The sequence below is a fragment of the Nicotiana sylvestris genome, chromosome 2, assembly GCF_000393655.2.
Source record: "Nicotiana sylvestris chromosome 2, ASM39365v2, whole genome shotgun sequence".
Classification (NCBI taxonomy): domain Eukaryota; kingdom Viridiplantae; phylum Streptophyta; class Magnoliopsida; order Solanales; family Solanaceae; genus Nicotiana; species Nicotiana sylvestris.
The window spans coordinates 187,590,562-187,662,650 of NC_091058.1; the positions used below are offsets into that span (position 1 = coordinate 187,590,562).

The following is a 72,089-nucleotide window of genomic DNA, read 5'->3' on the forward strand; positions in this document are numbered from 1 at the left end:
TTCGTCACTTCCCACTACTGTTTTGAATCTGTGAAAACCCTATGAGCCTTAAATTCCACTATAAAAAGGGCCTTTAATGTTCTCATCTACCACGACCTAACATTGTAAAAAAACAACATCTACACAATCATCTGCCATAACCTAGAATTATTAACTAGACGAAGAATAAATACCTAAGAGTAATTCTGAGATCTCAGAAACCTAGGGTTTCTTACTGATTCCTGTTCTTTTGTTTTTTGAGTGCTTTCATTGCTTAGAGCTTGAAATCTTGGGTCTTAAGCAATTAAGAAGGCTCCTTGTTTGGTCTTCTTCCCTCGAAAAGGTCAGTACATTCCTAAATTCTCTCTTTAATCATCTTATATGAACATTATGAATATACTGGTTGTCTTCTGTGAACTATAGTTGTTTATGATGCTTATAACTAGCATGAAAATGTTTATTTTTTGTTTATGATAATATGTTGTCTGCTTATGATCACTTGTCCTTCCTCTTGAGTCTTTAATTAATATTTGATCAAGTTATTATGTGATTCCTGATAGTTTTCATTTCTAAGTTCAAACAGTTTGCATTTTTAAGCTATAATGTGCCTTGAATGATTGCTCATGCTTACCTGAACTTTATAATCTGTTGTTGACAATTCTTTTGTGGTCTTTACCTTTATATATTTTTTTCCTATATTCTGTTTGTCTTGTAGTCGAGTTCATTGTTTGATAATCCTAACCAGGATGAACCTGAAAGTTCATAAGTTCATATTATCCATTATTTAATTATAGGATGAAAAATTTAACTTTTTATATGCTTTCCTTCTCTATACCTATATCTGCTAACTCTTAATGCAACTTCTGGGTTATCACTAGGACATTCTCATGATTTCATCTAGTTATTTGTGACGACCCGGCCAGTCGTCTCATGAGTTACCGCTCTGTTTTCCCTATTTCTGCTTCTTTATGCTTCGTTATCCATGTTTTATGTGGTCGAGTTGATTGGTTTGCATTTGGTGTGATTTTGGTAAGAAATGAGACACTTAGTCTTTTTTAAGAAGGATTAAGTTGGAAAAGTCAACCAGATGTTGACTTATGAGTTAGAGGGCTCGGATGTGAGTTCTGATGGTTCAGTTAGCTTCAAGAGGTGATTTATGACTTAGGAGTGTGATCGGAATTAGTTTTGGAGGTCTGGTGTAGAATTACGCTTGAATTGCAGAAGTTAGTATTTTGGCGATTTCCGGTTGGTAGGTAAGATTTTGATCCGAGGGTCGGAATGGAATTCTGAGAGTTGCAGTAACTTCGTTATGTCATTTAGGATGTGTGTGCAAATTTTAGGTCATTCGAACGTGTTTTGGTTGGGTTTTTGATCGAAAATGTATTTCGGAAGATTTTAGAAAATTAGGCTTGAATTCGATGTGATTTAGTAGATTTTGTGTTGTTTGAGGTATTTTGATGATTGGAACAAGTTTGAATAAGGTATTGGGTCATGTTTGTGTTTTTGGTTGAGGTCTCGGGGGCCTCGGGGTGATTTTGGATGGTTAACGAGAAGATTTGAACTTGAATGATTGCAGAAAGTGTGCTGCTTCGGGTGTTTTCGCACCTGTGGCTTGGGAACCGCAGGTGCGGTGCCGCACGTGCGAGGGGAAAGCCGAAGATGCGAAGTTTTGGCTGGGGAGCAGTTTCCGCAAAAGCGATCGAGGTGGCCACATCTGCGAAGCCGCAGATGCGGAAGTCCAGTCGCAGAAGCGACTTTTGGAATTTTAATGAGAAACCATAGAAGCGGTTGGTTGGACCGCAAATGCGGTAAAGGGGTCGCAGATGCGAAAACCCCTGGGTAGAAAGTATATGTCTCTTCTTCGCGATTTTTAAAGGGTTTAACCATTTTTAACTTCGGACTTAGAGTTTTTGGGCGATTTTGAAGAGAGATTTCAAGGGAACTTCGATAATGTAAGGATTTTGGACTTAAAACACACTTCTATGGTGGTATTTCATGAATTAGGATTGAAATTTAAGGAATTAATAAAATAAAAATGGAGGTTTAGGGCTTGAGTTTAAGAGGGCTTAAATTAAGGATTTGAGAGGTCAATTGAACTCCGATTCTGGTGTTTTTGATATGTATAAACTCATGGGGAGATAAGGAATCTAATGATGTGAAAATTTCTAAGTTTCGAGAAGTGGGCCTGGGGCTCGGGTTTTGCCAATTTCGAGATTTTTGACATTTTTCGATTGTTTTCGCTTGGGCTTTGTTCCCTTAGCATGTTGTGACGTATTCGTTCTGGTTTTGGTCAGATTCGACGCCCGAGGAGGCCGATTTGAGAGGCAAGGGCATAGTGAGCTAGAGCTTTAGCCGGTTCGAGGTGAGTAATGAATGTAAATGATGTCCTGAAGGTTTGAAACCCCGAATTTGCACATCGTAGTGCTATATTGAGGTGAGACACGCGTTTGATGATGAGCGTGGGGTCGTTTACTATTGGGGATTGTGACTTGGTCTGTCCTAAGTGACGTTTTTACCGCGTATTTGATTAAAGCTTATTTGTTATCCTCATTAATTGGATTGATTGCCATATTTGGGCTTTGTGCCGACTATTTGAACCCTCCGGGGAGTTTTATCACTATTTCCTCACTGTTTAGACTTACTACTTGAACTCAGTCGTACCGTTTTCCACTGTTTTACAACTCAGCCACTTTCACTCGATTTTTGAAACTAAAAAGATATATTAAATGATGTTTTGGGCTGAGAACTACTGTTTTACTAAAAGCCCGAGAGGATTATATGATTTTTGGACTGAGTATGGCCAAGGGCCAGATGTGAGGATACTATGGGATCGGGCTGTGCGCCGCAGTAGTATTATGTTGATATTGATATGAGGCCGAGGGCCTAGTTGATGCTACGAGATGGCTTGATATTGCGCTTGGACCGTAAGGGGCCCCTCCCGAAGTCTGCACACCCCTAGTAAGCGTCGTCGACGATAAATATACGGATCGGGCTGCACGCCGCAGCGGGTACTATAGGGTACTATTCTATGTGTTGATTTTCGTTACATGTCTGTCACTTAACTGCTTATTTGTTGTAGCATCTCCATATTTTGTTTACATTGGTTTATTGCTTTCATATTACTTGTTTAAACTACCGCATTATAGATTACTCTGTGATTTCCGTGATTTCTTATTCTCAATCATTATTTATGTTTATTACCCACTGGGTCGGAGTACTCACATTACTCCCTGCACCTTGCGTACAGATCCAAGTGTTCTAGAGGATGAGTGAGGATATTCAGTCGATCAGTTCATATCCGGGAGCATCGAGGTAGTTGCACCGCGTCCGCAGCCCGAATCTCTCCCTTCAATCCTTTCGTTTTATCCGCATTTCCTAAAATGATTATGTATTAGGCTGTTAAACTTGTGCTAGAGGCTCGAGACTTGTGACACCAGATCTGTATGGGTAATGTAGTGGTATTATCATCTGAATTTCTGCATATTTGACTCGTTGTCCTAAACTTTTATTATGATAAATTGGCAATTTAATTGTGTTAGCTAATAATGAATTGTATAAGAAATGGGTCGAGGTTGTTAGTTGGTCAAGCTTGTCTAGCAGTGTGTTGGGCACCATCACGACCGGGGTTGGGGTCGTGACAAGTTGGTATCAGAGCCTAGGTTACATAGGTCTCGCAAGTCATGAGTCGGTTTAGTAGAGTCTCGCGGATCGGTACGGAGACGTCTGTATTTATCCTCGAGAGGCTGCAGGACCTTTAGGAAGAACTTCACATCCTTGAAATTCTGTCGTGCGACTTTGTTGATTCGAGAACTAAACTTCTGTGATTCTATTCTCTCACAGATGGTGAGGACGCGAGCTACCAGATGAGGTGGACGACCACCAGTGCCACCCACTGAGGCCACCAGAGACCGTGGACGCGGTCGTGGACGTGGTAGAGGCAGAGCAGTGAGGGAAGCATTTGTTGATCTACCAGCTGCCCTAGCTTCGGATCAGGCTCCAGCAGCACCAGTTCAGGCACCAGCTATGCCCATCGTGATTCCGGGTCTTCAGGAGGCCTTGGCACAGATCTTATGGTTTGCACTTGTCTGGCTCAGGCAGTTTCAGCCACTACCGCAGCAGCTACTTCATTGGCCGGGGGAGGCAACCAGACCCCCATTGCTCGCACACCTGAGCAGGTACTGCAGGGACTATAGACGTCGGGGGCACCTCCAGCTCAGCCGGTTGCGCCAGTTCAGGAGTTCGTAGTACCAGCCATGCCGGATGATGAGCAGCATCGTCTTGAGAGGTTTGGTATGCTCCAGCCTCTGTCGTTCAGTGGTGCTGAGGGCGAGGATGTCTAGGGTCTTCTTGACAAGTGTTAGCGGATACTTCGTACAGTAGGGATTCTTGAGTCTAGTGGTGTGGCATTTACCACCTTTCAGTTCTCGGGAGCTGCCTTTACTTGGTGGGAGGATTTTGAGAGGCGTAGGCTTGTCGGTGCAGCACTTCTTTCTTGGCAGCAGTTCTTCGCTCTCTTCTTGGAAAAGTATGTACTGCAGTCCCGTAGAGAGGAGTTGTGTAGGTAGTTTGAGTGGTTGACATAGGGGAATATGACTGTGACCCAGTATGAGATGAGGTTTTCTGAGTTGGCTCGTCATGCCATTTGGATGATTCCACAGATCGTGAGAGGATCAAGAGATTTGTGGATGGCCTTAACTACCATCTCCATATTCTGATGACTAAAGAGAGAGTATTGGGTGATACGTTCGAGGAGGTGGTTGATAGAGCTTGTGATATTGAGACGGTTCGCCGTCGGGAGCGAGAGGAGAGGGAGGCCAAGAGGCCTCGAGGATCGGGCAGTTACAGTGGTGTTCCTTCGAGGGGCCAGTTCCAGTATGGTAGAGGTCATTCTTTAAGGCCTGCTCAGTCGGCCCGTCCAGAGTATCATGGGGCATCTTCAGGTCGTGGTCATCATGGGTCTCAGCAGGGCTAGCCTTTATTCAGTGCCCTCCCAACTTAGAGTTCATCTCGTGCCCCATCAGCTCAAGGTTCTTCTGCGTCGAGTACATCTGCTAGTCACTCTGGTGTGAGGGATTCCCTTCAGCCCCCATCTCCAGCACCGGGTAGTTGTTATGAGTGCGGAGAGTTTGGACATATGAGGAGGCAGTGCCCTCGACTTCGTGATGGTCAGTCTCAGTAGAGGGGTCAGCCCTCGACTTCTGCTCCAGTTACTTCACCACCCGCCCAGCCATCTAGGGGTGGAGGTCAGGCAGCCAGGGGTTGCCCCAGAGAGAGAGGTCGATCAGGCGGTGTCTAGGCTCGTTTCTATGCTATTCCAGGCAGGACAGATGTTATTGCTTCAAATGTTGTCACTACAAGTATTGATTCAGTCTGCCATAGAGATGCCTCTGTATTATTTGATCCTGGTTCCACCTATTCTTAGGTGTCCTCATATTTTTCTCATTATTTGGGTATGCCCCAGGAGTTTCTTGCTTTACCTGTTCATGTGTCTACCCCGGTGGGCAATACTGTTGTAGTAGACCGTGTGTACCGGTCATGTGTTGTGACTATTGGGGGGTTGGAGACCCGAGTTGATCTATTGCTATCGAGCATGGTGGACTTTGATGTTATTTTGGGCATGGATTGGTTATCTCCATGTCATGTTATTCTAGACTGTCATGCTAAGACAGTCACTTTGGCTATGCCGGGTGTACCGCAGATCAAGTGGCGTGGCGTGACTGATTATGCTCCTAGTAGAGTGATCTCTTTCTTGAAGGCCCAGCGTATGGTTGGTAAGGGTTGCCTTTCATATCTAGCGTTGGTGAGGGATGTTGGAGCTGAGACTCCTAGTATTGATTCTGTTCTCGTTGTGAGGGATTTTCCCAGTGTGTCTCCTGCAGACCTGTCGGGCATGCCACCGGACAGGGATATTGATTTTGGTATTGACCTGGTGCCGGGCACTCAGCCCATTTCTATTCCACCGTATCGTATGGCACCAGCAGAGTTGAAAGAATTGAAGGAACAACTTTAAAAACTCCTGGATAAGGGGTTCATTCGGCCTAGTGTGTCACCGTGGGGTGCGCCGGTTCTGTTTGTGAAGAAGAAGTATGGCACAATGAGAATGTGCATTAATTACAGGCAATTGAACAAGGTAACAATTAAGAACAAGTATCCTTTGCCTCGCATTAACGATTTATTTGACTAGCTTCAGTGAGCAAGGGTGTTCTCTAAGATTGATCTCCGTTCGAGCTATCACCAGTTGAAGATCAGGGATTCAGATATTCTTAAGACTGCTTTCAGGACTAGATATGGTCACTATGAGTTTCTTGTCATGTCTTTCGGGCTGACCAATGCCCCAGTAGCGTTCACGCATTTGATGAACAATGTATTTCAACCTTATCTGGATTCGTTCGTTATTGTATTCATTAATGATATTCTGGTGTACTAGCGTAGTCATGAGGAGCACGCAGAGCATTTACGAGTTGTATTGCAGAGATTGGGGGAGGAGAAGCTTTATGCAAAATACTCCAAGTGTGAGTTTTGGCTCAGTTCAGTGGCTTTCTTGGGACACGTGGTGTCCAGCGAGGGTATTCAGGTTGATCCGAAGAAGATAGAGGCGGCTCAGAGTTGGCCTAGACCGTCCTCAGCCACAGAGATTTGTAGCTTTCTTGTGTTGGCAGGCTATTATTGCCAGTTTGTTTAGGGATTCTCATCCATTGCATCGCCCTTGACCAAGTTGACTCAGAAGGGTGCTCCATTTGTATGGTCGGACGAGTGTGAGGAGAGCTTTCGGAAGCTCAAGACAGCTTTGACCATAGCTCCAGTATTGGTTTTGCCATTAGCTTTAGGTTCATATACCGTATATTGTGATGCTTCTAGAGTTGGAATTGGTTGTGTATTGATGCAGGAGGATAGAGTTATCGCTTATGCTTCTCGTTAGTTGAAGCCCTATGAGAAGAACTACCTTGTTCATGATTTGGAATTGGCTGCCATAGTTCATGCATTGAAGATTTGGAGGCATTACTTGTATGGCGTATCTTATGAGGTATTCACTGATCATCGCAGTCTTCAGCATTTGTTCAAGCAGAAGGATCTTAATTTGAGGCAGCGGAGATGGCTAGAGATGCTTAAGGATTATGATATTACTATTCTGTATCATCTGGGAAAGGCCAATGTAGTGGCCGATGCTTTGAGCCGAAAGGCAGTGAGTATGGGGAGTTTGGCGTATATTCATGTTGGGGAGAAACCCCTTGCAGTTGATGTTTAGGCCTTGGCCAATCGGTTTGTGAGGTTGGATATTTCGGAGCCCAGTCGGGTGTTGGCTTGTGTGGTTTCTCGGTCTTCCTTATATGATCGCATTAGAGAGCGCTAGTTTGATGATCAGCATTTGCTTGTCCTTAAGGATAGAGTTCAGCATGATGATGCCAGAGATGTGACCATCGGTGATGATGGTGTGTTGAGGATGCAGGGCCGGATTTGTGTGCCCAATGTGGATGGGCTTAGAGAGTTGATTTTGGAGGAGGCCCATAGCTTGCGGTATTCCATTCATCTGGGTGTCGTGAAGATGTATCAGGATTTGAGACAGCACTATTGGTGGAGAAGAATGAAGAAAGATATTGTGGGATTTGTATCTCGGTGTCTCAATTGTCAGCAGGTGAAATATGAGCATCAGAGACCGGGTGGCTTGCTTTAGCAGATGGTTATTCCCGAGTGGATGTGGGAGAGGATCACTATGGACTTTGTGATTGGACTTCCTCGGACTTTGAAGAAATTTGATGCTATTTGGGTGATTGTGGATCGGCTGACCAAGTCCGCGCACTTCATTCCTGTGTGTACTACTTATTCTTCAGAGCGGTTAGCACAGATATATATCCGGGAGATTGTTCGGTTGCATGGTGTTCCGGTTCCCATCATCTTAGATAGGGGTACTCAGTTTACTTCCCAGTTTTGGAAGTCTGTTCAGCGAGAGTTGGTTACTCAGGTGGAGTTGAGCACAGCTTTTCATCCTCAGACGGACGGGCAGTCCGAGCGTACTATTCAGATATTAGAGGACATGTTGCGTGCTTGTGTTATTGATTTTGGAGGTTCATGGGATAAGTTTCTACCGCTTGTAGAGTTTGCCTACAACAACAGCTACCAGTCGAGTATTCAGATGTCTCCGTATGAGGCTTTGTATGGGAGGCGGTGTAGATCTATAGTTGGTTGGTTCGATCCCGGCGAGGCTAGGCTATTGGGACAGATTTGGTTCAGGATGCCTTAGAGAAGGTGAAGGTGATTTAGGAGAGGCTTCGTACAGCGCAATCGCGTCAGAAGAGTTATGCGGAGTGGAAGGTTCGAGATGTATCCTACATGGTTGGTGAGAAGGTCTTGCTGAAGGTTTCGCCCATGAAGGGTGTTATGAGATTTGAAAAGAAAGGTAAGTTGAGTTCGCGGTTCATTGGGCCTTTTGAGGTACTTAGGAGGATTGGGGAGGTGGCTTATATGCTTGTTTTGCCACCCAGCTTGTCGAGTGTGCATCCGGTATTTCATGTTTCTATGCTCCAGAAGTATGTTGGGGACCCGTCTCATGTTTTGGACTTTAGCACGGTTCAGTTGGATGATGATTTGACCTTTGATGTGGAGCCAGTAGCTATTTTGGGTCGTCAGGTTCAAAAGTTGAGATCAAAGGATATATAGCTTCAGTGAAGGTACAGTGGAGAGGTCGGCCCGTGGAGGAGTCTACCTGGGAGACCGAGCGGGAGATGCGGAGCAGATATCCTCACCTGTTTGAGGCTTCAGGTATGTTTCTTGACTCGTTCGAGGACGAACGTTTGTTTAAGTTGGGGAGGATGTGACGACCCAGCCAGTCGTCTCATGAGTTACCACTCTGTTTTCCCCATTTATGCTTCGTTATCTGTGTTTTATATGGTCGAGTTGATTGGTTTGCGTTTGGTGTGATTTTGGTAAAAAATGAGACACTTAGTCTCTTTTAAGAAGGCTTAAGTTGGAAAAGTTAACCGGATGTTGACTTATGAATTAGAGGGCTCGGATGTGAGTTCCGATGGTTCGGTTAGCTTCGGGAGGTGATTTATGACTTAGGAGTGTGATCGGAATTGGTTTTGGAGGTCCGGTGTAGAATTAGGCTTGAATTGGCGAAGTTAGTATTTTGGCGATTTCCAGTTGGTAGGTGAGATTTTGATCCGAGGATCAGAATGAAATTTCGAGAGTTGCATTAGCTTCGTTATGTCATTTGGGATGTGTGTGCAAATTTTCAGGTCATTCGGACGTGTTTTGTTTGGGTTTTTGATCGAAAACGTATTTCGGAAGATTTTAGAAAATTAGGCTTGAATTCGATGTGATTTAGTAGATTTGGTGTTGTTTGAGGTATTTTGATGATTGGAACAAGTTTGAATAAGGTATTGGGTCATGTTTGTGTTTTTGATTGAGGTCCCGGGAGCCTCGGGGTGATTTCGGATGGTTAACGGGAAGATTTGAACTTGAATGATTGCAGAAAGTGTGCTGCTTCTGGTGTTTTCGCACCTGCGGCTTGGGAACCGCAGGTGCAGTGCCGCACATGCGAGGGGAAAAGCCGCATATGCGAAGTTTGGGCTGAGGAGCAGTTTCCGCAGAAGCGGTCGAGGTGGCCGCATCTGCGAAGCTGCAGATGCGGAAGTCCAGTTGCAGAAGCGACTTTTGGAATTTTAATGAGAAACCGTAGAAGCAGTTTGTTGGACCGCAAATGCGGTACCTCATGTGCGGTAAAGGAGCCGCAGATGCGGTTATGTCTGGGCAGAAGGTATATATGTTTCTTCTTCGCGATTTTTGAAGGGTTTAACCATTTTTAACTTCGGACTTAGAGTTTTTGGGCGATTTTGAAGAGAGATTTCAAGGGAACTTCGATAAGGTAAGGATTTTGGACTTAAAACACACTTCTATGGTGGTATTTCATGAATTAGGACTGAAATTTAAGGAATTAATGGACTAAAAATGGAGGTTTAGGGCTTGAGTTTAAGAGGGCTTAAATTAAGTATTTGAGGGGTCAATTAAACTCCGATTTTGGTGTTTTTGATATGTATGAACTCGTGGGGAGATAAGGAATCTAATGATGTATAAATTTCTAAGTTTCAAGAAGTGGGCCCGGGGCTCGGGTTTTGCCAATTTCGAGATTTTTGACATTTTTTGATTGTTTTCGCTTGGGCTTTGTTCCCTTAGCATATTGTGACGTATTCGTTCAGGTTTTGGTCAAATTCGACGCGCGAGGAGGCCGATTTGAGAGGCAAGGGCATAGTGAGCTAAAGCTTTAGCTGGTTCGAGATGAGTAATGAATGTAAATGATGTCCTGAAGGTTTGAAACCCCGAATTTGCATATCGTAGTGCTATATTGAGGTGAGACACGTGTTTGATGATGAGCGTGGGGTCGTTTACCATTGGGGATTGTGACTTGGTCCGTCCTAAGTGACGCTTTTACCGCGTATTTGATTAAAACTTATTTGTTATCCTCATTAATTGGATTGATTGCCATATTTGGGCTTTGTGCCGACTATTTGAACCCTTCAGGAAGTTTTATCACTATTTCCTCACTGTTTAGACTTACTACTTGAACTCAGTTGTACCGTTTTCCACTGTTTTACAACTCAGCCACTTTTACTCGGTTTTTGAAACTAAAAAGATATATTAAATGATGTTTTGGGCTGAGAACTACTGTTTTACTAAAAGCCCGAGAGGCTTATATGATTTTTGGACTGAGTATGGCCAAGGGCCAGATGTGAGGATACTATGGGATCGGGCTGCGTGCCACAGCAGTATTATGTTGATATTGATATGAGGTCGAGAGCCTAGTTGATTCCACGAGATGGTTGATATTGCACTTGGGCCGTAAGGGACCCCTCTCGGAGTCTGCACAACCCTAGTGAGCGTCGTCGACGATAAATATACGGATCGGGTTGCATGCCGCATCGGGTACTATAGGGTACCGTTCTATGCGTTAATTTTTGTTATATGTCTGTCACTTAACTGCTTATTTGTTGTAGCGTCTCCATATTTCGTTTTCATTGGTTTATTGCTTTCATATTACTTGTTTAAATGTTGCATTATAGATTACTCTGTGATTTCCGTGATTTCTTATTCTCAGTCATTATTTATGCTTATTACTCACTGGTTCGGAGTACTCACATTACTTCTGCACCTTGCATGCAGATCCAGGTGTTCCAGAGGCTGAGTGAGGATATTCAGTCGATCAATTCATATCCGGGAGCATCGAGGTAGTTGCACGGCGTCCGCAGCCCGGATCTCTCCCTTCAATCCTTTCGTTTTATCCGCATTTCCTAAACTGATTATGTATTAAGCTGTTAAACTTGTGCTAGAGGCTCGAGACTCGTGACACCAGATCTGTATGGGTTACGTAGTGGTATTATCATCTGAATTTCCGCATATTTGACTCGTTGTCCTAAACTTTTATTATGATAAATTGGCAATTTAACTGTGCTAGCTAATCATGAATTGTATAAGAAATAGGTCGAGGTTGTTAGTTGGTCAGGCTTGCCTAGCAGTGTGTTGGGCGCCATCACGACCGGGGTTGGGGTCGTGACATTATTGGTCGCATATGTTGAAACAGTCTTATTGAGGTAAACTTTTATGAATATCAATGACTCTACTGTACAATTTTTTATTAAGATTAAGTTATCCTCTTCTTCATAAAATAAGCTAGGATCATGTTTTGTTAGAGTTGACTAGTAGTTGCTATTAAAAAGAATTTAGTTGTCTCATGTTAGATCTAACCCTCAGCTGCATGTTTAAGTCAAAACCCAATTAGGAGTAGTATTTTCTTGTCTCTAATCTCTTTTGTGATACTACTGACTCTATGAAGCTCATATCTAGTTATCATTAAGTTATCTTTCATAAAAGGAGGACCTAATCATTCTTGTCATAAGTCAAGTGATAATTTTCAAAGCTGAGTATGATTACTTCATATTTAGATACTAATCTAGACTATAAACCTGAATTAAACTTGTTTTGGTATAATATTCTCTTTATCTATAACCCATCTCCCTTCATGACATGTTTATCTTGATTCTATAGCATGCTATCTATATGAAATCACAACCTCACTTGAAGTGTATGTGTATAACTGACTGAATATTGTATGTTCCATGTTTGACTCCATGATTCCATGTTCTTGTTTTAAACTATACACATTCCTCTCCTCGTTGCCAATTTGAACTAAACCTGATCTCTAAACCTTGTGAGAAGTCCTTGTTTGATATTGTCTGAACATAGTAGCTTGTTTAAGGTTAATGTTGATAGGAATATGATCTTGTTAAGCCCTTAGGGGATCCCATGTTCAAATCTATGAACCTATAGTCATGTTGAGAGTTTTGATCATGTTTCTGATATCTCTGATAGCTTCTGTAAAAGGTGGCCCTTTCTACATTTTTTTTGCTACATTACGAAATAATGAATTGTGTTCGGTATTTGCAACTGTTTGCCTAAACCTTATTAACACCTCCTAAAATTCCAAGTGGTGTTACTGATTCATGCATGTGCTAGTAGCAAGCTATCAATTCATCATTAGTCAGCCAGGTCAGGAGTATCTGTATTTTTGTGTTGTTGCATATATGAACTATGTATTCCTCACTTTCCCTTTGAATGTGTTTTTCCCTAATGATTAGCCCTTTAACAGTATGTTATGATGCTTCTATTCCTCTCTTATGTGTGTTCGAAAGTCTAGCCTTTAGATTTATCTGATATGTATATTGTTCATTTGGTACCAAGTATGGTCTATTTGCCCTTATATTATTCTGTTAGAAGAGAAAGTATACTTTTGTGGTAAGTGATACTATAGCATTTAGTTTACATTGGAAGGGCCTTATTGGCACTTAAACCCATAGGGAAAATAAGTCGTTAGTGGTTATGGGTATTTGAGAGTGGAGTTTGACTCTAGGTTGGGCTGCTCTCCCCGGCACAAGCATTGCCCTGGACCTTGAGTCCCTTGGAAACTTTGAAGTGTCGGGGGATTAAAAGGGGCATCGACCTTGAGAATAGCTTCTTCTTTAGTCTTTAATTCATTGATGCTTTTGGTTTATTATGGGTTTATTGTTTAATGACAACGAAAGGTTTTCAATGTAAATTATTTGCCATGTATGACCACCATATTAGTATAATTTCTCACAGTGTTAGAGTACTGTCACGCCCCGAACCTAGGAAGGCGTGGCTGGCACTCAGTGTCGTACTGGCCCGTGTGAACCACTCTATAAATTATTCATTACTTTTGTAACTATCATGGGCCAACAAGGCCACAACTCGTAATGCACAATTGTACGTGAGAAAATACTGTATCGCTGAACCATTTTTCTTTAAACATAAATACATATGGGCCATCAAGGCCTCTGATATACTGTACAAAATGAACCTCTATGTCACGGCCCGAATTTCCTACCCTCGGGAGTCGTGATGGCGCCTACTAATGTGAGCTAGGCAAGCCAATTGTTTGGACAATTTACCTTTTTCCCATTTTAAACCCTTTAACAATATAAGTAATAATTTAAAGAAAGTGGAATTTATGACAAGCGAAAGAAAAACAATAAAACTACTGAGTATATCCAATACAACTGTTTAAACAAGACTACCCAGAACTAGAGTCACAGCTTCACAAACGGTCTAAGAATACTACAAATAAGGTTTGAATGAAATATATAAGTCTATCTCTGAATAAGTAAAAATAGTAAGAGAAAAGATAGGAGGAGATACTAAGGCCTGCGGACGTCTGCAGAACTATCTCGAGTTGCCTACATGGACTGAAGACAGCACCCTCACTGTGGTCCAACCGCTCTAGTATCAGTATCTGCACATAGTGCAGAGTGTAGTATCAGCACAACCGACCCCATGTGCTGGTAAGTGCCTAGCCTAACCTCGGCAAAGTAGTGACAAGGCTAGGACTAGACTACTAAATAAACCTGTACAGTTAAATCATATACAGCGGAAATAGAAGCAGATATTTACAACTAATGTTGGACAGGGAAACATCCTGCGGGGAGTAACCGGTAACAACAGAACGACAGTAGAAAAATATAAGGCATGCCATAAATCAATTACCAGCAAAGATAAGGAAATAAAAGAACATGTACACATGTAATACTGTTGCAGGCGTGCAACACGATCCCATTTCATATGATATCGTTGCAGGCGTACAACCTGCTCTCATTTAATATGCTACCGTTGCAGGCGTGCAACCCACTCCCATTTCATATATTACCGTTGTAGGCGTGCAACCCGCTCCCATTTCATATATTACCGTTGCAGGTATGCAACCCGCTCACATTTCATATATTACCGTTGCTGGCGTGCAACACGCTCCCATTTCATATATTACCGTTGCAGGTGTGCAACTCGCTCCCATTTCATTTATCAACACCAATCATAAAGGAATCCTGGCAAGGGAAAATAGCAATATAACAACATCCCGGCAAGGGAACAATAATATTACAACAACATCACGGCAAGGGAACAATAATATGACAATAACATCCTGGCAAGGGAACAATAATGATAATCCTCATATGAAGCGCAATAAACCACAATGTGTCATAATAATTACAATACAAGACTCACGGGCATGCTTGACACCGACATATAGATACTCGTCATCATGCCTATACGTCGTACTCCATAGTTACCACGTAGCAAATAAGACACGACTCCTAATCCCACAAGCTAAGGTTAGACCAAACACTTACCTCGAACTTCCATAGCCAACGCAAGCCTCAAACACCGCTTTTCCTTTTAAATTTGGCTCCAACTCAATTGTATCTAGACATAATCGACTTAATAACATCAATAAACTCTAAACAATCCAATCCCAATGCTTAATTATAGATTTCCTATCCCCAAAAAGTCAAAAATTGACCCTGGTCTCGCTTGGTCAAAACACGAGGTTTGGACCAAAACCCGATCACCCATTCACCCACGAGCCCGAATATGTAATTAGTTCCAAAATCCGACCCCAAAACGAGGTCTAAATCCCAATTATACAAAAAGCCCTAACTCTACCCAAATCCCTAATTTTCTACCCTTATGAACATGATTTAGGCCTAGATATCTAATGGGTGTTAAGGGAAATTGAAGAAAATGAGTCTTAGATTATATACCTATGGATTTGTGGTGAAGTTCTCTTTCAAAAATTGCCCAATTTAGAATTTGAAAAAAGAAGTTATGAAATTTGGGTTAAATCTTGTATGTTCTGTTACTGTTTAAAAATCACAGGGCAGGTCTTCATCGCGTTCGTGATGGGTTAGGCCTAGATGATCATCGCGTTTGCATTCGACGACTTGCGTTCGCGGAGCTTCAGCTCCTAGAGCCTTCGCGTTCGCGGTCAGATGGTCGCATTCGCGTAGAACAAATGTGAACCCCCCCCCCCCCCCCCCCCTCTAACCTTATGTGTTCGGGAGTTCCTGGACGCGTTCGCGAAGGGTACTCCCCCCACAACCTCGCAATCGTGTCCCAAGCTCCGCATTCGCGAAGAACAAACAGGCACCTGAGGAAATTGCCTTACGCGTTCGTGAGTGGAACCACATGAACGCGAAGAACAAACCCTCTGTGCACCTGACACAGCAAAAACCTGCAATTTTTCCTAAGTTCAAAACCTTCCGAAACCAATCTGAAACTCACCCGAGTCCTTGGTGCTCCAAACCAAACATGCATACTAACTAGAAAATATCATATGAACTTATCCATGCGGTCAAATCGCCAAAATAACCTCTTAAACAACAAATTTAGCATAGAAATCTAAGAAAAATCTCAAAACATTCAAAGTATCAATCTTCACAACTACGGGTCCGAATCACCTTAAATGACTTCCATTTCTTACAAAATTTCATGGACTCATCTTAAATCACATATAAGACCTGTACCGGGCTCCGGAACCAAAACACGGGCCTGATACCATCAAGTTTTAAACACATTTCATTTCCAAAAACTCATAAATATTCCAGAAAATAATTTTCTTTAAAAAAATCATTTCTTGGGCTTCGAACCCCGGAATTTCGGGCATACGCCCAAGTCCCATATTTTCCTATGGACCCTCCGGGACCGTCAAATCATGGATCCGGGTCCGTTTACCCAAAATGTTGACCGAAGTCAACTTAAATTCATTTTATAGTCAAAATTCATCATTTTTCATAGATTTCCACATAATGGCTTTTTGGCTACGTGCCCGGACTGTGCACGCAAATTGAGGTGATGCTGAAAAAGGTTTTTAAGGCCTCAAAACATAGAATTTGTTTTTAAAACAAGTAATGACAGGTCATCACATTCTCCACCTCTAAAACAATCGTTCGTCCTCGAACGGACAAAAGAAGGAAGTACCTGAGTTGATGAAAAGATGGGGATAACGGCTCCGCATATCGGACTCGGACTTCCAGGTCGATGCCTCAGCAGGATGACCTCTCCACTGGACACGAACAGAAGGAAAACTCTTTGATCTCAACTGACGAACTTGCCGGTCTAGAATAGTTACCGGCTCCTCCTCATAGGGCAAGTCCTTGTCCAACTGGACTGTGCTGAAATCTAACACGTAGGATGGATCGCTGTGATACTTTCGAAGCATGGACACATGAAACACTAGATGCACGGCTGATAAGCTCGGCGGCAACGCAAGTCTGTAAGCACCTCTTCTACTCGATCAAGAATCTCGAACGGGCCAATGAACCTAGGGCTAAGCTTGCCCTTCATCCCAAATCTCATCACGCCCTTCATAGGCAGCAATACCTGCTCACTGACCACGAAAGCCAAATCACGAACCTTGCGGTTGGCATAACTCTTTTGCCTGGATTGAGCTGTGCGAAGCCTATCCTAAATAATCTTGACCTTGTCCTAGGCATCATGTACTAGATCCGTACCCAACAACCGAGCCTCTCCCAACTCAAACCACCCAACCGGCGATCGACACTGCCTACCATACAAAGCCTCATAATGAGCCATCTGGATACTCGACTGGTAGTTGTTGTTGTAGGCAAACTTTGCTAAAGGCAAAAAATGATCCCACGAGCCTCCAAAGTCAATAACAAAAACGGAGCATATCCTCCAAAATCTGAATAGTTCGCTCGGACTACCCATCCGTCTAAGGATGAAATGTTGTGCTCAACTAAACCCGTGTGCCCAACTCTCGCTGAACTGCTCTCCAGAAATGTAAGGTAAACTGCGTACCTCGATCTGAAATGATAGACACGAGCACACCATGAAGACGAACAATATCCCAGATATAGATCTTAACTAACCTCTTGGAACAATAGGAGACTGCCACAGGAATGAAATGTGCTGACTTGGTCAGCCTATCAACAATAACCCATACCACATCGAATTTCCTTTGAGTCTGTGGGAGTCCAACAATGAAGTCCATAGTAATACGCTCCCACTCCACTCAGGAATCTCAATCTTCTGGAATAAACCACTGGGCCTCTGATGCTCATACTTAACCTGCTGACAGTTCAAACACCGAGCCATATGAGCAATAATGTCCTTCTTCATTCTCTGCCACCAATAATACTGCCGCAAATCCTGATACATCTTAGCGGCGCCCGGATGAATAGAGTACCGAGAACTATAGGCTTCCTCTAAAATCAATTCTTGGAGTACATCCACATTAGGCACACAAACTCCACCCTGCAATCTCAGAACTCTATCATCTCCTAAGGTAACATGCTTGGCACCTCCGTGCTACACCATGTCTCTAAGGACACACAATTGGGGATCATCATACTGCCGATCTCGGATACGCTCCAATAATGAAGAACGAGCGATGGTGCAAGCTAATACACGGCTAGGCTAAGAAACATCCAACATCACGAACTAATTGGTGAAAGGCTGAACATCCAAAGCAAGCGATCTCTCACTGACCGGAATATAAGCAAGATTGCCCATACTGGCTGACTTCCTACTCAAAGCATCGGCCACCATATTGGCCTTTTCCAGATGATATAAGATGGTGATGTCATAGTCTTTCAACAGCTCCAATCACATTCTCTGCCTCAAATTTAGCTCTTTCTGCTTGAACAAGTACTGCAGACTCTTGTGATCCGTGAACACCTCACATGCCACGCCATACAGATAATGCCTCCAAATCTTCAACGCGTGAACAATGGCTACCAACTCCAAATTATGAACCGGATAGTTCTTCTCATGAATCTTCAATTGCCGCGAAGCATAGGCAATGACCTTGCCATCCTGCATCAACACCGCATCAAGTCCAATACGAGATGCATCACAATAAACTGTATAAGGCCCTGAACCTATGGGTAAAACCAACACAGATGTCATAGTCAAAGCTCTATTTAGCTTCTGAAAGCTCACCTCACACTCGTCTGACCATCTGAACTAAGCACCCTTCTGGGTCAACTTGGTCATCGAGGCTGCAATAGACGAAAACCCCTCCACAAACCGACGATAATAGCCTGCCAATCCCAAGAAACTTCGGATCTCTGTAGCTGATGCTGGTCTAGGCCAGTTCTTAACTACCTCAATCTTTTTCGGATCAACCTGAATACCCTCCGCTGATACTACATGACCTAGGAATGCAACTGAACTCAACCAGAACTCACACTTCAAAAACATGGCATACAACTGACTATCCCTCAAAGTCTGAAGAACCACTCTAAGATGTTGCTCGTGCTCCTCCCGGCTGCAGGAATAGATCAAAATATCATCAATGAAGACTATCACGAACGAATCCAAGTAAGGCTTGAACACTCGGTTCATCAAATTCATAAAAGCTGCTAGGGCATTTTCCAACCCGAGTGACATCAAGAACTCATAATGCCCGTATCGAGTGCGAAAAATTGTCTTAGGGACATCAGATGCCCTAATCCTCAACTGATGGTAGCCAGATCTCAAGTCAATCTTCAAAAATACCTTGGCACCCTGAAGCTGATCAAACAAATCATCAATCCTTGGCAATGGATACTTATTCTTGATTGTAACCTTGTTCAACTGCCGGTAATGTATGCATATTCTCATTGATCCGTCCTTATTTTTAACAAACAACACTAGCGCACCCCAAGGCAAGACACTAGGTCTAATGAAACCTTTTTCAAGCAAGTCTTGCAAATGCTCCTTCAACTCTTTCAACTCAGGTGGGGCCATACGATATGGCAGAATAGAAATGGGTTGAGTGCCCGGAGCCAAATCAATGCAGAAGTCAATATCTCTATCAAGTGGCATACCCGGCAGGCCTTAAGGAAATACCTTAGGGAACTCACGAACAATAGGCACAGAATCAATAGATTGAAGGAACCTCGACACTCGGATCACGAACATATGCCAAATAGGCCAAACACCCTTTTTCGACCATACGCCGAGCCTTCATATAAGAGATAACACTATGGGTAGAATGACCAGGAGTCCCTTTCCACTCTAAACGAGGTAAACCCAGCAAGGCTAAGGTCACAGTCTTGGCATGACAGTCCAAGATAGCGTGGTAAGGTGATAACCAGTCCATCCCTAATACGACATCGAAATCAACCATGTCCAGCAGTAATAAGTCTACTCGGGACTCAAGACCCCGAATCACAACTACACAAGAGCGATGAACACAATTTACTACAATAGAAACACCCACCGGTGTAGACACATAAACAGGAGCACTCAAAGAATCGCTAGGCATGACCAGATACGGCACAAAATAAGATGACACATAAGAGTATGTAGACCCTAGATAAAATAGCACTGAAGCATCCCTACTACAAACCAGAACCGTACCTGTGATAATTGCATCGGAAGCCTCAGCCTCAGGCCCCACCACCCTGAACTACATCTCTAGAACGGCCTGCTGCTGGCTGGCCTCCACCTCTAGCTGCCTGACCTCCACCTATAATACATCTACCTCCACCTCTAGCACCTCTACCCCCACCCCTAGCTGGCAGAGCAGGCGGTGGAACACCTGGTGCCTAAACCATAACACGGGAACCCTGCTGCTGCAACTAAGAGCTGCTTGGCGCTCGAGGGAAATATATAGCAATGTGCCTCGTGTCTCCACAAGTAAAACAAGCCCTCGGCTATTGGGGCTGACTACCGTAAAAACTCTGAAGCGGTGGTGTAATCCGATAGGAGCTGGTGGTGCACTGCAGGACTGTTGATCAAAATACTGCATATGAGAACCACGGCTACCTGAAGCACCGTGAGAAACTTGAAGTGCTGACTGAAATAGCCTAGGAGGATGGCCTCTACCATACGAATCTCTACCTCCAGACGAGGCGCCACTGAATCTTTCTGAATGACGAGGCCTCTTGTCGGACCCCTGACCACCTCCCTGCGATAGAACCATCTCCACTCTCCTGGCCACATTGGCCGCGTCCTGAAAAGAAATCTCACTCTATGTCTTCCTAGCCATCTGAAGTCAAATCGGCTAAATAAGTCCCTCAATGAACCTTCTCACCCTCTCTCTCTCTCTCCGTGGGAAGTATGATAAGAGCATGACGAGCAAAGTTGATGAATCTGGACTCATACTGAGTAAAGGTCATAGAATCCTGCTAGAGATGCTCAAACTGCCTCTGGTAGATCTCTCGCTGAGTGATAGGGAGAAACTTCTCCAAAAATAGCTGAGTAAACTGCTCCCAAGTCAAAGCTGGTGATCCGGCTGGCCTAGCCAAACAATAATCTCTCCACCAAGTCTTGGCGGATCTAGACAAGCGAAAAGTAGCAAAGTCGACCCCATTGGTCTCCACTATCCCCATGTTCCTGAGAACCTCATAACAACTGTCTAGATAATCCTAGGGATCCTTAGAAGATGCACCGCTGAAAGTAGTAGTAAAGAGCTTGGTGAACCTGTCAAATCTCCACACAACGTCAGCAAACATAGTTGCTCCATCACCGGTCTGAGCTACCACACCCGGCTGAACTGCTCCAACTGGCTGAGCTGCTGGAGTCTGAAACTAGGGAGCCATATACTCTGGAGTGCGAGTAGCAGAAGTCTAGGCTCCTCCTCCAGCCTGAGAGACAGCTGGTGCTACAAGAATCAAGCCTACCCGGGTGACACTCTCCATAAGGCCCACTAGACGGACCGGAGCATCCTAGATTACTAGGGTAGCAATAAACCCCTCTGGGACCTGAGCTGGACCCACTAGAACTGTCTGGGCCGGAACCTCATCATCAAAGTCAACCTAAGGCTCCGCTGCTAGTCTTGCTGCTCTAGGCTGAGCTCTGCCCCTACCTCGGCCTCGCCTCTGCCCCTCGTAAGAGCTACTGTTGGGGGCTCGAGCTGCTGGTCAGTGGATGAGAAAGCGTGTGTTCTCGCTATCTGCAAAAGAACAGAGTAGAAATTCAATTAGCATTGAGAAACAAAACCACACGACAGGAAGGAATAAATTTGAAGTTTTTTTTTTCCTAACTCTGTTGCCTTTGGGGGATAAATACAGACGTCTCCATACCGATCCCTCAGACTCTACTAAGCTTTTCTATGAACTATGAGACCCATGTAACCTAGAGCTTTGATACCAACTTGTCACGACCCGGATTTCTCGCCCTCGGGAGTCATGATGGCGCCTACTAATGTGAGTTAGGCAAGCTGACTATTTGAACAATTTACCTTTTTCCCATTTTAAATCCTTTAATAATTATAAGCAATAATTTAAAGACGGTGGAATTTATGACAAGCGGAAGAAAAACAATAAAACTACTGAGTATATCCAATACAACTATTTAAACAAGACTACCTAGAACTAGAGTCACAGGTTCACAGACGGTCTAAGAATACTACAAACAAGGTCTGAATGAAATACATAAGTCTATCTCTGATAAGTAAAAACAGTAAGAGAAAAGATAGAAGGAGATGCCAAGGCCCACGGACGAATGCAGGACTACCTCGGGTCGCCTGCGTGTACTGAAGATAGCACCCTCACTACGGTCCAAACGCTCTGGTATCAATATCTACACACAGTGCAGAGTGCAGTATCAGCATAACCGACCCCATGTGCTGTTAAGTGCCTAGCCTAACCTCGGCGAAGTAGTGATGAGGCTAGGACCAGACTACCAAATAAACCTGTGCAGTTAAATCATATACAGCGGAAATAAAAGTAGATGATTACAGCTAAAGTTGAGCGGGGGAAACATGTTGCGGGGAGTAACAGGTAACAACATAACGACAGTAAAGAAATATAAGGAATGCCATAAATCAATTTCCAGCAAAGATAAAGGAAATAGAAGAACAGGTGCACATGTAATACCGTTGCAGGCGTGCAACCCGCTCCCATTTCATATACTACCGTTGCAGGCATGCAGCCCGCTCCCATTTCATATATTACCGTTGCAGGCTTGCAACCCGCTCCCATTTTATTTATCAACACCAATCATAAAGGAATTCCGGCAAGGGAACAATAGCAATATAACAACATCCCGGCAAGGGAACAATAATATTACAACAACATCCCGGCAAGGGAACAATAATATGACAATAACATCTCGGCAAGGGAACAATAATGATAATAACATCATGGCAAGGGAACAATAATGATAATCCTCATATGAAGTGCAATAAACCACAACGTGTCATAACAATTACAATACAACACTCACGGGCATGCTTGAAACCTACGTATAGATACTCATCACCATGCCTATACGTCGTACTCCACAGTTACCACGTAGCAAATAAGACACGACTCCTAATCCCTCAAGCTAAGGTTAGACCAAACACTTACCTCGAACTTCCATTGCCAACTCAAGCATCAAACACCTCTTTTCCTTTTGAATTTGGCTCCAACTCAATTGTATCTAGACATAATCGACTTGATAACATCAATAAATGCTAAACAATCCAATCTCAATGCTTAATTATAGATTTCCTATCATTCTTCCCAAAAAGTCAAAAATCAACCCCGAGCCCGCTTGGTCAAAACACGAGGTTTGGACCAAAAGCCGATCACCCATTCAACCACGAGCTCGAAAATGTAATTAGTTCCAAAATCTGACCCCAAAATGAGGTTTAAATCCCAATTATACAAAAAGCCCTAACTCTACCCAAATCCCTAATTTTCTACCCTTAAGAACATGATTTAGGCCTAGAAATCTAATGGGTATTAAGGGAAATTGAAGAAAATGAATCTAAGATTACATACCTATGGATTTGTGGTGAAGTTCTCTTTCAAAAATCGCCCAATTTGGAGTTTGGAAGAAGAAGTTATGAAATTTGGGTTAAATCCCGTTTGTTCTGTTACTGTTTAAAAATGACTAGGCATGTCTTCATCGCGTTCGCGATAGCGCGACAGGCCTGCCGCGTCGCGTTCGCGATGGGTCAGGCCCAGCTGATCATCGCATTCGTGTTTGACGGCTCGCGTTTGCGGAGCTTCAGCTCCTAGAGCCTTCGCGTTCGCGGTTAGATGGTGGCGTTCGCGTAGAACAAATGTGAAACCCCCCCCCAAGCCTTTAACCTTATGCGTTCGTGAGTGCCTGGACGCGTTCACGAAGGGTACTCCCCCCACAGCCTCGCGTTTGCATCCCAAGCTCCGCGTTCGCGAAGAACAAACAGGCACCTGAGGAAATTGCCTTACACGTTCGCGTGGAACCACACGAACGAGAAGAACAAACCATCTGTGCACCTGAGACAGCAAAAACCTGCAATTTTTCCTAAGTTCAAAACCTTCTTAAACCCATCCGAAACTCACCCGAGCCCTCGGGGCTCCAAACCAAACATGCATACTAACTCAAAAACTTCATATGAACTTATCCGTACGATCAAATCACCAAAATAACCTCTTAAATAACGAATTTAGCATAGAAATCTAAGAAAAATCTCAAAACTTTCAAAGTATCAATCTTCACAACTACGGGTCCGAATCACCTCAAACGACTTCCGTTTCTTACCAAATTTCACGGACTCATCTTAAATCACATATAAGACCTGTATCGGGCTCCAGAACCAAAATACAGGCCCGATACCATCAAGTTTTAAACACATTTCATTTCTAAAAACTCATAAATATTCTAGAAAATAATTTTTTTTTAAAAATTCATTTTTCGGGCTTGGGACCTCGTAATTCGATTCCGGGCATACGTCCAAGTCCCATATTTTATTACGGACCCTCCGAGATCATCAAATCACGGGTCCGAGTCCATTTACCCAAAATGTTGACCGAAGTCAACTTAAATTCATTTTAAAGTGAAAATTTATTATTTTTCACAGATTTCCACATAATGGCTTTCCGGCTACGCGCCCGGACTATGCACGCAAATCAAGGTGATGCTGAAAGAGGTTTTTACGGCCTCGGAACACAGAATTTATTTTTAAAACAAGTGGTGACCCATCACACACTATCTAAAATGAACCTCTGTCTACAAAGCCTCTAAGGTTATTTGACTTCAAATTGGACAGGATATCGGCCTACCTATAAGTCTGTAGCAAAACACTATCACGATGACTCATAGACTCGGCTGCACTCCGAATGAGGTGGAGTTTTACCGATCCTTTGCTGAATGTTGACCTCATCTACTATGAGGGCTCGTCAAACCAATTGTCTATACCTGCATGCATAAATGCAGCATCCCCAGCAAAAGGACGTCAGTACAAATAATGTGCTGGTATGTAAGGCATGTAAATCAGTATATAAAGAACATGGAAGAAACATGGAGTAAAGGACTCAACCTGTAAGTCTGAATAGCTCTGTAAATCATAAAATATTTATAATGTCATGTATATGCGTATGAATGTCATGTCGTGCATAGGTACATGTGTTCATAACATAATCAAGCCTCTGAGGGCATCCCATCATATCATCTCGGCCACTGTGGGCAAATCATCAACGTATACCAGCTGATCAAGTGATGGTGCATATATAACGCCATAACATTTCCCATATCCCATATATATACGCGTATATAATGCCATAACATCATCATGCCTCTAAGGGCATCCCATCATATCATCTCGGCCACTGTTGACAAATCATCAATGTATACCAACCGATCAAGTGGTGGCGCGTATATAACGCAATAACTTTTTCCATATCTCATATACATATATATATATATACATACATATATATATATATATATATATATATATATATATATATATGCGTATATAATGCTATTTGGTCATGTGTCAATGTGCATGTATAAATGCATGAAATGCATATGAAATACGTTAATAAAATCTATCGGTACATCATAAGGCCATTATGCCTCTAAGTAATATCATGAAATAAACTTTACCAACTTACGTACATTTTGAGACCCATGAATAGATGATATAATAATAAGACACATGAGAATTTAAGAACACATGCGCCTCTAATACTTCTATGAATAGAGTCATTTTTGAAAGTTGTGCATTTGCTCGTTTTGCTCATGTCGTATAGATCATGCCAAAAGAAAGAAGGGATAGCTTTAACATACTTGATTTTTCTGTTGTCCTTACAGAATTTTATTTCACTTTATAAGTAAATCCCAACTGTTCATTAACCTTCTAACTGCAAACCCTTAAGGATAGTCATTGATTCGAAAACCCTTCATTCCATATTTAATATTGATCGCCTCCTACCGCAAATAGCCTTGATCATTCTCAAACAACCATATTCATTTAAACAGGAAGCTCTTATTTCATAAATACTCACTTTGCATCAAATCAAATTGAAGCCTTTCTTGGCATCCCTTTGTAGACGTCTTCACTACAAGAAATTGACTTAGTGGAACTCCTAATGCTAGTGTTTCAGCAAGTGTATAAAAATAAAAGGAAAGATCTTCACTACATGAAAAGGAACAATCTTTTCAATTGGCCAACAATTCAACCATGCAAAAGTTAACCTTAATACCTTGTAAGGAGAAATTCGGTGGATAAAATATTAACAAAACATAACCAATTATAAAGAATAATAAATAAACTATAGAAGTCCCAAATAGTTGCTTCCACCTACTATCCCTTTTCTAAGTTTTATCTTAATTCATGTCACCTAGCTTAATGAATGTAAGAGTCACAATGTTTCTAAGGCAAAAGTTGCCACGTGAGGGTATTTATCTTTATCCAAAGAGTTTTAATTAATCTCCCACTAAAAGCTATTAATTACCCAATTATCCACATAATTAAGAATTATCTCAAATTACATAAAATACTATCCACTTTTATCACACTTTATATACCCTACTATCATGGTCATGAGGTACCATATAGAACAAATACATACGCTATTATTTCATTAAAATACCCATATAAAAATATATATATTTTCTCAACTTATAATTTTCCTAATATCATACAAATAGTATAAATTTTCGTACGTTTAATTCTTAAAATGGTAAAAAGATAACCTTCTTTTCTTGTGCAAAAATAATTTCTATCTATACAATAAAGAAAATCTCATAAACTTTCTTATATTATGAGTATAATTTACCATATCCGAAAATAATAATAATGGTAACTATCCAAAATTATACTTATAAAAATTTTACTAAAATACTCGTCTTAAAAGAAAATACCACACTAACATAATATCTAATGGTATCAAGGTTGGTAAACTTACGGGGTCTTATAACAGCATAGTCACAAATCCTCTATAATCTCATGAATGGTCTTAATCTCTTCAAGATCATATGGATTACTAGACTTATCCTAATATTAAAGTACGAAGTGTAACAAGTACTGATGTATTTATATATTTGGCTCCAGTCGTTTGTTTATATATGTTTCATACATGGTTAAATATGCTAAAAACTATGGAGCATACATCTAATGATTTCTCTTTTTTGGACATGTACATCCATTTAGGCCAGCCGCATTGCATCTTTTAGGAGAGTCAAAAATCAGTTGTAGACGCATCTCTTTACTGCTGGGCCTACCTTCTTAAAGGCCCAATTACCATAGCCCAGTTTTCTTTCCCCCAATTCCCTTTATTATTGCCTCTTGCTTCGTTAATCTAGTTTATTGCTTCATTTACTACCTTGTTGCTTTGTCGCATCTTTGTTATCATATATATAACACTCATATATTAGATCACATGTTTTATTTTGTGCTTTAATGTCATATAAAACTTAGGCAAGCCCTAATGAACATATGACGAAAAGAATTCGTTAAGTAATTAATCCTTATTTAGCTAACTATAATTTGCTCAAATCGTTACTATGTTCTCACTCACCTTCCCTTTTCTTAAAAGATTTTTGAAGACTAGAACTTAGTAAAAACAGCAGCCTTATTTTCGAAAAAGAAGTCAAAACTATATTGCAAGCTTTATTATCAAGAGGAAAATCAGAATTTTGCAAAAATGAAGAACTGTCGCTTTAAAGGATTTTCAGCAAAATGATCTTTCTTTAAATCTTCAAATCAAGGTATATCATAGGCTCACTTTTACAAGAACCCTTTAGAATTACATGAACTCCATTCCTTAAATCAAGTGTTTTCATAACTCAACCCCTTTTCACGAGCTTTATAAAATATAGACCACTTACATATATATTTCAAAACTCTTTCAACATATCTTTAAACTCCTTTATAAATTCACACTCCTCTTAACTCTACATACCCCTTAGATATCTAGTAAGTTGTACTCTTTAATAGTAATTAAGTTGTTGGCCCAAGTACATGTGAAGTTTTGAAGACTGACAAAAGAACTCAGATATGGACTAGGTCCATCTTGTGAGCACAGTCATAATCAACCCAAACATGTGAGATGCACGTGAAGGAGATAAATTTAACTTATCAGAAGTAATATCTTCTGATCTGATCGAAAAGTTTGCATATTGGATAAGGAGAGAAAGACTCCTTACATGAAGAAAACGTTTAGGAAGAAGATAGTGTAAGAGTATGAGATCAACTAGAACTCTTCTATGATAGAAGAGTAGTATCTGAATCCCAGTCAATCTCTAATTACTAACCCATTAAATATCAGTGTTGTTCTCTTTTATAAGCAGAAGTTAAACTTAAATTGAGAGCAAAAGAGCAAGGCGATTTTGCAAGCAATTTATGTGTGATTCAAGTGTGCAATCCTGAAGCTACTTGAACGAGATAGAAGAACTAGTTCCAAGTGTCTATCTTTTATTCTAGTTCAATTGTAGTAGGTGATTTTACATTGTACCTTTCAGCTTTTATAGAAGCAATTGTATTAGGTACCTAGAGTATTCAAGTTAGAGTTAACTTGAAGTTATCGCAACAGTTGAGGTTGTGTACCACATCAATATTAGAGATGCTAGGTTTACAAAGAATTTTTGTAAATGCAGTTTTTGACTCAGTGAGTTTAGTGGAAGTTTGGGAAAATACTATTGAGTAGTAGGTCATGGTTTTTTCACCTTTTGAGCCAGGTGTTTTCCACGTAAAAATCTTTGTGTTCTTTATTTTCATTACTTATTATTCTGCAAACAGTAGGAGTTGGAACACATAGAAGAACCAGGCCCTTCTAAAATTAAGTTACGCAAAAATTGGGTACCACACAAATCACCCCCCCCCCCTCTTGTGTGGTATTGAAGCATAAAACATCAATTTGTATTAGAGCGGGTTATCCTTGAAGAGGTTAACACTTTAGGAAAATATCAAGATGAGTGCACCACCTGGAAACTGGGAAGGGCAGTCCACTGCTAGGCCTCCACTCTTTAATGGTCAGTACTATTCTTGGTGGAAGAACAGGATGAGAGATCACATCATAGGAAAAGACTAAAATAATCTAAGTTTTAAATTGATGCATGCAAGCATGCTACCTACTCTATGTTTTAAACTTATGAACTTTGGGACATAGCCATTGATGGTCCCTTGGCTACTACAAAGAAGAATGCTGAAGGAGTAGACGTGTCAAAGACAAAAGCTGATTGCACTGCTGAAGACTTGAAGAAATGGGAAACGAATACCAAGGCCAAGAAATGGCTTGTATGTGGACTGGGTCCAGACAAGTATAGTAGGATTCAAAGTTGTACCACTGTTAAGGAGATATGGGACACTTTACAAGTGGCTCATGAAGGAACTCCTCAAGTAAAGAGATCAAGAGGGAACACTGCTATATTCTCAATATGAGAATTTCACTATGAAGGAAGGAGAAACTATCCAGGAGATGTACACAAGGTTTACAACACTAACAAATGAACTTAAATCTCTTGGAAGAATTATCCTTGAAGAAGACAAGGTTGAGAAAATCTTGACAAGGGTCTTACCAGTGACTTTGGAAAGCAAAATCACTACTATTCAGGAATCAAAGAATATTGCTACTCTCAAATTGGATGAATTGATTAGAAATCTCACTGCCTATGAACTGAGAAGGCAAACCATGAAAATGGATGCACCCAAGAAGGAAAGGAGTTTGGTTCTCAGAATAGCTAAAGGTGCAGATCTGGAGGATGATGAAATGGCCATGATCACAAGGAATTTCAAAAAGTACCCAATGAGAGGAAAAGGTTCTTCAAGAGGTAAAACCTTCAACAAACCAAGGGCTCCTAAGAAACAGACCAACGAGGGTTGCTACAAATATGGAAAGACTGATCACATGATCAAGAATTGTCCTCAGTGGGAAATTGAATGGAAGAAGGAAAGGGCTGAATGAAGGAATAGGAAGAAGGAACAGGTTCAACCCAAGAGGAACAAAGGATCAACAAAGGCTACAGTTGTTGCTTGGGGAGAAACATCATATGAGGATTCAGAAGATGAAGCTGGAGATGAACAAGCACTTATGGCCATCGGAGAATCAGATGATAAACAAGAGGTAAGTGTGATTCATCTCAAAGACAAAATTAAATTTCTATCTAAAGAAAGGTTATCTGAACTATTGCTAGAGTTTATCAAAGAGTCTGAGATAATTAACAATGAGAAGGAATAGTTGTCTAGGGAGTGTGTGATCTTAAAAGCCAAGTGCAAAAATCTAGAATCTAGGGCTAATGAGAGTGACAGTAAAAATGTTGAGTTGAAGAACTAGGTTCTTGAACTCGACACCAGTGTCCTAGAACTTAGGTCTGAAAATTTAAAACTGAAATTAGGAACAGGTAAGAAGAAAGTTGATCACACACATCTCACCTTAAAAGAAAACCTAAGAAAAAAGAAAGATGAGTTGTACAAGAAAGATGAGCAGATAAGAGTCTTAAAAGAAGACCTAGGGAAGGTAAAGCATGAACTCGACAGAACTTGCAAATGGAATAAGGCTTCTGATGCACTATCCTGGCTACAAGAACATCACAATAGCAACAAGAGAGGACTTGGCTATGGGACCCAAGCACCTAAATGGGACCCCAAAAGTAAGTACATCACTCTTCCTGAAAACAAAATCTGCATACATTGTGGCAAGACTAGTCATTACAAAAATGAATGTAATGCAAAAGAAAAGGCCAGTCAAAAGAACAAAACCTTTATTCAAGAGAAAAATAGGTTGTCTGGGTAGGCTAAAAGGAATTTAATTCACCCCTTTGCCTATAGAAAGGGACCCAAACTAGTTTAGGTTCCTAAGACTAACCCCTAATTTCTTTTTACAGGTCCAAGTGAAGGGAAGTAGCCAAATATGGTACATGGATAGTGGCTGCTCAAAACATATGACTGGAAGCAAGAACCAATTCTTTTCACTTGAGGACTTAAAAGGAGGTAATGTCTCCTTTGGAAATAGGAAGAAAGGTGAGATTATTGGGGTTGGAAAGGTAGGTAAGACAGACTCACATTCCATTGAGAATGTCTACTTGATAGATAGCTTGAAATATAGCATAATCAGTGTATCATAACTGTGTGACAGAGGTAACTTTGTAACATTTACCTGTACCAAATGCGTTGTGATTAATCTTACCACTGACAAGATTGTTTTGTAGGGAAAAAGAGTTAACAATATTTACATTGTAGATTTGTCCACTCTTTCAGAAAATGAACTCACTTGCCTGAGTGTGTTGGAAAATGATCCCCTCATGTAGCACAAAAGACTTAGTCATGCAGGTCTGAATCAACTCAACAAATTAGTCTCCAAGGACCTGGTGATAGGGTTACCTAACATCAAGTTCAAGGAAGACAAAGTTTGTGAGGCTTGTGCAAGGGGGAGCAGGTAATATCATCCTTTAAAAGTAAGAAAATGGTAAGCACAACCAGGACGATGGAACCGGTTCATATGGATCTCTGTGGTCCAATGAGAACTTTGAGCAAAGGTGGTAAGAAATATGTGATGGTACTTGTTGATGATTACTCTAGGTTTACCTGGGTACTATTATTAACATCTAAGGATAAAGCATTTGACATGTTTACTGCCTTTGTTAGAAAAACTTAGAAACAGCTAGGTAATCAACTGCATCAATCAAGTCTGATCATAGAACTGAATTTAAAAATGCTAAGTTTGCCGAATTTTGTGATGAGCATGGTATAGATCATAATTTTTATGCCCCTAGGACTCCTCAACAAAATGGAGTAGTTGAAAGAAATAATATGACTCTTGAAGATATGGCTAGGACTATGCTTTTTTCTAGTAAACTGCCTCATAGCTTCTAGGCAGAGGCTGTAAATACCGCATGTTACATCATTAATAGATGCATGACTAGACCTCTTGTAGAGAAGACTCCCTATGAGTTACTTAAAGGGAGAAAACCAAATATATCGCATCTTAGGGCATTTGGATGCAAGTGTTTTGTGCACAATAATGGAAAGGACTCCCAAGGTAAGTTTGATCCCAGAAGTGATGAGGGGGTATTCTTGGGATATTAGCAAAGCTTATAAAGTTTTCAATAAAAGAACTTTGTGTGTAGAAGAAAGTTTACATGTAGTTTTTGATGAAACTAACATTCTTTCTGAGAGACAGGAGCATGAAGATGAAGCTATTGGGCTGGTAAAAGATTTGAGTGAAGTCTCAGCTCAAGCTGAAGTTGCACCAAAAGAAGGAACAGGTGATGGAACAGGTTCTTCCATCCAGAGCAACCTGACAGGGGGAACTCAACAAAGATGAACTGAAACCAATCACCTAAAGGAGCATGTTCATAACAATGTTCCTCAGCAACAAAACATGGGAGAAACATCAAGAAGAAATTAGTTGGTTGTGAAACCTCACAAGTATCAAAGTCTTATCCCATTGAGAACATAATCACTTATCCAAACTCTGGAGTTAAAACTAGATCACAATTAAAGAATCTGTATGCTTTTGATGCTTTCCTATCTCCTATTGAACCTAAAAATATTATTGAGGCTTTTCCAGATGCAGACTGGGTAAATGCAATGCAATATGAACTCAATCAGTTTGAGAGAAGTCAAGTTTGTCATCTAGTTCCAAGACCCAAGGACAAATTAGTAATTGGCACTAAATGGGTCTTCAAAAACAAGCTTGATAAAGATGGAACAGTTACAAGAAACAAGGCACGACTGGTGGTCCAAGGCTATAGCCAAGAGAAGGGTATAGATTATGATGAGACTTTTGCTCAAGTTGCAAGACTAGAGGCAATAAGACTCCTCATACCTTTTGCAGCACACATGGAATTCACTCTTTATCAGATGGATGTCAAAAGTGCCTTCCTAAATGGCTACCTAAAAGAAGAAGTGTTTGTTAAACAACCTCCAGGGTTTGAGGGCAAGGAGTGTTCGGAACTTGTGTACAAATTTGACAAGGCTCTCTATAGACTCAAGCAGGTTCCTAGAGCATGGTATGAACGATTGTCCAAATTCCTGCTTGAACATGGCTACAAAAGAGGTAAAATTGACAGTACTCTATTCCTGAGGGAAAAAGGTAAAGATCTTCTTTTGGTATAAATATATGTTGATGACATAATTTTTGGGGAAACCACTGACAAACTAAGTAAAGATTTTGCCAAATTAATGCGGAGTGAGTTTGAAATGAGTATGATGGGTGATCTTAACTTTTCCTTAGGCTTACAGATCAAACAAAGCCCAAATGGAACCATGATCCATCAGCAGAAATATGCAAAAGAGTTGATCAAAAAGTTTAAAATGGATGAATCAAAGGAAATGAACACTCCCATTGCAACACCTACTAAATTAGACATAGATGAACCTGGTTCATCTGTTGATCAGAAGTTGTATAAGGGTATGATTGGTTCACTTTGTATCTTACTGCCAGCAGACCTGACATAGTTTCCAGTGTAGGGCTTTGTGCTCGTTTTCAGGCTAATCCAAAGGAATCTCACTTGATTGTTGTCAAGAGGATACTGAGATATTTGAAAGGCACTACTGATCTGCGTCTTTGGTACCCTAAGCTAGTAATTTCAATCTAGTAGGGTATGTTGATGCTGACTATGCAGGTTTCCTTGTGGATAGGAAGAGCACCTCAGGTATGGCTAATTTTCTTGGTTCATGTCTTGTATCATGGGCCACTAAAAAGCATAATTCAGTGGCCTTGTCCACTGTTGAGGCTGAATATGTTGTTGTTGCCTCTTATTATACTCAATTGTTGTCGATCAAACAGCAGCTGATAGATTTTGGCATTGAAGTTGGTTGCATTCCTATCTTCTGTGATAACACTAGTGCTATAAGTATGACAAAGAACCTTGTTCACCATAAGAGGACTAAGCACATAGATGTTAGACACCACTTCTTAAGAGATAACTATGAGAAAGGATTGATCACCATAGAATTATGTGCTACTGATAAATAAATTGCTGACATTTTTACTAAAGCACTGAGTAGAGAAAACTTTGAAAGGAATAGGTTAGAATTAGGGATGATTAAGATCACCTAATGGGACCAGCTCAGAATGCACAATGAAAAAAAATAATGAAAAAAATTGAAAAAAGATTTGGCTAGGAAATCTGAACCTGTGTAAATATCTAGATTAATTTTTACTCAACTTCATACTGCAATTAGTATGCTCCTGTGACATGTGTTAATATGACTCACTGATCTCTTGCAAAATTTTCTCTATTATGGTTAATTGAGGCATGGTCAAGAGAATTCTAAATGAAGAACCTGGTCCATCAGTATTGGTTCATCTGATTGCTAAGGTATATTTTCTATACTCTGCACAATTAGAAATATAAATATTTAAATCATGAGAAGAAGTCCTACAATTGTTCAACTCCTTAGAAAATTCTATCTGTTTGTTTTTGAACCAGTTCTGTCAGCTTTAGAACTCTAACCACAAAATTTGCCTAAAATCTAGGGAAGCCTAACCGTTCATTCAAACCTGAAATTTTAGGTTGGTTAGACCTCTAATTGACCACTGCTAAAGCTGCCATTATACATTAAATGTGTATTTCTCTTTAAATACACATCATTACCTCTTGTCATCTTCATAATTCTAAACCATCAAAAACCCTTCTTCACTTTCAATTGCTTTTTTCTCCAAAGTTCTAACTCACTAATTCTCTCAAGAAATCAGCGATAATGACAAACCCACAAGACAACCCTGGAACTCCTCCACAACCCACTTCCTCTAATTCATCTACCTCTCCTCCACCTAGCACGACTCCCAAACCAAGGCTGAGAAGGGTAAAAATGCTTGCTCGAAAAATAGTAGCTTCTAATGATCTCTCAATTAAATTGAATGAGCAATTAAAGGTAAGTCAGACTCAAGACTCTAATTCTAACTCTGATTATGAGTCGTACAAATCTGCTAGTAAGGGGGAATGACCTGGGTCTTCTAACTCTGAGAAGGTTCAAGAATCCCCCTCTAAGGTAAATTCTTCTTTGACTGAGAATTTAGAAAATAGGTTTATTTTGGTTGGGCCTATCAGGGATGTGGAATTACCTGAGTTAAGACGGAGTGGAGGTAAAAAGAAATCTGAAAAAGAAAAAGAGAGAGAGGGTGAATGTGGTGACGAGACGGGAAAAGGGAAAAGAGTGGTTGATCATTCACCCACTGCTGATTTGTTTGTATCTGCTATTTTTGGGGTTGAACATGAAAATATTGAAAAGAGTGGCAAGAAGTCAGGGGGAAGTGGTTCTGGTGAAGCTGTTGAAGGGTTAGTTAACCTAAGTGCACAGGGAGATGAACCTGGTTCATCAACTGAAGAGAACCTAGCAGACCTGTTGAAAAGGGTAGGGGCAAGTTACGATCCAAAGAAAAGGAGAACTCCCACACCAAAAGCCCCCAGTGCTCCTAAACCCTCCAAGAAAAGAAAGGCATCATCTCCAACAACTACTGAAACTTCCTTGCCAAAGGGAAAAGCCACAAGAAGTAGGGTGAAATAGAGTGAGAGTGATCTACAAAAGGCTCTGGCTGAAAGTAAGAAGAAAATAATTTCTAAAGGAAAGGGTAAGTTTTCAGAGTCCTCAGAAGTTGTTGATATTGAGGAGATGGAACAGGTCCATCAGGAGGAAGTTACAATAGTAAAGGTTCAGACCCCCGAGCCGAAAAAGCCCAAGACTTCTTCCAAGAAGTCTTCCTCTGTGTTTGAGGCTGCTGAACCCTCATTGGCCAAGAGGACAAGGTCTACAGTGAAAAGTAAACAAGTTAGAGTTTCTGAAGAGGAGGAATAGAGTGGTGAAGAAGAAAGTGAGTCTAATGGTGAACAAGACAAGCTGACCAAGTTTGGTAAGAGAAAAATTTTGAAAGGTAGATTGTTGAAACACCTGGCATGGTCCTTCAGATGGATTGAAGGCTAGCTAGGAATGAGATTATTGAGTTCATGGCAAATGCAGAGGTTAAGGATGGCAGAGTTAGCATCTTGGTGAAAGGGGTTCACGTGACCTTTGATGGAAAGAAGCTAGGCGAGATCCTTGACATACCCTCTGAAGGGTTTGATGACTATACAAGGCAAAGGTGGCCATGTCTGGACTCCTTTCCTACTGCCCTTGAAATTACCAGGAGGTTCTATGATACTACAGATGTGAATGAGGCTAGGCCTGTTCAGAAGAGTGAAATAAGGCCACAGCACAAAGTCTTATTTGAATTTGTCAACAAGTGTTTGATGCCTCGATAGGAAAGGAGGCACACTGCTAACTACATGGACTTGGTGTTGATTGAGTGTCTTGAAAGAACAAGGCAGATCAACTGGCCTGCATTCATTATCAAGCTGCTAGATAGGGATATCAATGGCTCCAAGGCCTATGCCACTCCTTATGGGTTATTTTTGACTATTGTTCTTGACCGCTGCAAGGTGCCACTGAAGAAGTGGGAATGGCCTCAACCAAAGATCACTTTGGAATCAACACTTTGATTGACTGTGATTATGAGATCACTGCCATTCCCAATGAACTTGGTTCATCCAAGAAGACACCTATAAACAGCAAAGTCAGAGCCCTGGTGCAGGAGAGTGGAGCAAAAGATGCAGAGATAGCTAGGCTGAAGGCTCGCTTAGCTGAGGTTGAATCTGAGAGGGATGCTCTCAGAACTGAGCTCACTAAGGAAAAGAAGAAGAATGATGGGGTTCTTTAGAATATGCTGACCATTCTCCAAGCCCAAAACCAACCCTCTAGCTCTCCCAAGCCTTAGGAATATAATTCTAGCCTCTATCTCCCGAACCTGTCTAGTGCCTTCAATGACCCGGATTAGGGGTTTTTCTTTCTTTTTGCTCATGTTTTGAATGTTTTTGCTTTATGGTTGTGGATTGTGGTAGCAACATACCTTCTATCAATGATATCTACTGTTTTTGCTCTTATTCAATGTTAATCTTTCCTTGATAGTTTAAATATGTTTGCTCGATTATTGATGATTAATCCATGAGTGCACTTGCAGTTGCCCCAGTGGCCATGAGTACTTATTAAAATCTGGGACTCACACTTTGTATGCAACTTTTCGATGATTCCAAAAGGGGGAAGAAATATTGTGCTTTACATATTCTAAATAAGTGATATTTATAACCTAATTAACTTGGTCCTTGATGATAAGTGAATTTTCTAAATTTTGTATTGATGGTTAAGCTGAGTTCTTACATGATCCAAGTAAGTAAAAAGCACAGAGTTTGTCATCATCAAAAAGGGGGAATTTTTTGGCCCAAGTACAGGTGAAGTTTTGAAGACTGACAAAAGAACTCAGATATGGACCAGGTCCATCTTGTGAAGCACAATCATGATCAACCCAAACATGTGAGATGCACGTGAAAGAGATAAATCTAACTTATCAGAAATAATATCTCCAGATCTCATCGAAAAGGTTGCATATTGGATAAGGAGAGAAAGAGTCCTTACCTGAAGAGAACACAGTTTAGGAAGAAGATAGTGTTAGAGTATAAGATCAACTAGAACTCTTCTACAATAGAAGAGTAGTATCTGAATCCCAGTCAATCTCTAATTATTAACCCATTAAATATCAGTGTTGTTCTCTTTTACAGGTAATGCACATAAGAAGAAGTTAAACTTAAATTGAGAGCAAACGAGCAAGGCGATTTTGCAAGCAATTTATGTGTGATTCAAGTGTGCAATCCTGAAGCTAATTGAACGAGATAGAAGAACCAGTTCCAAGTGTTTATCTTTTATTCTAATTTAATCGTAGTAGGTAATTTTACATTGTACTTTTCAGCTTTTATAAAAGCAATTGTATTAGGTACCTAGAGTGTTCAAGTTAGAGTTAACTTAAAGTTGTCGCAGCAGTTGAGGCTATGTGCCATAACAGTATTAGAGTTAATCCTAGGTTTACAAAGAGTTTTTGTAAATGCAGTTTTTGGCTTAGTGATTTTAGTGGAAGTTTGGAAAAATTCTACTGAGAAGTAGGTCGTGATTTTTTCACCTTTTGAGCCAGGTGTTTTCCACGTAAAAATCTATGTGTTCTTTATTTTCTTTACTTATTATTCCACAAACAGTAGGAGTTGGAACACATAGAAGAACCAGGTCCTTCTATAATTCAGTTAAGCGAAAATTGGGTACCACACAAATCACTCCCTCCCCCCTCTTGTGTGGTATTGAAGTATAAAACATCATAAGCATAGTACAAATAGCATACCTCTTAAAATTAGTCTAAGTCATATGGAGCTACCTTAGGTAGATTTTAAGGGGTCCCTAACACCTCCCCTTAGAAGAACAAGAACCCTTACCCATAATCTCACCGGTTAGCAGACCAATACTAAATATAAATTAATAATTTAATAGGTACCCTAGTATACCTTTAAATATAAGGTGGCGACTCTCTTTTATCAACAACAGAGAAACCACAAGTTGAATCTTATTTTGTCTAGTGCAAAATAGGGTACAACAATCACCATATGTGGTTTTGAGATGAGAGTGGACTTTCTATTATTGGATATGGTGGATTTTAATGTGATCTTGGGTATGTATTGGCTGCCTCCATACAATGTTATTCTTAATTGTCATGTTAAGACCGTGACATTGGTTATGTCAGGGTTGCCGAAGATGGAGTGGAATGGTTCTCTATGTTGCACTCCTAGCAGAGTTATCTAATTCTTGAAGGCTCAACGGATGGTTGGAAAAAAATGTTTAGTGTATCTAGCCTTCGCCAGAGATGTTAGTGTTGATACTCCTACTCTCTAGTCAGTTCCAGTAATGAGGGAGTTTCCGGATGTGTTTCTTGCAGACCTACCGGATATGAATCCTCTCAATAAGATACGATGGAAGTATACGGAAGGATGTAACACCTATTGAGACACGAGCTCTACAATATGCATTTCTCGTATAAGATTCATCTGACTCATACTTACTACAGATTCATGCAAATGAAAGAGGCACTGACTACACAAGAATTTGCAAAAATAAGAGGAAACCAACGGAACCCAAAGAGAGGAAAAAAAACATACTCTGTACAACAAGCTACATTAAGTTGTTTTCTTTTCCTTCGTTCTTTTTTCATATAAATTATCGGAACAACCTGAAAACTAAGCACATGTTTTTAGTTTTCACTTTTCAAGATTAAAGTAAAAATTACTTTAAGCAGAAAAAATAGAAGGAAAAAAAGAATGCTTAGATGAAAGAGAGAAAAAGTTAGAAATACCCAAAAAAAATACGAAATAATACCTGTGAACAAAGTCCTTAAAATTTCTCCTCTTTCACGCAGCAAATTGGAGTTCTTAATGGAAGAAGAAGTATAAAAGCAAAAGAAGAGATAAAAGAACATATCAATGCAATGACATAGAATAAGAACAAATCAATAAAAAATAAAAAGAAGAAACCTCGGTCGCAGAACTGCTCCCCTTTTTTCTCTACAAATTAATTGTTCTCTGGAACTCTCCCCTTTGAGTAAAGAATAGTTAGAAAGAGATTGATGTGGAGAAAGTGGAGAAAGCAAAGTAACGGACTTGGAAGATGAAAAAGGAGAAAAACAAAGATCATAAGAGTTGGAATACATCTTATCAAATGGACCACGTGTTTGTCATCTGAAGCAATTGAAATGTAAAATGGAGCTTTTCAAATGACAGCTGGTTTTTCTGAAAAAAGAATCACAACACGTGTTAATAGAAATGGAGAAAAGATATCATTCCCCAATAAAAGAGCATCAAGTGCATATACAAGTAACTTAACTTTCTATACAATTTGGAACTGCAGAGTTCGTACTCCTTGACCATTTATATATAGTAGTAATTTTCATTGTATAATAATACTTTAAATTAACTTGTCTTATAAACTTACACATTAAGCTTAAGTAAGTCTAACAAATTCAAAATAAACCAAATTGTCTCAAATCAACTTAAATACGAATTCCTGTAGGACGCACAAGACAACCCGTAATATGCCTCCTTAAACCAGTTGTGCCCTCCCACTTTCGATGAATATTAAAGAGTCGACCATGGTTCTTGCACTCTACTTTGCGAACTTCTTCATTTTTTTCTACCACCTCAAAGTATTCCCAAATATGTGAACGCACTCTAGAAGCACAGGGCATGATTTAAGTTGAATCTAACAAAAATGGTAACCACACTTCACTTGATAATTGTAATTTTGTATTGGCTACCATATATAATTGATAAAACTTGAATTATTAATTAATTGAGAACTTGAGAGCAATAAGCAATTCAATAATCAAAAGGGAATTTAGAGAGAATTAGAGTAGAAGAAGAGAGCAAGTTGTGAAAAAAATAAAGAAGAGGGGGGCTATTTATAGTTATTAAAAGGTTAACAATATAATTTATCAATTAAGGGGTGGAGGGGCTATTTTAGTAACGAGATGGGCCGAAATGGCTAAAAGTGCAAAAAATAGCCATTGCCCAACGGTCAGTTTTGATTTTGACCGTTGGCAACGGTCAGATTTAAAAACAAAAAAATTACAACATAAACCGGGCTGGACCGAGTTGGAAGGGTTAGCTGGCTAGCCGGGTTTCGGTGCACCGGTAGCAAAAAAAAGGCCTGACCCCATCCGGCACAACCCCCTATCCTAGCCAACCCGTCCCAGTCCCAGTCCCACCCCTTAACGAACCAGGTCGAACCGGGTTGTTAGTGGGCCAACCGGGCTCGATTAACACCTTTAGCATAGTAAAAATTGCACGGGGCGCCCTATTTGGTCGCCCCCATTTAACCTATACTTATTTTTTTTAAAACTTTTAACTTGTACCCACTTTTTAAATAACTCCAGCCCCCTTTCTCCTCATTTGTTTCCTTCTTCTTCTTCTTCTTCTTTCTTCTGTTGTTGTTGGTGCAGATTATTTAAAAACAAATTATAATTGTTGCGTCAGTAAGATACAGAGTAGCGGTCTGGACCGCTGAACATAGAGATATCGAAAATACGTTATCCAGCATTAATAGCAAGTTACAGAGTTTTATTTAACAAACACTATATACAACACTAGTTGGTTTGTCTAATCTACAAAGATTATTGCCGCTACCCCAAAGATTTTAACAAACTAGCAAGTTATTTGATGGATGGATCCCCGGTTTATTTGAGCAGATCCTACTCTAAAGCGAGCTTCCAAATAATTCGACAGTTAAAAAACAAAAACTTCAGCTCTAGAGCTGAAGTTTGCCAGTTACAAAATAAAAACTTCAGCTCTAGAGTTGAACTTCAGGCCCGACTACTAGAATGCTGAAGTTTTGCGTGATTGCCTTTGTTACTTCAACCCCGTATGTTGAAGTTATGCGAAAAACGGGTACGCTTGCAATTTTTTTTGCAAAGCGGACACAAGTTAAAACGTGACACAAAAAACGGGTGTAGATGCAAATGCCCCTTTAGCATATGTAACACAAACTTCATAATTAGACCCATACAATCATTATTATCATAATCAAGCCAAAGGTATTTTTGTAATAGAAACATCAGTGTTCAATTGATCATAAAATGTAAGCAATATCGCAAGTCATCAAATTCTAGGTACATCTTTATGCCCAAAGAAGTTAAAAATGAGGGGGGGAAATATACGTCTTCATATACACAATGTTTATTTCAAACTGCACTTGTTCTCCAAATTGAGCCTTCTTCAGGCACTTTATGAGCAGACGTTGCAACAAGGAAAAAGCTTGGCATCTACAGATCTACTCATTTCTTCAGAATAACATCTTTCATAGTCAGCAATGCAGGAGAAATCTGCAATAACTTGTTAATGTCATTATGTATTCTAAAAAACGAAAACCACAATTAAAACAGCAAAAAGAGGCACATAATAATCAGCCAACTGTCCACTTCCACTAAATCATGCTAAATTAGCTTTAACTGACCTAGTGCAAATTTTAAGGGGCACGTGGGGAAGTAAGAAAACTAGCTCTTCAGCATCATACTAACATTTACATAATTTTAGATAGAAGAATATACAAGATTATATGTTGTTAAGGTATTCAGATCATACAAACACTATATGTATAATAGGAATAGTTGTGCAATTGTGGAAATATTACCTGCATACGATATTCATCATTCATCTAAAATGAATTAAGAGAGTATAAAAAGTTGTGCAATCGTGGTAACATGAAAGAGATTGGTAACTTGTGTAGCTCACATAAACTCAAAATCATCTTCCAGACCATGATGACCCGTCAATAAGTGCTATAATGAAATGCAATGCAACATTGTGTAGCTCAACCACTATGTGAGCCGAAACTAAGAGAAACAAAACTAAACTAATAGCTATAAGAAAAAATCTGGATGTAACAAAGAAGTTATTATAGATACAGCAACTAGGAAAGGCAAATTTTGAATAGGAACTATAATAGGAATAGTTGTGCAATTGTGGAAACATATATATATATATATATATATATATATATATACCGTGGTGTCCGAATCAGCTTGCATGCAGCTCGACTCATTCTTCCCACCGGCAACATGTACCAAGCAACTATGTCCAAAAAGGCAATACCATATTGAGATGAGTATAAACGATATTCAGTATATAGAAGGTAGTCAGGTTAGGCAATCAGGCTACGCGTGGTGTACTCAATTTTAAAATAACAACATAATGAATCCCAAGATACTTATCAAAGGAACATCTCCGACAACTTTTTCAGATAGGTAAACACAAGGCTTAAAAAAGTTGCCAAACATCATTATTCCCTCAGACAATCCTGAACAAATGTAATTCAATCCAAGAGCATATAAGTTGCTTCACCTAGAATAAGTGAGTCAGTTCAATTCAGAAAGGGACATGATGTCAAAATATCAGTGCTTATTTATCGACACACTCCAAACTATCATTTATAATAGAGCAAAAGCTCCCTGAATAAATATGCATCAAGAATTAATATCAAGCACAGTAACACTTTTAAAAGCGAAGGCATAAATAATAGTAACTTGTAAGAGCCTGTGCTACAACAACATAGAACTGATATTCAAGGTGAATATTAAGAAAATGCAGTTTCTGATGCTACTCAGAAACTCAGATTTCTTGAAGTTTCCACTTATCCTCTCTGGCTAGACAAAACATCTTGCTCTACGCATTAAATTTTTCTTTTTTCTTCTGCTTGCTTTGTAATTCTTCTTTACACGCCCATGCGAGGCTATAGTGAAGCATATCTGATTAAATAGCTCAAACTTCTAAAAACACTAATACTTTCTTCATTGGCCTGAACCTGATTTTATACAATTCTCCAAAATCATCCTTCACATCAAAAGAAAGTTGCCATAAAAATTTAACAATTAATTTCCAGCTTGTTCATGGAACGATTTTTTGTGTGAAATTGATGAATACTTCATGAGTATAATGGAACTAAAGCAAATACATAAGTTGGAGAAAATATTGCTAAACAGAGAAACAGAATTTTCATTATATCTACCTATAAGCTTGGAGAAGCCTTCAAATCAACGAAATTGAGCTCAATCTGAAACAAAAAGAAAAGGAAAATCAGGAAAGAAGATAAAAATTAAACAAATAAGTTTTTCTCAGAAATCGTGTACCTATCAGAAGGATGTTGAGAGAAGAGATAGAGGATGAGTGACATGCATACACTCACTTCATCTTCTTCTTCATAGTTGTTAGAGAGAGAAAGAGAGGCTTGGTCCTTCATCATTATCTTCTAAGAGACTAAGACTCAGCTGCTGTGAGGACCGCTGCATCATCCCTGCTGCAGCTATGATGACTCCATGTGTGTGGAGAGAGACAGTGATTGAGAAAGAGCAAGCGGAGGAGAGTGTTTGGTGGCTGCTATGCTGAAAGGCGGAGCTTGAATCGCAAAGAGAGGGATTAGGGTTAGGATTCTGTCGCTGCAGCTTAGCATAGTCGAAGGTATTTTGGGGAAAGAATCAGAGAGGGGGAAAAGGCCCCGTGGGAAGGATTTCGTAAAACAAAATATCTTTACTGCAGGGGTCCGTAACCCCTGAAAATTGCATCAAATTTGCTGATCTTAGGCCAACTGCCCCAATTCGTGCAATTTGCAGATGTTCTATTTAGTCTCCGAAATTTAACAGATCTTTTGTAGTATATGCACGCATCAGACTTCATCGGTCATAATCTGTTCTATCACCTCAACCTGGGAGAAAAGCTTTTTTTGTTGTCGAAAATTCATCTATGCTTTATTAAGCTCTTCTCTTAGGCAAGAGCTCAATCATTCCATCTTGAACTATTGCAAAGCTCACATTCCCTGAGAGTGAGTTGGCTTTGAATGAAAGAATATTTCGTCCTATTTCATTGGGGCCTGGATCGGACGATACAATGAACAAGATTCCACAATTAAGTTCAAATGCACTGACGAAATTAATTACTATATACAAATCATATACACCGCTGCGCATGAGAAGAGAAACCTTGCCTTGATCCAGCTGCTCAATCAGTATGCTTCCGAATCCAATCAAACCAAAGTCAAAGCATCTATGACAAAGTTGAGACAGCCCACGCCATATTCTCTCACAAGACAGACCGACCTAGAATCTGGTTTAGAGCAGCTTAAGATGAAGGCTCTACGTATCAGGTTCATAACAAAATATTTGATATCAAGATAAATTAAACACCCTTCTCAAAACAAAGTATCTATCAACACAATCAATATTTAAGAAACTAGTGTAAGAATGCTACATAGTTCAAAGAATCAAGATTTATAAAGAAGTAACAATGATTGCAATGGAGCTACACTAACATCTCGAAAAGAATTACTTAATCAAGTTCTTCGAAAAATTCATATATTACAAAACAGAAGAGACATACTACAAGGGTTACAGAGCATTCAGCATAAGAATCTATAACCACCCCCCCACCACCCAACAAGACCACCAATTTCTGCCCTCTTCAACCCAGTTTCCACTTTCACCAACTACGCTAGCTAAAAGTATGAAAAAATAGAAGATATATCCATCAATAAAATACAGTGGAAAGATCAAACTCCAAAAAAAAAAAACTATAGTTTGCAAAATCAATAAGGAGCATAGTACCCTGCACCGTTTACTGGCGGCATTGCATAGGACATCGCAGGGGGTTGCCCTGGATCATAGTATCCTCCAGTAGAGATCTTGGCCAAACTCATTTGACCTTGCATGCCATCCCTGGCATACTGCTGCCATACCATCTGTTCCTGTGCTAGCAATTGCTCTTTCTTCTGCAAATCTGCCATTTGCACATAAGAAGGTGGTGGAACACTCAAAGATGCAGCAAAGGGGTCTTGTCCAACTGTCTGGACTGTTCCATCAGGTGCAGGGAGTGCCAGAACAGGTGTAGCACTTTTCCCTAGTCCCGGCAACGCCACACTGCTGGCACTGCCACCACTCGACTGCGCAGTGGCTACATGTTGCCTAACCACACCCTGATCATACATGCCATTCAACAATAGTGGATCAAGTCCACCACCCAATGCCGCCTTCTGCTTAGACAAATTACTTGCTGTCTCCACCAAAGCAAGCTCCCAGTCAGCCTTACCACTCTCAGCCGCTGGATTCTGCCAAGCAGACGTAACCTCAGTTTCCCCATTGGATGGGAATGCTTCCCATGACCCATTTGCATTGCTTGTTCCTGACCCCGCAAACAATGCCAAGGCTAATTTATTCCCCTGATCATCGGCAGTAACACCCTCCTCCCTCAAATCCACCAAATCGCCAGTTTCCTGTACAACAGGCTTGGGAAGCTCTGGTTCAGGAGGCGGTGGAGGAGTATAATCCTCTGGTGGTGGCAATGCTTTGATTTCATTCATATCTGGTGCTGGCTCCTGTTCCTGTGGAGTCGACTGGCTCTCTACTTTCCTCTCAGGACTCTTCGTTGCTTTAGCCCTATCCCTCACAAACTCTTGCAATGTATCTAATAGCTTGCTTGTAATCCTCGCAACTTCTGGGTACTCTGACGACCTTGTCACACCAATATCCTTGCACCAGTCATAGAATCCCACCAACTCATCAATCTGCTTTGCTGCACTAGCATAGGCATCAAAGGCCTTGACACAATCCTCAAACTCCATATCAAAAAATTTATCCAACAGAAGAGCCAAAACATCACATATATCTGTATGAATCTTAAAACTTTCTTTCACCACAGGGTACAAGGCAACTAACACCATCCTTTCATTCTTAGCCAAACCAGTCGGTCTACAAGATAAAAACCGATCTAGCAGTCTCTGCAAATGAGTCATCTTTCCAAGAATCCTCTCAGGCTTCATCTCTCTCAATGGAGTCACTTCTTTATTCTCCTGTATTGACTCTCGCACATCCCCTGACGATCTCGACCTCCTCATTCCATAACCAGGCTCATCTCTAAACTCCCCAAAATCATACTCATGCCCTCGGTTAGAACTCGGGGGCGATCTAAAATGTTCTTCTCTAGATCCATACCTCTCAATCTCTCCACCAGTACTACCATTTTGCTTCCTCTCAAAAACCATCAATTCTAACCTCTGATCCAAATACAAAGCATAAGTCCTCACAAAAGCCGAATGATCCCACGAATTCGAGTGAGCCTCGTCTTTGAAATCCGACAAGTTGAGCAGCCTTGTTCCCCTCCTCGTAGCATACATAATTTCTTGCTGAAATACAGCATCTCCATCATTGAGAAGTCGGTGAATTAGCATCAAACACTTGAGGGCAACAATCCAATCCCGGGTTTTGCCCAATCTTTTGGAAATTGCCGACATACAGGCACTCACATAGCCACGAGAATAAGAAGTCAATTGGAGAATCTCCCTTACGTACTTCTCTCCAGCAGGTTCATCATCATGGCTTGTAGCCTTAACAATAGCAACTTCCAGCTCCGGTGCCATGTTGCTCGCCACTTTGGCTATTCCTATGCTTGTCTGGTCCTTCACCGCCCCTATCGCCTTTCGGATAGTGGTCGTTGCCATGGCAAGCCAAAAGTAGATCTCCTCTTTTCTGCAAATCACCAATTGGAATGTCACAAATTCAAGATTTGAGCTGTCAAATCCATACTAGTAGATCCAAGAACAAGCTAGCAGGGATCGACTATATGGATAACAAATTAAATATTTTGAGTCGATTGCCTGAAGCTTCTATATTAGGAAATGATTTCAATTATTTGGAACAATACTCAGAAAAAGAAAATCATGAAGTAAAAAAGATCGCCTAACAGATTCGGAAAGAAAGAAGACAATCACATGGGTATTTGAGTTCGCACATACCTGAGGGCTGTACCGTACAGATCTGTTAGGGAATAAAATGTCGGCTATTTAAACAAAGAGAGATCTGAACTGAGCTGAAGGTTCTATTAAAGAAAGTACACAATTAATTAATATCTTGTACTCTCTCTCTATATATATATATATATATATATATTTGCTGCGACAATCGAGGGAAAGACGAAAATGGAAAAAGGAAGAAAAATGGAGATCTAAAACAAGACAGGGAGGAATCTGAACCGTTTGATCTGAATCAGGGATAGCAAAAATGTTGGAGGCATCCTACGGCACAAGAATTCAAACAGAGTCACTCACGGTGTGCGGGTAAGTGCGTGTTTTAGGTAGATATTGCCTATGAGTTGGTGTATGGCTGGAACGTTGAAGAGAGAGAGGATACAGCCATGTACACGCGGGTGTACATTATATTTCGAGTACGCGTGCTCATGCGGGTGTTCTGTTCTTCTTTCCGAAAAGGATCTTTGTTCTTTTTCCCTTTTTTTTCCTACTTCTCTTTTCTTTCTAGAACTAGAATGTCTGATTTGGAGCTAAATTTATTTTTTGATTTAAAAGAAAATCAAAAAATAATAACAATTACTGCAATAACTTTAAGAATTGATATAATAATTGAAACATAACACAATAATGGATTAAAGAAAAAGGATTACCGAGAATAGTAATGTTGTTAAGACCAAACAAAAGAAAATCTTTTCTAACCTAAGAATTGATACAATTAATTCAAGCATAACATGATAACAGATTGATAGGAAAGAAAATATCTCGTCTAACTTAAGAATTGATACAATTAACTCAAGCCTAACATTAACAAATTAAATTTAAATAGATTATTAAAAGATACTATCTTGGATGTTAAGTTCGATTGTTCTCCAAACACTATTTTTTCTTTAAAACAAAATAAAAACTTTTCAGAAGTAGAAAAATCCAAGAGCAAAAATCACACGATCGGACATAGAAACTCAAGGATTGATACCAAATAAAATATTATTTTTTCCCGACACTTCTTTTTTCCCTAAAATAAAATCGAAACTTTTCATTAGTAGAAAGATTCAATAGCAAAAATTACATAATTGGACATAGAAACTCCAGAACCAAAAAATTAGCCAATATGCAATGCTATCTCCAATCCTTGATATTTCACCGAAACGATAAACGAAAGGACTAAAAATATAACTTCATGCAGCACAGCACATAACACGACGCAATTAATATGCAAAAATTAGCCAACATCGAACTAATAAAGTCTTTGTCTCTTACACGCTTTCCTTGGAGTCCCTTCAACCTTTTTAACAGAAAGAAAATTGGAAAAATGAGACTATGATGACTGGCGGAAAGTCCTAGCCAACAAAGGAAAAAAAAAGTGTCATGGCAAACACTTTCTTCTACTAATAACAAAATGGGTGATAAATTATCGAATAAATAGTTACTGAAAAAAAAAAATTGGAACCACTAAAGAGAACATGAATAGTCATAGATGTAACATATCTAAGAAATAAATAAACAATTACAAGGAAAGAGGAAAAGATGAATGGTTATACTTGGAGAGTTACCTGTGTACCTGTTCCTTGAATTGTACAAATGAGTTTTGAGGAAAGACTACTTGCCCATTATACAGTTACATTCACTCTATTCAATTCTTCATCAACCTGCACATTAAAAAGATTTTAAAGGGGTCAAGAAGTCCAAAAATACACTCACGAAAAGCCAATAAAATAAATATCCATCATATGAGATGCATCATATGAAATATATTCTTGATGCATCCAACATGAAGCAGTACCAAGAAGATGAGATGCACAAATTATATATATATATATATATATATATATATATATATATATATAGTCGGTGTATGAAAATAGTGGTGATGACTGTTTTAATAATAAAAAACCGTTTCAAATTCCATAATTAAGTGTTAGAGCTTTTAGATTTCAAAATTTATTTGGACAAAGTTGTAACGGAAAAATTGTCCAGTCACGCCTTTCTCGAGAGGTGAGAAAAGATACTTAACAAATAAATAAGGAAAATGGCAACAAAAAAAAAGGAGAAAAGAGAAAAATAAGAATGCTGCCCAAAGAGAGGTGTCATGTCCCTCCTTTATATATTTATATAGATAGATATTCACAAATAGGGAAGAGAGCAATGTAATGGTCAAATGACCATATTCAAATTGTAGTGTCAGGGAATAAAATTTAAATGACTTCTAGACTACTATTGTTATTTCCATTGAATACAGGGACGGAGGTAGAAGTAGAGGTGGAGCTAGAATATAAAATTTATGGATTCTAAATTTAATATAGGATTGTGATCTAAAATTAATGTATAATAACAAGAAAACTAAAGATCGAGCACCCATATTAATATATAGTTAAAAAGTAATGAATATATGTCTCGCACCTCATCCATAATGTCACGCCCCGACCTTGGGGAGTCCGACCGACGCTTAATCTGTTTGACCAAAAAGTATAAGCCTTTGATTAAACTAATTAATTTTATTTAACAAGGGGTTAAACCAAGTTAATGATAATATCTCTAGATTTATAACTTGTTAACACAAATATTGCAAGACAATGTTGATAGGGGACTAAATGCAATATGCATTTAATATTCCGAAAAGCTTCAGTCATGATAAGAGGATATCATTCAATAAATGACAATAAATGACATTAACATAAATGATGAGAAAGATTCACCCAATATTGAATGAGGTGGATGATTCGTCTTTCTAACAGTGATGAGTGACAGACAAATCCTAGAATATTAGAACTATTCTCGGATCTGATGGAAAAGTATGGAATAATGGAAGGAAGAATCTTATTAGAAATGTAATGTTTGTATCTTTTCTAGAGAGTGAGAGTCTTCTTCTCAAAAAGTGTTCTTATCAAATCAATATTACATGTCTTTCCGCTTATCTGTTTTTCTATTTATATGGGACATACCCCCAGTCAACCCTAAAAGTACAAGTACGGAGAATATTCAATTCTCCTAAAGATCCTATTACAAAACTAGCCATTACTACTGCTCTTGATACTTGACCTCGGTCGTTATTGACTGCACGGCTATGACCCCCACTGTTTACTAGTCGACCTCGATCACCTTACTTTTCGTAATACCATTTCACGTTAAATCTCCTTGAGGCAGATTTTGACCTATACAGTTAGTTCGTCCGCTTATTGAGGTCACCCTGGCGACCTCAATGAGTGGACTCTATTATAGTTGAGAAGTTTAGGCGAGCAGGTCGAGTAATAATGTTTTGGACGGGGTGGAAACGTGGCCTTTCGTGAGTCGCAACTGTAAGGCCCCGTAAAAATTTTCCTAGAAACCGAGATATTGTGGTGCCAAGTTAGGATTATGTGTTAGAGATTTATGAAAATTCTCGCCGCGGTTCGGACTTTCTGGATTGAACTATGCATTAAAAAGTTAAAGGAAAATATTCGCAGAAGAATTCGTTTATGCGGCCCATTATGCGACCACATAATCACTCTGCGTACCGCATCTTGGTCGCAGAGTGAGGCAGAAAATTTGGCCAATTTTGAGGGCAGTTATGCGGCCAATTATGCGATCGCATAATCGCTTTGCGGGCCGCATATTGATCGCATAATCGTCTTGGACTTTTGCGAAGGGAAGTTCTGAGATGTATTATGTAACCACAAAATAGGTATGCGGATCGCATACTGGTTGTAGACCTGGGCAGAAACTTCAAGCCCCTAAGGGCTACTTTTGCGGTCACTTTGCGGGCCACATAACCGTTATGTGGTCGCATATGCAATCGCAGATCCGTATCGGAGCCCCAGATTTCTAATTTTTAAACACGATCCCTTGTCGTTATAACTTATACAATGGCTCATTTTATGGTACTTTTAGAGTTATAAAGAGGGTCTAAGAGAGAGAAAGTATCCTTCATCAAAAATTGCTCCTCAAATTCTTGTTTAAACTTTGAAGATATTCAAGCGAGGCACCTAAATCTTCATCGTAGGAGATAAGGCTTCTTCACCTCAGCTCTTAAAATTCAAGCATAGCTATAAGGGGTCATTAGTGAGATAATTCATGGGGATGAGGGTGATTACATTGCATTCATGCGTTCTTAGAAGATATGGGGAAATTATAAATCAAAGATAGAGAAGCATGGGAAATGGGTTGGGGTAATCTTCCATAAAAGGACCATAAAAACTTAATGAACGCATAATGTTTGATAAAATGCTCAAGTGAGCTAAGATTTTGATCATTTTCCTAATTGTGGGTTCAATTGTGCTGCAATGCTAAAATAGATTGAAGTTGCGAATATTCCGGAACATTGTAGGAATTAAGGAAAAGCTCAATTGAGGTATGTATGGCTAAACCCCCTCCTTCTTAGAATCGAACTTCTGGTGTATGTGTAATTAGTGTAAGACCCTAAATTGATCATACTAGAGTCGTTTGTCCTAATATGCTGTGTTGAAAGATTCATGTTCAATGATTGTTCTAAATGTTTATCATGTCGTTATGCTATTTGAGAATGTGTTCAAAATGTGGAATATATGTGTTGAGAAAGGTCAAGAATCGAATAAAATCTGCTATGCTATTTGTATGAAAAGCCTCCGTATGATTAGAATTTTCTATGCCTTCCCTATATATATGCATGACTTACATAATAGGCTTTATTGATGTTGATGTAATGTTGATTGAATGTGTAAAAAGAAACTTGAAATGTATGTAAGATACGACCAAGTGCCAAGAACGATCTAATAAATGAGGCTACTCGTGCCATGTAATGAAAGATGGGAAGGAAATGTGAATTGAGATGAACGATTGAAAGGATGATGTCTCAAGTGAGATGGCCTAGCCGATGGGGCCGTGATCGAACACCATGCAGCACATATGGTGGTAATTGTGCTAGATTGACTGATTGAAATTGTGGAAGTAGTTGATGTCTCAAATGAGATGACCTAGCCGGTCGGGTCGAGATCGGACTCCGTGTAGGAATACGTTGGTATTGTGGATTGTGGCACATGGCACTGAGATTATCAAACATAAATAAGATGGAAACCTAACCGGATATTGTGTGATCCTTACTTGATGTTTTTCATATGTGTTTGAAGCTCTTGTTGCATATCATGACAACTCCCCCTTTTATTTCGTTGTTCGTTCTATTAAGATTGATGTTTAGCTTTACATACTAGTACTATTCGACAGTACTAACGTCCCTTTTGTTGGGGGTGCTACATTTTTAAATGGATGTAGGTGGTTCCGTAGAAGATAGTGTTGATCGTAGCTAGTGGCGCATCTCCTTTCCAGTCGACTTGGTGAGCCCCACATTGTCCTGGGGTCCTATATCTTTTGTACCTTATGTTTACCTTCTTATCATATTTTGAGGTATAGTTGGGGTCTTGTTGCCGGCACTTTTGTAGCACATTATTTTGTATCTACTTAGAGGCTCCGTAGACATTTATGTGGGTTGTGTATGGGTGTTGGGAAGGTCAATGAATTATGTTATGCTTTGGAATTTTATTCCACTAAATTGTAAGGTGTATGTACTCTAAAACCTAACAATGATGTAATTAATAAAATGGCTTAGTAATGTACTTGTATGATCTCCTATTGTATAAGTAAAGAAATCATGTCTTCTTTTGATCGTAAGTGAGTTGGATAGGAAGTGTCAACAGGCTTGCTCGGCAGAGTTCACTCGGTTGAGCGTCGGTCGCTCTCCCCAAGCTTGGGGCGTGACAGCTGTCGCACCTCCTTTTTCCGCGCCCGCGAGGGTGCGTAGGGAGTTTTCTCCAATTAAAGGACAGTCGAAACGGGATTTGTTTGTTTGTTTCAGAGTCGCCACCTGGGAATTTTAAGGCGTCCCAAGTCACCGGTTTTAATCCCTGAATCGAGGAGAATATGACTCTGTCTATTTAACAGTCTGCGCACCAGAAATCCGGATAAGGAATTCTGTTAACCCGGGAGAAGGTGTTAGGCATTCCCGAGTTCCGTGGTTCTAGCACGGTCGCTCAACTGTTATATTCGGCTTGATTATTTTGATTTGTAAAATACATTTTTATTGCATGATTTTATTGTTACCGCTTCTATTTAGATTTAAAGACCCTTCTTTGAATCGAATCACGCGTACGTATATTCGTGTTATAAATTATATATTTAAAAAAACATGCAGAGTTGTGTCACGCGCACGTGTACACAATAATATAGATAATATTTTTATTAAAATAATTATTTTCGAAATTATGCTTTAATAAAATCAAGAACATTCGCCCTTTTTGTATAATTAAGTAGTGAACCTCACATCTCGGGTTTTTATGAAATTAATAATGATATTCTCCGAGGAATCCCTTTTATTAAATATTCGATCGAAGTTGCGCGAACGCATAATCCGAATTGCTTTTAGAAATATAATCAGGTTACGCGAACGTATCCCTAATCACAAAAATATTCTTGATAAGGTTCTCTACAAATTGTTATTATGTGTTGACCGCGAGCCTTGTTTTACACATATGAATCATATACCTCAAATTTTAAAGAATTAATGATGTGAAAAAGAAAACAGACAATATGTATCTAAAACTAACATTTTTTCGTGGATACAACATTTGGATGTCCATAAATCGAATCGTGTATAAAATTGGGAAAGAACTTAAAATGATAAACAAATTAATAGTTTCCGCAGAATCTTCATTGTTTCATTTAAGGCGAACTCTTCTTCTATATATCTTTTACATAAAATGCCACGATTCGTTTATAAATCTCATGTCCTTCTCATGTATTTGTTTTAGTCCAAAGTTGCAATGGTTTGGTTAATGTTTGCAATGGAAGATAAGAGTCAAGTTGATAAGAAAGAGAACTATTATACAAATTGATTCAATAAAATTACATCACATGCAATATAGTTGTACGTTTGAACCATTCCTAATATTCTAAACTCGTAACGAGCTGTATCAACTCACCTTCCACATATGATTATATATATACTCATCATCATGCCATATATGAACATGCAACTTATATCAATCTAAACCAAAATCAGATTTTTACAAGATATACTAATAATGTAATTTCTTGATACTTCCATTCTACTTTACATTTAGCTAACAATATTACGGGATGTAATTAATGGCCCATTTTATACCATGTTCCCTACCTTGATATTTCAATCATGACTTCACTTAATGAAAATTCCGAAATAGATGATATTATTACAACACTTAAACGAACTTTAAGAGGTAACAATTACCTTATATTCATTACGCCAAACGTACTACTATATTAATCAACTGAAACAAAAACCAAATTTTTAACTAATGAACTTGAACGAATGAAAAACAGAATTATAATTCCCGAACTTCATTAATTTGTCATGTTGAAGCTTTTCGTGACATGAATTTACAGATATGTACCTGATATTGGAAGCAAAAGAAAATGAAGATGAGAATCAGCAGCAGTAATAACAGTACAACAGCAACAACTGCCCAGCAACAGTAACAACCCAGTAACAGACCGGTGGAGTAGTAATCCCAAAAACAAAAGCTTTAAGCTTTGAATGAAACAACAACCATTAATACTAATTTCAAACAAAGAAAGAAAGCAAAAGATTTTTTAGTTTTTATTTTTATTTTTGAAAGCTTAAATATTTTTCGGAATTTTTCTTTCTCTTAAATGTTCAGCCCTTTTTTCTTCTCTCTTTTTTTCTCAGATTCGTGTGTATTTTTTCTTGTCTCTCTCCTTAAATCTGATTTCAAGACTTCATATATATAACTCATCCCATAAACCTTTCAATTAATTAAAATCCATACTTTTTCTCTACCCAACTCATTATCTTCTCACTCATCCCCATTACATTAAATAAACATATCACACCACCCCATTATATTTTGTCCCCCATGCCTAACATAAAATAATGCAAGATTCCCCCACTAAATTTTGTCTTGTCCCCCTTTATGTTAAATAACCATATCACAACCCACCCCATTTTATTTTGTCCCTCATGCTTCATATAAACAATTACAAAATGTACAATTCTTAAACTACCCCTCCGACCTTACTGAAAATTACCAAATTACCCCTGAACGTACTACAAATTACCAAACTACCCATCAGCTATAACACATCAATTAATCAAACTTAACCAAAATATAGGCAATATGATTAATTTCTAACAATGTTCAAACAACAAATTTCATGAACATGATTTCTTCAACATTTCAATAACAAATCACATGAACATGATTTCAACCACAAATCATATGAACACAAATTGAACAACCAAGAACAACTAAAATTTGATTGAACAATATTTTTAGCAACAACAAACCTATTTTCGGATTTAACAACAACAACAAACAAGTATATTTAGATTTCTAACTTCAATCATATTGAACTTAAAATCAATTCTAACAACATTACAACCAACAATTCAAGAACAATCAAACAAAGTATGAACATGAATTGAATCTATTTTGAACAACAAACATGATGGATTTAAACGATTAAACCAACATATTTCTCTAACACAACTAAATTCTTTAGACAAATAACAAGATCGACGAAGAAACAATTATGAACTTAAACTTGAACTTAACAATATTAACAATTTCTAACAATACATAAACACATGAAACAAATTGAAGAAATAGTTAATTAAATTTCAATTTGAATCTAACAAACATCAAACTAACAAATTCTTACTTAACAATAATACAAACATGAAATGAATATGAAAAATAACTAATTAATCTTTCATTTGAAATCTGAAAAATTAATTTAACAAACAACACATGAACATGAACTAAAAATTAATTCAAACGATAAACAAAACAAACATTTGCCGATTTTAGATTCGAAAATATCAAAACAAAATACGGACAAAATAAGACTCAGAAACTACTAACCGGATCGAAATGACGAACAAACGACTAAACCAACAACGAACTTGACGAGCCTCGACCAAAGCTCGAACCAACAATGACGAACGCGATTGAGAAGTAACTGAAGAAGCTGGACGGGACAGTAGCAGCTGGGGGTGTGTTTGGTGCTTGCGTGAGGAAGATGAAGGTGAGGCATCAACTCGGCAGCAGCAGCTCGGAGCTTGGTTGTTGACGAGGCAACACTAGCAGCCCAAAGCAGAAACGAGCAGCCGAGGACGAAACAATAACGGAGGTCGTTTGGGCAGTGGCGACGTCGGGGCAGTGACTGCATCCATGGCGGACTGTCTGGGCCATCACTGGTCGTTGATTGTTATGGCATGGATGGTGGTTGACGACGAGGGTGAGGGCAGACGTCGAGCTCGAACTCGAGCTTGACGTTGAACGACGAAGATGAAGTCGCGATGGATGGGGAAGGTGATGGATGGTGGACGCAGGTGGTTTCCCGGGGACTATGGCGTTTGGACGTGGGTTGGTGAAGGTTTTTTTTTCGCTGGTCGTGAGGCTACTGCCGGACTGGTTTGGGTGGTGACTCCGGCGTCGGGGGGGTGTGGCTGCTGGGCAGCCATGGCAGCTCACTATTTTGGAGATGGAGAAGAAGAAGCCAAGGGAAGGGGGGCGGATGGTTTTCCTTAGTTTTAGGGTTTCTTGTCTTTTAATTTTTGTTTTGTTTTGTAAAATGTAAGACAAAGGGGTTTGGGTCTTTTGGGTTATGGACTGGGTCGACCCAGTTCGAAATGGACTGGGTCGTAGGGAAGATTGGGCCATTTTTTGGGCCTGTGGCTTGAAATCGAAGAAGAGGCCCAATTCCGACTTTCTTTATATTTTCGCTCTCTTTCTTCTTTTATTTCTCTAAAACTAAATTATAAAAATACTTAAACTATTATTAAGAATTAAATTAAGTTATAAAAGCGCAAATTAACTCCCAATAACAATTAACGCACAATTAAGTAATAATTAAGCATAAAATTGTATATTTGGACATTAAATGCTAAAAATGCAAACGATGCCTATTTTTGTAATTTTTAATTTTTGTAAAACAAATTTAATTACTAACAATTGTAGAATTAAATCCTACATGCAAAATGCGACATATTTTTGTATTTTTATTAATTTAGCAAATAAACACGCACAGACAAATACAAATAATTATTCAAAATATCACAAAATTGCACACCAAAGAAAAATCATTTTATTTTTGAATTTTTTGGGAGTAATTCTCATATTGGGCAAAAATCACGTGCTTACAACAGCAACCTAGGGTCACGTCGCTTCAAAATGACGACATGCCATAATGCGCCATTATTATGCATTTTTTCGATACCTTGTGTCGTTTCCTATGCCTCTGCCGTTTCGCTTCCTGAGCTGGGAAACGATGATTTGCTTTCTCGTTATTGATGCCTAGAGTCTTATAAATAGGGATAGAAAGTCCTTTGCCTCATTCTTTGCAACCTAAACATTGTATCTTCATACCTTCTTCACTCAGAATTCCTACCCTTTCGATTTTGTTTCTGTGTTTACACCTTCTTTACTTATAAACAAAGATGGTTAACGTGACTTCCAGTTCTGGGAGGGTACCTGACCCTGTTCCCTTGGCAGTGCGCATACCTCCCCATGACGATGGGGTTTCCATTGTTGCTGAGGATGATATCTTCCCTACGATGGAGGAAATAATTTCCTGTAGTAAGAAGGCTAGATCTGACTTCTCGAAGATACCTGAAGATGAACCCCGAAATCTCGGAGTCGTTGATGAAAGAGGTGGCCCTCGCTGAGTTTAGGGCTAAATTCTAAATTTTCACTCATATAGACCTAGTTCTCGTAAGGCATGACGTGGTGCAAATACACTGACATGGGTAATGCGCCTTCTATGTGTACCCCTTCCATATAGAGGGCCGAGCTCTTGAAAAACTGGACGATGTTGCTCTGTCATCAGGTATAGCCGGCCTCGCCCTCACGGTAACTTTTTCCGACCTTTTAACTTTTGTGCCTTGTACTTCACTTTTATTTCTTCGTTTGACTTTGGTTTTCTCCTCTTTTCCCCTCTTGAGACCATTATTTTGGAAATCGAGAGTGCCCGCCGAGAGGAGAGGCGCAGGACCATTTTTAATAAGATAAGCGAAATTATCGTGAATACAGTTACGAGAATTGCGAGATTTGCTAGCGGTTTGGCAAGAGTGGAAACTTTCAGGCCGTCTGGGCTAAGCTTAAAAAGAAAGATGACGAGTTGATGAGAGTCATCGGCAAGTGCAACAACCTCGAAGGGGCCCTAAAAGAGAAAGAAGAAGAGCTCGAGGTGAGCAAAGGGCTCGTGGCCCAATGTACCGATCTCCACGCCCAAGTAATTTCGTTGCAGCACGAGCTCGAAGAGAGTCTAGTCAAGGCAGAGGCTATGAGTGGTGAGCTCGCCGAGAAGGCAGTGGACTTAGAGAAGGCTGAGTTGGCCCGGCTGGCGGCTTCGACGAAAATGGAGGTTTTGGAGGCCGCAATCCGTGTCCTTTGATTTGAGCGGGCAAATGATTTGGATATGGCTAAAATCAGAGAAGAGCGGCTCGAGAAGCGTATAGGGGAGCTAGAAAAGAGGTCTCGAGCCTTTGTTACCAAGTCTTCGTCCTCGAGGCTGAGAAGGCAAAATTATTGGCCCAGCCGTCCTCTTCTCACACTTCTGCTTTCCCCGATATTCCGCGGGATTTTGTATGAGAAGTGGATTCACGTCGAGGCCTAACTAGATATATTTAGAGAGTTGATGACGGCGGGAAAGGTTTCTACGGCCGACTTCGAGGATGCTCACACTAAGGCGCGTGCAGCTCGGATTGCTTGTGGTTATGACCCTACTATACTAGAGGCCGGTGATGGTGAAGAGGATGAAGGCATGGATTAGATAGAGCAGGACACCTGGTATAAGGATGAATATTCTAATGGTAAAGGCGGAGATACAGGTGGATATGGCACTGTTGGGTTAGGCGACGAGTAGTTTTTTTTTTGCTTGCAAACTTTGTATATATTTTTGCTGGCATTTGCTTTAGCTTTTGTACGAAATATATTTGAAGTATGAAATGTCATTTTCGCTATTTTGTATCTGATTCTTTTCTTTCTGTTCAGGCTTGTATGCTTCTTCTTTTTGTTTGCCGGTTGGTCGCTTCAATCGTAAAAATTTGGATTTGGTCCTGGCAGTTAATTCGAACAGGGTTGAATGTGAGTTAATTTGAGTGAGGTCGAATGTGAGTTAATTCGAATGAGGTTGAATGTGAGTTAATTCGAGCGAGGTTGAATGTCATAATTAATTCGAATGAGGTTGAATGTGAGTTAATTCGAGCGAGGTCGAATGTCACATTAATTAATTTGAACGAGGTCAAATGTCACTTTAATTAATTCAAACAATGTCGAATGTGATTTAATTCGAGCGAGGTCGAATGTGATTTAATTCGAGCGAGGTCGAATGTGAGTTAATTCGAGCAAGGTCGAATGTCACTTTAATTAATTCAAACGAGGTCAAATGTGATTTAATTCGAGCAAGGTAGATTGTGAGTTAATTCGAGCGAGGTCGAATGTCAATTTAGTTAATTCGAATGAGGTCAAATGTCACTTTTGTTTTGTTATGTCCGGAGGCCGATTAGGTATTGAGGCAATGTTGCTCTGGCGAAAGTATGGGCAAACTTCATGCACTTCCATTTTGATCATACACTTGAAGAAATTTACATGATTTCTAGGCTAGCATTCCAGTCCCAGTCTATATGTCTATCTAGTCCCTTCATTGATCCACTTGGAGAAGTATTGAGAGGTTGGGCAATGAACTAATCATCCTGTGTCCCCATCCGTTCGCACTTCAACTTGAAGTGTCCTCCTTGTCGCCTCATTAAAACCTCCTCGAGAAAATCCAATCGGGGCAAAACTCAAGTGAGGGAAAAAGAGTACAACGTGGAGAACGCTCTTTCTTAAAAGTTGAAGTACTTGAGGTGGGCGGCATTCTAGTTGTTTGGTAGCGGTTTTTCCTTCCTTTGTTTCTAGTTGGAATGACCTTTGTTTGTTGTTGCCGTGATTTTGTATGGGCCGTCCCAATTTGTTCCCAGTTTGCCTTTCTGCGGGCCTTTGCTTGCTTGTGTTTTGGTTTTGAGCACGTAGTCCCCGACTTTGAGCAGTCTGACCTTAGCCTTTTTGTCGTAATAGCATTCTGCATGTTGTTTTTGGGCGATCATCCTTATGTAGGCCATATCTCTCCATTTTTCGGCTTCGTCGAGCTCTTGCCTTCTGTTTTTATCGTTTCTCGGACAGCTATCATGGGAGTATCTCAAACTGGCTCTCCGACTTTGACTGGTATTACCGCATCAGTCTCATAGACTAATGAGTAAGGCATCTCTTCTTTGCTCGTCTTTGGTGTTGTGAGGTAGGCCCAAAGCACTTCTGGTAATAGCTCTGTCTATAGTCCCTTGGCATCCTCAAGCTTTTCTTCATGATATTCAGTATTGATTTATTGGAGGATTCCGCTTGTCCGTTTCCCGCGAGGTGGTACGGTGTGGACAGTATTCTTTTGATATGCCATTTCTCAAAAAATTCGGCGACCTTTTTCTGATAAAGTGGGGTCCGTTGTAGCAACTGATCTCTTTGGGGAGGCCGAAGCGGCAAACAATTGAGGAAATTTAAAAGCCTCGTGGGCTTTAAAATTTGGTGGGCTAGGACGGGCCGGCCCTCCATCTATATGGACCTTAAAATGGCTAACCCAACCCAGCCCTAAGAGGGTCGCGGACTAGGGCGGGTTGTCCCTTCAATTTTTTTAGAAAAAATATTTTTTCAAATCTTTAGATTTTTTTTCGTGACATAATCCCTTAATCATATGAACAACTTTTGTTTATTTAGAGTGTACAAGAATCTTGATATTTGACAAGGAATATCGTAATTGAAATGTAAATTCTCTATATCTCTAGCTCTTCTTTATTTAACCTTACATGAATATTTTTTTAGTACTTTTCTTTTACTTTCCTTAGGTTCAGGAATTGCTTCAATAAGTTTATATGTTAAGGTTTTTTTAATTTAGGTTTAACATTATTTGTTGATTTCATCATTATAGTACATAAAAGTTTTAAAATTCTTGAAATTTGCTAGTGTTGTCAATTTTCTTTGGGTTTTAAAACTTGACTTTTTTCTATATTGAAGAGAAATTTAATAATTAATAATATATTAAAGTAACCAAACTGATTATTGGTCACTTAAAGTAATATTTTCTTTTGAAAAAAATTATTATTGGTCACTTAAAACTTTTCTAGTTCATTGTTAATTAAGGAAAAGAAGAACTAATCTTGTCACACTACATGCATGTCAAAAATAAAAATTCTAGTTGATATGGAAGGCTAAATGAGTAATCTAAGGTTGGAAAATAGGGATTATAATTAATATTTTTTTAGTTTTTACTTTTTTAAATATTTAAATTTGAATTAAATTATTTTTGGCCCATGGGCCGGCCCAGGCCCAGCCTCGGTCAATCCTCAAGGGCTAGCGAGCTGACTTGGGCCGGGATTATAAGCCTCAATGTTACATGGGCTAAAAAAATTCCAACCTAGCCCTACCCAAATAGCGGGTTGGGTTGGGTTGAACTCAAGGGCCAAGCCCGTTTTGACGGCTCTAGGGCCGACAATATCCATTCCCCACTTGATGAAAGGCTATAAAGAGATGACCGAGTGGAGGTTCTTGCCCGCTTGGTGGATCATTGGGGCATATTTTTGGCATTGCTCGCATTTTTTTCACGAAGTCAGCGGCCTCTTTTTTCATGGTGGGCCAGTAGTAACCTACTCGTATGAGACATCTAACCAGAGCTTGATTGCCGGAATGAGCCCCGTAGTGGCCTTCGTGGACTTCTTCTAGGACGTGTCGCATTTGACTTGGACCTAAGCATTTTGCTAGGGGACCTCCATATGTCCTCTTGTATAGGTCGTTGTGGATGATGTTGTACCTGGCCACTTGCATCCAAAACTTCTTGGTTTCTTTTTTATCATCTGGGAGTATGCCATCCTACAAGTATGCAACAATATGGTTGTGCCAGTCCCAAGTTAGATTTATAGTCCTTACCTCGATCTGATCATCGATCGATCGATCGATCGATGAGGTGACCATGTTTCCTTCCTCGGTTATGCTTTTAGTGGCTGCCGCTAATTTGGCAAGGCCATCTGCTTCGATGTTTTGTGCTCGAGGGATCTGGTTGAGTTGGCATTCATCAACTTGGGCAGTAGTTTGCAGATCTCGGCCTGGTGTTTTTGTAACCTTTGCTCTTTGATCTGGAAAGTCCCTATGACTTGGTTGACAACGAGTTGCGAGTCGCAGCGTAGGATGACCCGTCTCGCCCCGTACTTAAGTGCTAGCCTTAATCCTGCAATCACGGCCTCATACTCGGCCTCGTTGTTAGTCATGTCCGGGCACCTTATGGACTGGCAAATCACTTCGCCTGTTGGGACTTTGAGCACAAGTCCAGTCCGGATCCTGACGCATTAGAAGCACCATCGGTGTACAAAATCCATAGATCTTGTGTTTGTGAAGCGTGGGTGATTTCTTTTTTGACTTCGGGCATTATATTTGTGCTGAAGTCGGGGACGAATTCGGCAAGGACTTGTGATTTTTTCGCCGTTCGCGGTTGATATGTGATATCATGCTCACTTAATTCTATGGCCCACTTGGCTACCCTTCTCGATAGCTCGAGCTTATACAAAATGCTTCTCAGGGCGAAAGTTGTGACTACTGAGATAGGGTGGCACTAAAAGTAGGGTATAAGCTTTCGTGAAGCTACGACCAAGGCCAGGCCCAATTTTTTGAGGTGGGGGGTACCTCGTCTCGGCATCAATTAAGGTTTTGTTAATGTAATAGATGGGAGATTGTGTACCTTTATCTTCTCGGATCAGGACCTCACTCACCGCCACTTCAGATACAGCGAGGTAGACGAGGAGGCGTTCCCCAAGCTCCACTTTAAAAAGTAGTGGCGGTGATGATAGGTAAGCTTTTAACTCTTTCAAGGCTTCGACGCACTCGGAAGTCTACTAGAGGTCGTTTTCCTTCTTGAGTACGCCAAAGAACTTGTGGCATCTATCGGATGATCACGAGATGAATCTCGACAGGGTGGTGATACGGCCAGTCAGTCTCTAAACCTTTTTTTGCTGGTTAAGTGCTCTGGTATCCCTTCTATTGCTTTGATTTGGTCAGGTTTGACCTCGATACCTTTTTGTGATACTTGGAAGCCCAAGAATTTTCCTGAGGTTACGGCGAACACATACTTTTCAGGATTTAGCTTCATTTCGTATCGCATGAGTATATCGAAGGCTTCTTTCAGGTGGTCGATGTGATCTTCTTTCCTTTTGGACTTAACCAACATATCATCTATGAGACTTCCATGGTCTTGCCGAGTTGAAATTTGAACATTTTGGTGACCAACCTTTGGTATGTCGCCCCCACATTTTTCAGTCTGAAAGGCATGAATCTGTAGTAGTATGTTCCTTGGTAAGTGATGAAGGTAGTCTTCTCTTGGTCATCCTCTTCCATGAGGATCTAATTGTAACCCGAGTAGGCATCTAAGAAGCTCAGTAATTCATTCCCGGCTACTGCGTCAATGAGCTGGTCGAATGAGGTAGGGGGAATTAATCTTTGGGGCATGCTTTGTTTAAATCTATAAAGTCTATGCACATCCACCACTTTCCGTTCTTCTTTTTCACCATGATCATATTGGCCACCCATTGGGGGTATTTTGATTCCCTGATAGAACCATTTTCTAATAAATTTTTGACCTCCTCGTGGACTGCATCATTTATTGTAGAATTGAACTTCCGCCTAACCTGTCTCACCGGGGGGGTGGAACGGGTCGACGTTTAACTTGTGTGTGGAAATATCCTTTGGGATACCTAGCATGTCTGCATAGGAAAAAGCAAACAATTATGTGTTAGCAGTTAAGAATTAACGGAATTTACCTGGTTCCTAAAGCTTGCTACCGATGCAGGCTTTTTTGTTATGGTCATTATCATCAAGTTGGACGGGATAGAGGTTTTCTACGTTTGATCCCGCGGCCTCTACCATTTCGGGATCTCTGATGACGTCCTCCCTTTCATCACAGCTCGACCTCGACCCTGCTAATTGCTATGTCTCTTTTTCTTTTCCTTTCATTTGTTGGGTAGTTGTACAATCTAGGGCGATGCGGTAGTATTCTCGAGATGTGCGTTGTTCTCCTCGTATGCTAAATATTCCCCACAGGGTTGGAAATTTGATAACTTGGTATAAGCTGGAGGGGATGGCCATCATGGCGTGTATCCAGGGTTGTCATATTATGGCGTTGTACACTGTATTCTGATCCATGATGTGGAATGTGGTTTCCAGAGTGACGCTGCCAGCCAGGACGGAGAGTGTGATTTCTCCAGATATTCGTTCAACTGCATTGTTAAAACCTGTTAGCGAGATGTAGTGTGGCACTATCTTATCCTCGAGTTTCATCTGCGCAAGTACTCGTGGGTGGATAGTGCACGCGCCGCTCCTATCGTCCACCATAATGCATCTTACATTTGTATCTAATATTCGTAAAGTGATAACAAGGGCACCATAGTGAAGGAAAACCAAACCATGGGTATCCGACTTATCGAAGATGATATTTTCTTCGAGTTCGTCATACCGTTCATAAGTGATCGACCATTTAAGTTTGTGGGTTATGGTGAATTTTACATTGTTGATCGATGCATCATTGCCATCTCCGATGATCATTTGAATAGTGCGGGATGGTGAACGTGGTTTCGGCGGTCCCTGGTGTTGTTCACGTCCTCGGGCAAAGTTGGTCCTCCATCTATCGCTCAGCAATTCTTTCAGGTGTCCTTGGTGAACCATGTTTATGACCTCTTGCCTTAGAGCGATGCAATCCTCAGTTTTGTGACCTTGCTCTTGGCGGAACTCACAGAGGGAGTTTGACTTTCTGGTGCTTGGGTCTGACCTCATCTTTTGTGGCCACTTCACTTTTGGTCCGAGCTTCTCCAATGCGTACACTATTTCTGAAAGCGACGCACAAAAATTATGAGCGGATAATAAAGGGGGCATACCTATCTCGTTCTGGTGAGTCCCTGTCCTTAGCCTAGATGGGCCCTATTCGTGGTGGGAGAGGGGCATGATGGCGCTTTTGATATACGGCTAATGCATTTCTCGATTAGGTCGTGGAGCAGTAAGATCCCTCTTGGCATCGTTTCTTTGATCCTTCCTAGATTCGTCTTGTACGGAGGTCAACCGATGGGTTGGCCCGTTCAGGTCGTCTTCGTCAGCACGGAACTCAGCACAATAAGCGTTTTGTATTTCATCCCATGTGGTTGGAGGGTATTTCATAATCCAACTTAATAATTTTTTGGTCGCCCTCGAGCCATTCCTGTTCAGCCCGTTTTGGAAAGCTGCTACAGTCATGCCTTCTAATACATTTGGTAAGGTCATCCTTACTCAGTTGAAACGAGCGAGGAAGTCCCTCAAATCCTTCTCCGGGCGATTGTTTGATGGAAAATATATCGTTGACTCTTGCCTCCGCCTTTTTGGCCCCAGCATGGCCCGTTACAAACTTGTCGTCCAACTCTTTGAATGTTTCGATGGAGTGCGCGGGCAGTTGTGAGTACCAAGTTAATGCTCCTCTAGTGAGGGTCTCGTCGAACTTTTTCAACAAGATGGAGGATACTTGTTCTTTGGCGAGATCATTGCCCTTTACCGCAGTGACGTAATGAGTCACATGATCCTCGGAGTCGGTCGTACCGTCGTATATCTTCAGATAAGGCGGCATCTTAAAGGTCTTAGGTATGGCATACGGGGCAACTTCATCACTGTAGGGTTGTTCAACAAACCGGCCAGCATCTATTTTCGGCAAGAGTTTTGGGGCACCCGGTATTTTGTCAACTCTTTCTTGGTGCTCTCTCATTTGGTCCCGAAGTATTTTGTTTTCATTTTCCATTTCTTCCATCTTTCTCAGAATGGCTGTGAGGGTGTCGTCACCTACATTATTAACATTATGACTGATACTGTTACTAGAGGGAGAGGGTCGTGTTGCTCGGCCATTGTCGGTGCAATGCAAGTCCTTGTGTTTTCTCTAGCTGCCTCCTAGGTGGGCTAGTCGAGGATGTTGGTCAGCGTGTTTGTCAGCCACGCCTCAAGTAGTTTTTCACTACTGGTGGTGCCTCTTCCATTGTGGACGCGGAAGCTCCTTTACCGCAGGACGTTGTGATACTGTTGTGAGGGAGGGGCAACCCACCTCGCCTAGGAGAGGCGTTAGGAATTATATCTTCGCCTTCTACTTTAGAAACCTCATTGATTGTGTTTAAGAGGTTAGTAGTGAGATCAACCACTACCCTTATTCTTTCTTTTCCGTTGCCTATCATGTTAGATCTTTGGGCACAAGGAAAGAGGGGTTCTTTTCTGTTTTTTTTTTGGCAACCCGTGATAGTTATAGATCTAGAAGAAACTAAAAATTTAACTAGGAAATTGTTACAACCCATATTTTCGTATGTGAAAGTACGCCATAAGTAAATTGATGAATGTTCGGAAATGAGATATTATACCCCGCATTTTTGTACATTAGAATTTCATCGTAAGTTAATCGACATAAGTTCGGGAATGCGATTATTTTAAGATTATAAGTCATTCTATTTCAAACAGGTAATGAGTAAATTCGTGAAGATGAAAGGGTAAGCAAATCGAAGAAAATAAATTTCGTCGAAGTTTGACATTTTGGGATAAAATTTGGCCCGAGCTGAAATACTCGATATTTATGGACTAGTACCATACAAGGTACCATATGGCCATGATAGTAAGGTGTATAAGGTGTGTTAAAAAGTGAGTAGTATTATAAGTAATGTTTACCGTGAAAATGGTAATAATAATTAAATTTGATTTTGTGGTTCTAAAAATACGTGATCTATTTTTATGCTAGTTGTTGAGCAATGGATGCTAAGTAAAAGATTAAAGAGCAAGATTATAGTTTAGAGACGATGTGATAATCAAATCGAACGGCTGGAGGTCGGGGCCTTGAGCTACCGTATATGAGGCCTCGAGGTCGTGTTTAGAGGCCTGCTTAGGGCAATCGAGGGAGGACTAACAGTTATGAGAGCTAAAATGATGGCTTTTTATGATCAATGACAAGCAATATATGACGAACAATAAATAGAATACAATGAATATAAGCAATAAATAGAAGCAATGAGATCAAGAGAATGTATTAGAGAGTAGAGAGAATGTTCTTGTATATTCAATATTGAGCATCAAATGTCTACAAAATAGCAAGGATCCCCTTTATATATGAGGGGGAATCCCAACATAGTACAAATGCATTTATTACAAAGATATGGGGCTGGTACAACCTTTTAATGCTATGGTACAGGCTTAGACTAGCCTGACAGACTTTGTCGGCTCTAGCTACGCGCTTTGGGAACTTCCTACTTTTTTACCATAATCGCTGATCTATGCTGCCCCGAGATCGGTCGTCGATAGCCCCTCGGGGATGAATCTCGACCATAGCCTCGAGCCTTTTAAAACGTGCTAACGAGGCATCGTAATGTCGGAAAATTGGACCCTCTGATTTTACCGTATATAGATAGTCCTCGTGTTTCTTAGAGTGGAATGATAAGAAACGACTTTGATATCCATCTGTTCGAACTTCCCACGATGATGTCATACTTATGACGTAAGCCTTTACGATAACCGAGGAGTCCCGTCGGTTCATCTTTCCAGAATCATTCAATGTACTGCCGATTTTTATTCTCCAAAGCGATAATACCGCAGCCGGTCCAGCTCCTAAAAATGCATTAGTTGTGCCTGCCGGTACATCTTTCAAAGACATTGATGGCGCAATCGGTTACGCTGCCACCCTTTCTATAAATGGAGGCCTTCTTGAACCAACTCTTCATTCAAATGTTTTTTAACAGCCTTTCACCCCCTCCTTCTCTTCATCCTCATCCATTGGTATTTCCCATGCTTGAGGCCCGTGGCCTTAAAGTTACATGGAGGCGTTCTCACCAGTCATGCCATGGCCTTTTTCCGGGGCTTTCCCTTACCGAGCAAGATTGTACTGATTTGTTGTTATTGTTGTTGTTATTGTTGTTGTTGACCCAATGTGATGAGAGAGAAATCTCAAATTATCCTCGCATTAGAAGATATGAGGACTATGAACTTCTACTCATCTCTCCTAACTACCCGGTGCAGCGCCTCACTCCTTTTGCTTTCCGTGTTGTGAGGTGGTACTATCTACTAACTGTTGCATCCCGCACCGATGTAACATCTCGAGAAGTGGCTTCACAATAGTAGTGCTGGTGAAATCCATACTAGCCAGATTTTTTACCCAGCCATTTCTTCATCCTTTTCTGCTTCTTCTGCATCACTTTCCTCTTCTCCATCTTCTCCCTTGAAGATGCCGTTTTGGAAGATCGAGACGAGGCCCCCGAGGAGGTGGTGCTCGAAGATACTGCCGCCGAGGATGCACCCCCGAGGATAGATTAGACTCTTAGCTTTTATTATATATTGACCTTTTTTGTTTGCTTCTTTGTTTCTTTGTAAGGACCCTTCGTGGGCTTTTGTAATCATATGTAAGGACCATTCGTGGACTTTTGTAATCATGTGCTTATGAATACAAAGATGTTTCTTCAATTTGTCTCTGATTTATGCTATAGTTATTTTTATCTGCATTTGTGAAGAATCTGAATGCATGACTCTACCAATTGGTGCAAATATCGAGCCCGGGTGCAAGTGTTTCTTCTGGCTCTTGATTGTTTAACACGATTCCCTGTAGAACCCTTTGCCGTTCCTTGGACCGAGCCCGGATTGTTTTGATAAACTCGGGTCGTCGTGATCCCCGACTTCGAGTTGAATGAGAGTAGGGCTTCGAACTTTCAGTACGAGACTTAGCCTTTTAGACCCCGCGATAGTCGTTGATGGGGGGTTTGCTCAGATGCCTGAGAATAAAGATAGCCTTTAGGCTTTCGGGAGCAGTCCTCGAGTGGGGGTTTGCTCAAGCTCGGGCTACCTGGAAACTTGTTTCGAACTCAATGTAGATAGCTGTGAGGCACTGTGAAAAATTTCCACCCTAAACCCAAAAGCTCATAGTGGCAATTAGGATCATGTGTTAGAGATGCGTAAAATTCTTCGCGGCGAGCTTGCGAGCCGTGGTTAGGATCTTTTTGGACTGATCTATGCTATAAAAAGTCAAGAAATAATGTTTTCCAGAAAATGTGATTCTGTGGTCGAGAATGCGGTCGCATATCAGGTATGCGGACCGCATAATCGCCGCAAAGTGAGTCAGTGTGTTGGTCAAATTTGAGGTCAACTATGCGATCAAGTATGCGATCGCATAACCGATATGGGAACCGCATAGTCATCGCATATTTCCCTTGGGATTTTGTGAGGGGCAGTTCTGTAGTGCATTATGCGACCGTAGAACGGGTATGAGGACCACATTTCTGCCACATACCCAGGCAGTGTGTTCAGGTCTTGGGGAGCATTTTTGCTGTCCATTATGCGGATTGCATGTCAGCTTTGCGATCGCAGATCCGACTCGGGGCTCCAATTTTCATAATTTTAAACCCGACCCCCTATCGTTATATACGGTGTAATAGCTTATTTGAGCTTGTTTTTTTATGCTATTACAGAGAGAGAGAGAGGGTCTTAGAGAGGGGAAATGACTTTCATCAGTATTGATCCAAAAATCCTTGTTGAATCATTGAAGATAATCAAGTGAGGGACCTAAACCTTCATTCCAAGAGGTAAGGCTTCATCACCTCAGCTCTCATTTTTACACATAGCTACAAAGGGTCATTAGTGAGGTAATTCATGGGGATAAGGAGGTTTGCATTGCATGCATGTGTTCTTGAAGAGTATGAGGAATTATATAAGAGGGGGCATGGGTAATGGGCTAGTGTAATCTTGCATAAAAAGATCCCTAAGGCCTTAATGAACACTAATTGCTCGGTAAAATGCTCAAGAGAGCTTAGATTATGATCTTTTCTTGCTTATGAGTTATATTGTGCTATATTGCTTAAATAGATTGAGGTGCGAACATTCCAAAACGTTATAGGATTAAGGAAAGCTCGGTTGAGGTATGTATGGCTAAAACTCCGTCTTTTAGAAATTGAACTTCATCGGTGATTGTGTGGGCATGGCAAGATTAAAGTTGGATTGTTGCATTGCCTGTTGTTTTACATGAGTTGGTGTTGTAACCTTATGTGTGTGAAAAATGTGTCCCAACACAATCAACGTGCTATCTTGACAGCTTGAAAGGGGCAAAGGTATGAATTATGTATTGGAAATTTTTAGACCTTAAATTGAGATTGCAGCTGAATATATTGTGCTATCTACGTGAAATCTTATCTATGTTTACAATTTAAATTGCTCTTGTGTGCACCTACTGTCCTAACTGGCAAAGTTAATATTGAAAATTGGGAACGATGTAAAATGCGGCCTAGTGCCAAGAATGATTTGATAAGTCGTGGCCCCAAGTGCCTATAAAATGATATATGTGAAATGAATTGATTTATGAGAAGGGAACAATGCCTTGATGAGGCGACCTAGCCGATCGGGTCGAGATCAGACTCCGCTCAAGATAGCGGTGGTATTGGAAAGGTATTGTGAATGAATTCCGAAAAAGAAGGAAAATGAGATTGTGATTGAAGCATATGTCTCTAATGAGGCAACCTAGCCGATCGGGTCGAGATCGGACTCCGCTCAAGATAGCGGTGGTACTGCGAACAAATAATGAATAGTGTGAAATGCCCCAAACTAAAAGCTATGGGAAAATGACATGAAAGTTGTATGATTCTTTTATTTGATAATGTGGTGATCGTTTAAAGTATTGAGTTATACTTGTGATTTCTTATTCTTGTATGAAAGTTCTTTCTAAGTAGATGGTGTTTAGTTATACATACTAGTAGTATTCCATGGTACTAACATCCCTTTTGCCGGGGGCGCTACATTTTTAAATGAATGTAGGTGGCTCCATAGCGGATAGTGTCGATCGTGTGTAGCGGAGCATCCTCTTCTCAAACTCTTGGTGAGCCCTTTCCTCCTTCAAGGGGTTTTATGATATGCCTTTTGTTATAGATGTCTATTTTGAGGTATAGTCGGGGCCTTGTCGCCAACGTTGTTATCACTGTCTTGGGTATCCTTAGAGGCTCCGTAGACATATGTGTGGGTTATGTACGGGCGTTGGATGGGTCTACGAACTATGATGCAATTCAAATTCTCATTTTTCTAAAGTGTAATTGTATGTAATCTTGGGAACTTAATTACGGATTAATGTTGTGATTTAAAATTAACTAACCTTGTACAATGCACTATCTTTCCTCGTCTAAACAAATGAATGAAAGCATGATTTCCTTATTCGTATCGAGTTGGGTAGGAAGTGTTTGATAAGGCTTGCTCAGTTGGGTTTACTCGATTGAGCACCGGTCGCGCCTCCCGAGGTTGGGGAATGACAATAGCCTTAAGACATTGCAAATAGATCCCGGATGAGGGCTTACCCGGGTTTAGATGATACCTCGAGTCCAAGCCTATATGAGTAGGTTTGGAGCTTATCCTCTTTTTAAGAGAGGCCCTCAAGATCGGGTACCATCTCGGGACGTGTAGTGATGTCATTGGCTTCCTGGAGCCTATCTTCTTCTTGGTGGAGGTCCTCGAGATCGGGTACCATCTCGGGACTTGTAATGATGTCCATGGCTTTCTGGAGCCTATCTTCTTTTTGGCAAAGGTCCTCGAGATCGGGTACCATCTCGATACTTGTAATGATGCCAATGGCTTCCTGGAGCCTATCTTTTTCTTTTTGGCGAAAGTCCTCGAGATCGGTTACTATCTCGAGACTTGTAATGATGCCAATGGCTTCTTGGAGCCTATCTTCTTTTTGGAGAAGGTCCTCGAGATCGGGTACCATCTCGAGACTTGTAATGATGCCAATGGCTTTCTGGAGCCTATCTTCTTTTTGGCGAAGGTCCTCGAGATCGGGTACCATCTCGAGGCCTGCAATGATATTGATGGCTCCTTAGAGCCTTTCTTCTTTTTTGACGAAGGTCCTCGAGATCGGGTACCATCTCGAGGCCTATAATGATATTGATGGCTCCTTAGAGACTTTCTTCTTTTTTGACAAAAGTCCTCGAGATCGGGTACTATCTCAAGGCCTACAATGATATTGACGACTCCTTAGAGCCTTTCTTCTTTTTTGACGAGGGCCCTTGAGATCAGGTACCATCTCGAAGGCTGGTTGATGCAGGGGTCTCTGACCCCAAAATGTCGTATGGCGGCATCAAATGTATGACATGGTTACGAAATGATCGCGGCGATCCCGTCGGCACATCTTCCCAAAGTGATAAAAGTTTTAGCCTGTATTTTTAATCAGCCTTTGAGGCATGAGGGTCATCGCCACTTTTTCCATATATAGGGTTGTCTTTGCCCTTTTGAAGATTCCACTATTCTGAATATTTATCCTCTTTTATAGAGTTCTCCTTTACCACAGTCATGGCTGCTATGTCAGGGTCCGTTCGGCAAGGAGAAGGGAATTTGCCTATGGGCATTTTGTTTCGAGGGGG

The 72,089-nt window shown here is 40.3% G+C and overlaps 2 protein-coding genes and 1 long non-coding RNA gene across 5 annotated transcripts; all 3 read right to left on the minus strand.

Annotated features, from left to right (window-relative positions):
- Positions 1-21,565: 21,565 nt before the first annotated feature.
- On the minus strand, positions 21,566-39,013 carry LOC104240864 (uncharacterized). 3 transcript variants are annotated; one of them, XR_011405559.1, is made up of 4 exons: positions 38,693-39,013; positions 38,476-38,553; positions 24,303-24,438; positions 21,566-22,692 (listed from the first exon to the last, which is right to left on the minus strand). It is a non-coding gene; the product is annotated as an uncharacterized lncRNA (long non-coding RNA). The 3 variants fall into 3 exon arrangements; XR_714554.2 differs by lacking the exon at positions 38,476-38,553 and having other exon boundaries at positions 21,566-21,849; XR_011405558.1 differs by lacking the exon at positions 38,476-38,553.
- A 5,155-nt stretch (positions 39,014-44,168) lies between these two features.
- On the minus strand, positions 44,169-47,048 carry LOC104240865 (putative clathrin assembly protein At2g25430). The gene is made up of 2 exons (XM_009795762.2): positions 46,643-47,048; positions 44,169-46,376 (listed from the first exon to the last, which is right to left on the minus strand). Exon 2 carries the CDS (start codon positions 46,346-46,348, stop codon positions 44,441-44,443), a length of 1,908 nt encoding a protein of 635 aa, XP_009794064.1. The 5' UTR covers positions 46,349-46,376; positions 46,643-47,048; the 3' UTR covers positions 44,169-44,440.
- Positions 47,049-63,834: 16,786 nt separating this feature from the next.
- LOC138886073 (uncharacterized) lies at positions 63,835-65,491 on the minus strand. The gene is made up of 2 exons (XM_070167101.1): positions 64,984-65,491; positions 63,835-64,550 (listed from the first exon to the last, which is right to left on the minus strand). The coding sequence occupies exons 1-2, from the start codon at positions 65,489-65,491 to the stop codon at positions 63,835-63,837; spliced, it is 1,224 nt and encodes a 407-aa protein (XP_070023202.1).
- Between the last annotated feature and the right edge of the window lie 6,598 nt (positions 65,492-72,089).

Coding starts and splice junctions, on each gene's coding strand:
- LOC104240865 (XM_009795762.2), bottom strand. CDS start 46,348: ATGGCAACGACCACTATCCGAAAGGCGATAGGGGCGGTGAAGGACCAG.
- LOC138886073 (XM_070167101.1), bottom strand. CDS start 65,491: ATGGAAGAAATGGAAAATGAAAACAAAATACTTCGGGACCAAATGAGA. Junction 64,551..64,983: donor TCCTCGCTCGTTTCAACTGA/GTAAGGATGACC, acceptor CGTCGCTTTCAG/AAATAGTGTACGCATTGGAG.